Genomic DNA, 55,757 nt, shown 5'->3' on the forward strand with positions numbered 1-55,757 from the left:
ATTATTTTTTAAACTTTTTTTTATCACTTCTTTTAGAAAGACAGGAGTAAGGAAAAATAGTCTTACAACTTAGTGACAAGGTATATGAGCATTTAATAATAATAGCTTTTTCTAGTCTTTGTCTTCCCACTACCATTTTGACTAATCATAAGGCCATGTGGGATTCCCAGATTAGATGTCTCTGTACCAAGCTCTCTTATCACCTGGCATGCTCTGAATATAACTGACATATGCTGACAATATTGCGATCCACTTAGATGAGAGAAATCACAGCCACTTTCATTCAGAACTGTTTCAGGAGAAGGGTAGGATAATGATAATCATGTAATTTATCTTTTCATAACTTGTCCATCATGTAAATCCCTGGTTCTCTTCTGTGCTCTGGGGTTTGTGAGTCACAGCTATGTCAGAACCCAGTTCTTTCAGTGTCTGGGCAAGACCTCAAGTCCCTACACTGCTATCTACAGGATGGGTGCTGCCACAATCACCTGTTCAGGCAACTGTACAGGAGTGACTGTCATTCTTATACAAGGAGCGATTCAAGTGCCTGAGGGCAGGAAGTAACTTGGCCCGAATCTATGGTTCACATAAGGACCCAATTTGTGGTCTTGAGATATGGGCATTGCCTGATAGAAGATATAATTTCAGAAATAACACCTTGTTCTTGTTGGTAAAGTGGTACAAGACAGTGCCATATACAAAGACAGTCATTAGAAAGAATTCTCAGAGGAATGTGGAGGGAGCAGTGGCTGGTAAGGGACTGGATCTCATATTTAATTGCTGCTTATACAGAAGACATTATTTCAGATAAGACAGAACAGATCTAGCTAATAAAAAATTGTCAACACTCTAGTCTGTGTTCATTGACTGGAAGATGGAAATTTGGCAGCAGGTGTGGCACACGTATCTCCTCAGAACAATGTAGCTCATTAGACAAGTCTGGGGAGGAATGAGTTTCAGGAGCTAAGGAAGAGAGATAAGGAATGTTATGTGCCCACATGTGCCCCATTTGTCAAAATTCTGGCACGTGAGTTAAATGGAAAGCAGCCAGTGAAACTGGTGCCTCTATTTTTTATGAAACATCTTCAGAAACTGATGGACATCTTTGTGTGGCAGTCAGATCCTTTTGAAACATTTTTAGGGGACCGGGATTGATGGATACGCTCAAATATTTTGCTGTTCTTTCCACAGAGTTAGTGTTTGGGTGTGAGTGCTGAAACAGTGCCACTGAGTTTCAATGACAGTGTATTTCAGAGGGAATACACAGGGGTGCAGATTAAATTAATGTAGGCCAGCATGACAAGCCAGAATTAATAGTAAAAATAGTCTCTAACCTATGTTGTAAGGTTTTGATTTCTAACTCCTTTTAGGAATGGTCAATTTTTCTGGGCCTATTTTCATGTGTTAAGAGGAACAATGGGTTTTTGTGAGCAGGAAGAAAAGTCTGGCTTTTGCAGTTTCCTCTGACGATATGCAAATGAACATATCCAGTGGTTTTAAAAATGCCAGCCTGAGAATTATCAAGGAAATAAATGCATTTTGGTAGTAGTGGCCTTCATATAGGTAGGAAAAAGAGGATCAAAACACTCACTGAGAATCATGTTCTCCAAAGGAATCTCAGAAACTGTGTTTCAAGTGCAGCAATACATAAATTCATGAGGCTTTCATAGAAAGACAAGTGTATAAAATTGTAAACCCAACATTTTTCCCTCTCAGTTCAATTTTAGATTGAAGATGGTTAATGAATTTCTTAGCTTGGGTGGAGGTCATCTGGAAGCAGCTTTGTGTATTCCATCCCCTAGAGAATTGTTAATATGTATAGGCAAAGACCACCCGGCTACATGGAGGATCTTACCTGTAGTCTCTGAGTGGCAGAGCCATGAATAAAACACTTTCTCAATATTTCTATTGTCTAATTCCAATATGTTCTTTCTAGTCAGTGAAGAAATTTTATGTTGAATAGAGACAAAACCAATTTGCTTTATGTATCATTTCCAGTGTCACACAACAGTAATAAAAGGAATATTTTGGAATTATAAATATTTATGACTTTCCATAATACATGCCGATTTAATTAAATCAGTCAAAGCAAGCAAAGATAATGTTAACTATTGGTTTGTGAGCTGGAGATTTAGGGAGCAGATGATGAAAGTAACCAAAGGCAGAGACGAGTCAGTAAGGACAGCCAGAGTTTCTTTACAAGTAATGGGCAGAATTAAAGGGAAGAGGGTGAAGTTCATTATTCTGAATGCTTTATGTCCTATTAATGCTAGAATAATAAACTCATTTGAAAGAAGCAGGTGAAATAAAAGGCACTAACTGTGGATTTCCCTTGGAAATTGAAAGCGAATGCAAATCATGACTATGTAGATGGATAAAAGCACAGCTCTGAGAAGCTCTGTACAGTCTAGGGCTCAGAACAAAGCTAGTAACCCAGGACTCTGGACATCTGCATTTGGCCCTGAGCTTTCCTGGTGTCACAAGAAAGGACAAAATGATGGGATGGATGGCAGACTGACAGCACTGCCAGCCTGCACTGTCACACGTTGCTCACGCTGTCGCAAGGCGCTGCCCGTCCAGCCCCGCGCTGGGAGGGGAGGCAGCTCTGTGTTCCTGCAGCACAGCACCGTGGGCGGGCTGGCTTTGTGCAAGGGCTGGCCATGATGCGTGTGCTCTCTGCAAGTTTTTATACCCTTGCTAGTTAATGATAAAGAACAGATTCCTGGCTCTGCTTTATCTTGGAAATATGCCATAAAATTAGATGTGGGCATGCTATCAACTTCTGCTTCCTAATTATTAGAAACAGAGTAACTTAAAGCAGCTTGGAGTCTACTTGAAATTAAAAAGTCCCTGATACCACGTTATGATGAAAGTAGAATAAAAGAGCCAAAAGTTTTGTAGAAAGCCCCTGAAGATGGATTTACTCATAGGTCTGTGATAGGTCAATTCTTTACCCTCCCTATGGCAACTCCAACTCCAGTCAGCTTCGATTTTGGAAAAATATCTCAAATGAATGTTGGACATGCACAAAGTTCTTTCGTTTTGCTTCTGTCCCAGGAGCTTGACAAACATAACTGTTAGAGCCAGGAGTTACACAGAATACTCTGACTACACTAAAGTCTCAACAAAATTCCTTTCCAAAGTTTTAATTTTACCTTCTATAAACAGATACATACTTGAGAATTGGAGCCTGCTGTAGGAAAAATCAGTAAGTTGCACTAAAGGAATGGAGTGGGAACTGTAGGTAAATAATTTTCCTATGAAAATATCCAGCAGGAAATGGAAGAGGAGTGAGTGAGGAGATGTCCCTGCAAGAATGGAACTGCGAAAACAGACTTACTCCTAGGCCATGTGATCTTACAGGTGAGTTGGTAAGTGGTATGACACAACTGTGGGCTGAAAAAACTCAAAAACTAATTTCAGGTCTACCAAAAGCACCTTCAAGATGTGTGTTCTCAGGCATTGGACCACTGTAGTCATCCACTCACTTCTGATAAGCCAAAGACCCTAATCTGAATTAAATATAAAAGAAGAAGTCAGAAAACTTACCCAAATGCAACTGTCTAGAAAAGAATCAGTTATTCTTGGGGAAACAGAAGCCTGAAGAGAGAAAAAAAGCTGATAAAATAACATGGGAACACACAAAATACAGATAATGTAGAGGAGACAAAAAAGAACCTCATCTGTTTTTACATGGAAAAAAAATATGGATTTTCCTGTGGAGTTTCTACCAGGAAAGATGCTGGCAAGTGACTGATCTGTAAAATGATTTAATCAGAAAGGAGGTAGTCTTAAAGGTAGAATGAAGGCACTGGAGAGGCTTTCTGTAAAAGAGCCTTGTCAAGTTTCATTACTAACAAAGATGAAAGACCAGAAGAACTTGGTAGGCTTATTCCCACAGATTTATGGTTATTTTACAAGGATTGTATCAATATATTCTAGTGCATTAGAGTAGCATGAAAAAAAATCTGAAAAGTCACAGACTAGAATAGGATCAAGAGTAGGAAGAGAGATAATTGCACAGACTGAACGCTGAGGTCTCTGCCTATTAGTTCTATTAAATTAATTTTCATTATTTTTGTTATTTTAGTTCTGGGCTCACAAATATTTATGAGGTATATTTTGATAGGCTCTGTTTTTTTGGAAAGAAGAGCAACTGCTGTGCTATGCAATAGACTATTTTATTCCTGTTAATGGATAATTCTGACAAAAAATCTTCCTTGTTTTCTCATTTCCACACCTGCACAGGTTCCTTTATGACAAGCGTAAGTTTACTCCTAACATTACTTTTCTGATGTCACATATAAAGTAAATAGAGGTGACTTGAGTGGAGCAGATAGTTCATATTTTGGATTGTTTACTATTGCTGTTCCCTTCTTCTATAGAAGGTTCAAGAGGTTTGTTTGTGTGTATATTTGTTTTACCTCACCCCCTTGTCAAAAAAGAGAGCAAAGGGACTGAGGCTGAAAGCGTTATAATGGCTTTGTTAGCAACTTAATCTTGTCATAATTTTTGTAGTGAACACATAACTAAGGAGTATAAAATTAAAATTGTATTGTAATTCTGAAGCACTTATAGTGTGGCAGAATATTTAAATAATGTAAAAGACTGAATGCAAATTATAATATGTCCTTAAAAACCCTGGGGAAATGAAGCACAATTGATTTTAAAAAACGCTACCTTTCATCATGACAGCCAAACATATCAAATGGTGCATCTCACTTGACATTTTAAAGACGCAATTTAAATTATTCTGAAAAGCTGGCTTATCCTGTTGTAAAGACATGAAAGAATTACCTGTTCCAGGTTAGTCAAAGGCAGATGGTCTGATGAAATATCCAACCCTTGCATTTTTCTTACTAGCTCATTAATACAAAGTAATAGTATCCAAAGATTTCATACAAGTAACAATTTTAATTTTTAAATACAGAAAGAAACAAGGAAGAAGACTATTTGCTACCAGCAACATACAGCTGATGTCAATGTGGGGTTTTTTAGCTCATACAAATAAATCTCTTGCTCTGTCTAAAAATATATTAACCAAGAAATGCAGTGTTGATGTCTCCTATACCAAAGAATAAAAATTAAGTCAAGAAATAGCATATCACAAAAATGAAAACAGGACAACACAACAGGAAGAAATTAATGCAATATTTTATTTTTAGCTGAAAAGATTGGGTGAGAAAATGCATATTTATAAGGGGTCTAATTAGCTGTACCACACTTATAGCACAAGTCATCAGCCCATATGAACTGTCATGTTTTGTCAGAATGCTGTTGAAACCAATAGTTTAAAAATAAACAAAATGAAACTTGTATTCGGAAATGAGTTATTATTCATAAAAACATCTAATTAGTTTTTAGAATTGCAAAAGTGGCACAGTCAAGTATGGAGACAGGAGGGCTTGGGCTTTAGGAAAGTCTTGAGTTCAAGGGGACATTGCTTCCGTTCTGTGAGAAGCGATGCCCTACATGGCACTGATCATACTCCTGTCTCATGTCATTAAATCCAGTTCTTGGCCCTGCTGCACAATTTTTTGCAATCCTGAGGGAAATATTTACATTTATTTTGCTTCAGTTCCTGGCTGTAAGAAAGGCAAAACAAGTCTTTCTTTTTCCCTCTCTGAGTCTCTTTAATTTGTGCAACTGTGGGGCAGAAAGCCACGCGTGATTTATGGAGGATGTTAAAGATGTTGTAATTACTGGCTGCAGATATTTCCCAACTGTGTATAAATACCTGGGGGGTTGTTTTGTTCATCTCCAGGGGAGCACAGAAGAGGGAAGTCCCGTCTTGCTCAAGAGGGGCATCTTGCCAAGGAGTAAAGAAGGATGGATTTCCTGCTAAAGACGATTTCTGGATCCTACTCTGCTCACATGGAGATGGTAAGGGTACAGAAGCAGCGAGTCTGAGAAGGCAGACAGCTGATCTGTCAAATGTCCTAAGGAAGCTCCTTCAGCAAACTTCACAGGAGGTGACAGGGTTCTGACATCTCAAAATTATTGCTGCATAATTTGAAACACATCTGTTCATCACTAACATTTAGCCTTGGGTAACACTAACATCATCAATACCTTTTGATAAACCCCACTGGAAGTATTCTGGAATATTGTTGTTAGGATGGGACAGAACACAGTTGCCCAACAGAATTGATAGACATAATTTCTGCACCTGAATGACAAACCTCACATCAGATGTAAAAATTAGTTGAATGTCTTAGGGTAATGAAAAACTCAAAGAATTTTTGTGGGTAGCATGTGTTGAAACAAAAACAACCTTAGTTTATTTTGGCTGATGCTGATAACTCTGGCTAGTCTGGTTTTGCTAATCAGTATAGTCAAAATGCTGACAAATTTGGAGTGGCAACGCTAAAGCAAATAATGTAGCTCAAGCCCAACTTAAGCATCTTCACAAAGGCAAAGTACAGGTGGAAAATTCAGCTTCACTGATAAAGAAAAAATAGTTACATATTGAAGACTGCCAGAAAATTCAAGTTCCTCAATAATCCAACACAGTTTTGAGAGCATCCCAGCTCACCCAGCATTCAGCAGAGCTCTCATGAATGAGTTTTTCCCCAGGAAGAGGCAACAATCAAGTATTTTGCTGTACCTTAAGCTATCCTGCTTGATGCATGGTGAACTTTTGATAATAGAGTTCCTCTGTACAACTTGATACACAATCCCTGCTCCTAAGCAGTCTTTTGGATGTGCTGCTAAATTGTTGTTTAAAAGTGTTCTTCAGGAAGGCAGGATATGTCAGATAACACCATTCAAACTCTGCTTATTTATATATTTAAAATATACACAAACTCCTGACATAGAAGCAATCAGATGCTTCTGAAAGCATGCAAGTATCTTTTTCCTGAACGAGTAAGTATACACTTTTAATACACTTTTAATTTTATCTATCTATGCTCCTGTTTTCTCCCCCCTGCCCCTTTTTCTTTTTTGTATTTTCTTTAGTTTTTCTCTGGTTTTAATATATCTTTCTCCTATTTTTTTTTCAGTTGCTTCTCTTTGAGTGCTCCTCCCAAGATGATAGTGTTTCAAATGGGAATTGGTAAGGTCTCTTTTTTCCTGTTCTATTATTTTTCCCTTTCACTGCGAAGTATAACCACACTGCATGTGTGTTACTACTAGAACACATGTTAGCTGTCATTGTAATTAAAGAAGTGGAACTCCTCTGTATGGAGAAAAGCTGACAACATTAACTTGGAAATAGAGCTCATGTAGTGGGCTGGGCAAACTTTCCAGAATCTATTGAGGGAGCTTTGTAATCTGTTGCTGCTGACTGCAGTGTCCTCTTCCAGATGGTGAGTGTTGCCACAGTGGACAAGCATGGCATTCCTGGCTGAGCCTCAGCAGAGTGCCAGGGCTTGCCACATGCTCGGCTGCACAGTCCCACACCCACAGAACACAGACCTGCCAAGGGGGGAAGAGTTTAAGGAAATATTTTTCAGTACGTGGGCCATTTTCTTAGCAGCAGCCTAACAAAATCAGTAGAAATCCTCTTCCCTTCATGGCAGGTCAAAGCACGAGTTCCAGTAGACTGAGAACATAAAGTGTGTGTTATGAAAATATTTTTTTTTAAAGAATGACTAGTTAGTGACTAATTATTAAATTTTAGGATGTGTTTGCCTTTATGCCCACACTCCATTAGCATTTTAATTTGGGACAGGAGCATGTTTCTGAAGGGAATTGCTCACTCCATTTCCCCCACTTACCACACTTGGGTTTACATGACAGAGTGGTGTGGATGCCTCAGCTGAATTAATTTTGGTTAAAACTAACCAAGAGGTGTGCTCTGTGCTACAAAAGTGTGTCTGATGTCCTGCAGATGCCAGTGGGTGCCAGGTCCATGGGCTGAGGCTGGAGTCAGCCGAGGGCACCCTGCCCAGGCAAGTAAGGGTGTTGTACTCTGCAGAGGTGTTTCTGATGTGCTGGATGTAGGCACGTGAAACTGTAATTTAGGAGAAAAACTCCTATATTTCTTACCAGTGCAGGGCTACAGCCCCCCTCTGAATTTCAGATTTGATATCTCTGATTTTTGGAAAGGTCTCACTGCAGTGCTGAGCTGTGGAAATAACTGCAGTCCATGAAAGACCCAGGTACTGCCATGAAATTAGGCTCTTATTTACCCACTTGCTTTAAGAAACACAATACCATGCAAAGGTGTTTTGTGTATTTTTTCCTTTGTTTTTTTTTTCCCTTGTATTTTTTTTTCCCTTTTCTTTTTTTCTCTTGGCTGGTTGGTTGTTGTTCTCCTCCCTCCCCACCTCTATCCCTCCTCACCCACAGATCATTAGATTGTGACTTACCTATTTCCATTTTCCCCAGATATTATTGTGACTTCTTCAGCTCCCATGCAGCCCCTGTCTACATGACCCAGATGCTTTTTCCAGAGAAACTCAACTTTTGAAATGTTCCCAGAAATTTCTGTATCAATATAGTTCAAGTATGTGTTGCCTGGTTTGAAAGTTCCCCTGCCAAAAGAAAAGCACAGAAGTGATGCCTGGTGTTCTATAAAAATGAGGGGGAAAAACCACCACAGTACAGGCAGAAAGGAAGATGAGCTGTGGGATGCTTGAGTTGAGCTTTGAATACCAGTGTTATAATTTTATTATTTTTTTTTAGAGAGTTACAAATCAGAGAAGTCAGGCAAAATTTTAGCTTAAGGCATGTTCTTAGAGTATATATTCCTTGGGGAACATACAGGACTCTTGATGCAAAACCAGATCACACAGATCTGAGGCTTCCAGCTCTAGCAGTAGCAGATCATGTCTCAGGTCCAGAAACAACAAATGCCAACTCTCTGCTAACTAGTCATTCAAGCCATGTAGCATATATATATATATATATATATACATATATATATATATATATAATGCACTTTTCACTCAATCCTTTTTGTAAGAATTAGAAAAGAATGTATCCTTGACATTGGCATTTTGGTTGATTTCTTCCTCCACATCAGTACTGCAATTTTTTGGCTTCCCTGAAGCTATTGTGGCGGTGCTGAGTCTACCTCATCTCTCCCAAAATTATTTATCCTGAATAGCTGGAGGAAGTTCTGAGGACTATATGTCATTTTTTCCCCCCTTTGACATAAGTCTGTGGTGAAGATACCAGCTAGGCAGATTGGTGAAGGACACAAAGTCTCAATATTAATCTTACTTAAGAAAGCACAGGAAACAACATTCCTGCTTACATAAGGAGGTGATCGTGGATCCCAAGACAGGTTCAGTCTGTCAACCTGATATATAGTCTTGTTAGTACCCAAGGAGGAGATAGCTACTCAGAGGGATTTATATACGTATGCAAATTACACAGCTGCTTAAATTTCTGTGCCTTTCAGGATGAAAACACTACATTATTCAGCACATTCTTTGTCAGTATTGCCATGGTTTATTCTGTAAGTTATTTTTGGAAAATAAGATCTACCTATCTTCACATAAATCCAAGTCAAAACGTTCTGTCAGTGTTTCTGGTTGCTCTCAACCATGAAGAAAATTGAAAATCACAGTTTAAATTTGTGCCTTCTGTGGCATCACTGTTCACTGTAACAGAACACACATTACATTAACCTAGAAATTACTTGTACGTGTATTGCTGCAGTTGTGTATTTATAACCAAAAGTACTCCTGGTACAGATCAGTAATGGTGCTGTTTTCAAACACAGAGGAGGTTGGTTTTACAATTTGAAGCTGTGTTCTTTCCCAGGGTCTTTTTATTGAGGTTTAAATTCACATTTACTAGAAAAATCCAGGGGGAGTAGACAGGAATCCGTATTTCAGCACGGTTCATGAGAAAGCTGCAATTTTCTTACTCAAATACTCCCCAGAGGAGCGGGTAATTAAATGACTGTACATCACGCAGCTCTTTGTCCTCTCAGAGAATACTAAATCATGTTTGAGTCCAGCAGTAGCCACAGAGCTTTTTGCTCTTGCCCAATTTGCCATGCTAACCATCAACTCCAGAAAACAAAAGAAAATACAGGGGAAGAGAGACCCGCAGACAGATTTTTACCACAATCTGTAGCACAGGGAACTTCAACCACTTACCAGCTACTTTTATTACTAGTGTACATCACAGACCATAATAGAACAAGATGAAGCATGTAAAAATAGCTGTGTATATATTCAATATGACAACAAAGATAGAGCCATTTTTTCAACAGTCATATTAAACTCACTTGTCAATTGTATATTTTTTCCTGATCCCATTAGTTCCAGTCAAGGCGACATCTATATTCCCCTTTGTGACTTCTGTTGCACATACTTTGACGTGTATCTCTTTTCTCCAGCCTTTGAAAGCAAAATCAAATCGATCACGGTTGTAAGATTTCTTTCTTAATGGTAAAATTTCTTGTGTGTTTCAATGTCTTTCAGGGAAAGGAAAGGATTGCACAAATGTGCTTATAAGCAAAAAAAATTATTTTTTTTTTAAGGAAAATGTTCTGTGCGATTCTGGTAGTTTTAATTTCTTGACAGTGGTCACTGCTCCAGTCTTTGCCATCCTCCTGAATCTGCTGAGTATTTAATCTGTCATGGTCAATACTGTACTTTGCTCTTCCACTTGGCCTCACTGTTAATTTTGTGATTTCTTACATTTATGAGCGGTTGCATGGGTAGCATGTAAACTCTCAGCTGTGTGGTGAGGCCCACTGGACTGCTGTGGTAAACACATATTAAACAAAACCTTCTGTTTTCCCAGGAGGATTCTGATATACATACAGAGTGTTTAGGGGTTTTCTTGTATCTGTCACAGCCCAAAAGCTTTCAGATCATATCATCACCCGTGCCTGTCTAAGGCAGAAGGGCCTTGGATGCAACAGCTCATATTGATTTCAAGCAACTAGGGTTGGGAAGTTTTTGTACTGGCTTTAATTCAGGCTATTCAAAGAAGAATCTCTTCCCCCAATTCATAAGGTTATATTTGTCTTTCAGGCTATAATTACTATAAACTCAACAGCTTGCAAATGTTGAAATCACTGTATTCATTCAGACTGGAGAAATAGCATGCTTCTCTAGACTCTAACTTTTTTACTTTTTGCTCTATGAAGGTCTAATATAAGATTTTTTTTATTCTTACTTTTGCTTTCATATTTTAGTGTCTAGTGAATAAAAACCTCAAAGGCTCTCTGTCATTCGTTGGCTTCAAAGTTGATCACCTGCGATGAATTACAATTTATTTATTAATTTTCTTATTTCCCAGTTCTGTGTCTGCTTCTACATTAATCCCAATTAAACCTGTACTTCTTATTACTCCCTGCCATTTTGACCTGATGAGCTTTATGAAACTATTCTGAAATGCTCCAATTTTAATAAATTTTTGTCAATAAAAAAATTGTAACAGTTTCCTATTTGAAATTATGCACTTCCAGCATAACATTCCTCCCACCTTCAGCTGTACAGAATTTTTAAGCTATGATGTAATAACCAAGTTTAACTGAAAGGTGAGCATCATTGATATATTTCCACAATTATCTCAGCTTTCCCAAATAATGATGGTACTGCATGTTCCTAACACACCTGAAATTCTAGATGTGTTAGTTAATGAGTGCCACTCATTAACTCCAGCAGCTCTCTGCAGATGTGTAAGGCCCTTTTTCACACATAATTAATTGCCACTTTAGAATACACCACCCAAAACAAGCACTTACGAGCATAAGGAGAGGAAGCCCCCGTGTTTAAATAAACTTTTTGCTGTTCTTTTTCAGTTTTATGTAAAAACTTCTCAGCATAATGACCCATCAGTGGGCATCCTTCCTTTGGACATGGGAAACAGTCTCCCTGGGGGGAAAATAACAGTGTGCATTACCAGACATTTTCTGTTTTAATCTCACTTCTTAAAGCTTAAGAAATTAGCATATTTCAGCTTTTTCCCAGCCTTTTTTTCGAAAAGGTACTTGCTTCTCAATTGAGATCATATCTTCAGTATTTATCTGTGCGGTGGAAAAAGGAGTTGAAATGGTCAGTCAGGTTATTTTATCTGGTTGGAAATCAGAGAGAAACAGGTTGAAAATCTGGCCTAATTCCTCGTGGTCCTGCAGAGACCATAAGTAAATACGTTAATGCATGTTGTGCCTTACTACCTGATCTGTAAAATACAGGTAATATATTCATCTTTTACAGGGTCCATTGAAAGGTTTTCTGCTAGTGATAGATAGGATGGGTAACCATATTTCAAAGGAGGTCTGGCTGGATATCTCACTCTTACAGTAAAAACATTTAAGTTTAGGAATACTGAACTTAGACTCTCACTTTGGAATTTGTTCTGTCTGCTCTACAGCCTTTATTCCCATGCAGAGCCTCGATGAAATTAATCTATTACATAGATCAGACAATCAGATCAGGAGCTTGACATCCATTAAAAAAAAAAAGGAAGAAGAGAGAAAAAAGATGAGCATGAAAGCAGATTATTGTATTTGGGAAAAACAGCATTTTTATATTTACATAGTTCAGTTTTGATATATGGGAGGTTCTGTTTGGAACTGATATTTGTGGATCTTTGGCTATTTGTGCATTTGATGACTAAAAAGCTAAATGATCATCATCACCACTTATCTATCATGAAATTAAAAAAAACCATTTCCCTTACATTACTAAATTGCACAGGATTGAGGTTTTCAAGTCCTGAATTACATCAAACTTTCAAGTTACGTGGCAACATTGATACAAACAGTAACAACATTTTTTGCCTTATTGTAGTAAATCCTTTGGGAGTAGATGGAAAAAAATCAGACCTGTCCTCCTCCTTGGCCAGTCCTCAGTTGCGTTGCCAGAAGTGGTTCAATAAAGCCCAATTCCATTAGATATGAACCACCAGGACATCACGCTGCCCTGTTTCTGCACTGCCTGAGAGCTGTGTAAGCAATGCTGGGCTGGATAAATATCCCCCCTGCCCTACAGATTGGGGATGTTTATTTTTTAGACAGTGAAGCTTTTCTGAAATCTAGGGGCTGTTTTTTTCATGATGGGCTCCATCAGGTTTAGATGGACTTCCTTGAGCCAGAGGGGCCCTTGCTGCTGACCTACCCAAAACGTGAGCCCAGCCACTTTTTCCCATTATTCTCTTACTCACCTCTTCATCTCTCCCTTTGTAATGGTTTTAGATGTTTATATTTTATGTCCTTTTTTATTCTAGATATTTTTTTTAAAGTTTGCTGCTTTTAAATTTGCCTGGTTTTGAGTGTGGTCTGGATGAAGGTGGTCAGTGGTTCTGCACAGTCCCATGATTCTGAATGTAGAAGTTGTCCCAGAAATTATTAAGAGAAGAAAGGCAGGGCTATAATTCCTCAGATAAATATAAACCCAATACTTACCAATACAAAATCTCGGTATGTTTCACACTGATACCCAACAAATCCACTTGGAGTGATAATACTCTCAGCATAATACCGGAGACTTCTTTTATGCCCACATCCAATAGCTCTATATGCTGGGGAGAAAAACCCAAACAACAGGTGAAAAACAATTGAAGCTATTCACTGACATAAAGTCCATGCCAAAGCAACATTTGTTGGTCTCTTTTTCTCAAAAGCATTTGCACAAAGAGTGAAATCTCAGGAAAAAAAAAAAAAAGGGATAATTAAAAGACCTTCAAAGGGTGAATTATTTGGTTTTGGAGTAAAAAAGTGTATTTATGCCTACATATATATTTTTTTGATGGGGAAGAAGTAGGTTCTACCAGAGGTGGACATGCACCAAGGTGGACCTCGTGCAGCCTCCCGTCCTGTATGGGGACTCAGCTGCTTTTACTTTAGCATGAGAAACAAGGAGGATTTAGGAGAATTTCCTTTTGATATTTCAAAGACTGAAAGAATTCATAGCTTAGGTTTTGTAAGGCAAACAGTAGTTACTATGAAGTAGTTTTCATTTGCTTACAGTTATCACAATGTGGTATTTTGTAAAACCACAGTTTCCACTAATTTCTAGAATTAAAGGTAATTGTAGTAATTATTTTAAATTTAGTGGCTTTCAGTGTTTTTAACCTCTAGAAAATCTGTAGTCATTTAATAGAGATTCTGTTAAATTCTCTGAAAAGCCAAATGTATGGCAATGTGTTCTCAATTTTGTCAGAACTATTTAAAACAAGTACATTTTCCCATCGGAGTGAAATTTATAAGCAGCCAGTAAGAAAAGGAGAAAATGCTGTTTGGGTTGTATTTACAGATCCCTTGTAAAAAGTGTTGCATTCATTGACGCTGAAGTCTCTCCTTCATCAAAATACAATATACTAAGGTTGGTTGTATAAAAATATGCACTGTTCTGCTTCAGCGTATGGTGGGGGCTCACCTAGTCACAGGAGAAGTCTTGGAGGCACTGAAGTAATGGCAAGCTGGCACAGTTTACAGTGAAATCAGAACTACCCCTACTATCAATATTTGTGCATCTTAAAGATATACCAGTTGGTGTTGACCAATTGACACATTGTTCTTTGCATAAGGAAAGAAAAAAACCACACCAAACCCCCTCTGAAAAGTACTTGTATGTTTTTCTTGATAATAATCTGCACTGTCAAGGCTTCCTGAATATCTTTTCTTTATAGCTCCTTCTTTAATTCGGAAGGGTTTGTACTTTAAAACCCTCAGCTCTTACAGTTGGCTTAATTTGCGTTAGCGCCAAATTCACTTAACAGCTATACTCTCCCTACTGCATTAAAAACTGTAGAAAAAAAATTACTAAATATTATTTCTAAAGCACTTCATACATAAAAGTACTACATAAATGTAAATATTACCAAACAGAACAGAGATGCACAATGCAAGGTTTAACCAAGAGGCACGAGTTAAGGCTGTCTCTATTTTTATGATCTGCATGAACAACAAATTCCATCTGCTCATGTTCAGTAGAGCTGTTTCTCCTTCATGACGACATTGCAAACAGTCTGTGTGAAATGTCTCTTCAAAATATTTATTTGTGCTGAAAATTCAGACATTTTTATGCAGTCCAATTGGAAAGTGTTTTGGTTCCAAATGACTGTGCCCAGCCAGCTTTCAGTTCTCTTTGTTGCTAAGTTCTCAACCAGTTCTGAGACAGAGCATTTTTGAAAGCCAATTATTTAACTAATGATAGGGATTTCAAAACATTCAGCTGTGAATAACAGATGTTCTCATTTCTGTAGGTTAGGATCAGAAGACAGGATTTTGTGGATCTATTGTACTGGATCCCAGGGTAATTCTGACTAACTGCCCAGCTTTCTTTGAAGAACATGAACTACTAATGGAACAGACATTTTATTATCTTTCATATTTCTAACCTTGAGCTGTTTCCTTTGAAGATACTAAAGCTTAATGGCATGGATGAGTCCCAGTAATATTGGGAGTGATGTCTTTCAAGGGAGAAGGGAAGCTCAGATTAGCTCAGATTTTAAAATACTAATTTTTGGATTAGCCTTAAATGAAATTTTACCAGTCCTTCATGTGTGGAATTCCCACTGAGATCAATCTGTCAGCACAGTGGCAGGCTCTTATAAAGCTTGTGATGAACAATTTTTCATGCTTTAACTGAAGTTTCCATCTGGAATTTGCATTGGTTAGTATAAAAGAAAATTTGACGGTATTTCAGAGGCAGCTTTAAATGTTCCATTTTTGAGTATTGTCTCCCTCCCCCAAATCCGAGCTACATAAATAACATATACATTCAAAAGGCTTTACCTTATCCTAGTCTTTATTTCTAACTGTAGCTTACAATGAGGTATTACTTCTTTAAAATACAGTTACCTCTCATAAGGTCATTGACATTCCGAGTTGCAGGAGGTACATGAAACTGGTGGCATCCTGGCATCTTCTTCCCACCATTTGGGTAAAAATCCAGGTGGCCACAAGTCTGAAGAATCCCTGGAGCTGAAACACACAATGAGTCCAGGCCAATCACTCTCAGGTACACTGTGGCCAACCCATGTGTCCATGTCAGCCTTTGGGTGAAAACTTACCAAAGTCAAAGAAAAGATGACCAGCATGAGTATGAATTATATCAACAAATTTTGCATCTGAAGGATCCAGCCTAACCATTGTGGGAGTATATTGGAAAAGAGGCCCAGCTGGATCCAAACCTAAACGAATGGAGATACATCTGATTGAGTAAATACTACTATATGTATATCATCACATACAGGGTGTCTATACTATATGTCATTACATTTCTGCCTTTACTCCACATGTAAAACCCCATTTTGTGGTTCACAGCCAGCAAAACAGTAGGGTTTTAATAGAAAGGGGATTGGAGACATTGCAGCACTGTAAAATGCTGATGGCTGCTTGGCTTACTTTTAAGGGAAAATGTTATAAGAAGAGGTTTGTTGGGTTTTGGTTTGGGGTTTTTTTGGATGTTAGCAAAAATATGAAATCTTGATATGTTACTCTGAGCATGTAGATTTGTTTAAGAAATTTTTTTTGGCCACAAATCCAAAAGGTCTTAGTTGAAAATGGTACCCCTTCACTTCAGTGTCAGTGAGGTTCCCTCGGAGATAAAGAAAATACATCTCTGATCCCAGTTTCCCTGAACTGCTTATGTGAACTGCTTATTGTGTACATGGCTCAGACAAACCAATGTCTGTGCAGAGAAAAGAACTGACTGGAGGAGAAGGAAAGCAGAAAATGGTGAGTCTTTAAAAAAAGCGATGTGTGAGCGTGTCGGGATGCTGTGTTTCTTTGTGTGTGGCTGTGTGACTGACAGCTTTCTTCGTTATCAGGGTGATGTCCAAGGCTATTTACCATCTTATCCTGCTGGGGTTTTATACCATCTTATCTAGGGGGTTTAATTTTTCATTTCAGATTTTCAAACATCTGAACTGCTGAAAAGTCATGTTAGAGTGGGTTTTTAAAACCAAGTATGACAACGAGTTGCTAGTGTTTTACAGGTCTGTTATTCCACATATAATACAGCATTCTCTTCCTATTCTTTATATCATTACAAATCGTAACCAAGTGCTCCCTGGGGCCTATTGAAAGTCTTTTTTCCCTGTGACCTGTGAAAAGTGACCTCTACTTAGCTCCACTCAGGGCAGTTAAGCCTTTTTGGTCTGTTGCAGTTGAGCCTTCCTCAGAGCTTTAAATGTTGATATGTGAAATCCTGTGTTCCACAGGAATGGCTTATCCTATGACCTGTGTGACGTCCTGTTGGCTGGTCACTGTTGTTTATGACAAATCAGCGCACTGCAGTCTGTATTGTGTGTTATAAATGAGCAGTAATTCTTCAGTTTCATGAAAATATAAAGTTCCATCAGCAAGAATCACTTCAGTACCTGTAATTCTTCCAATGCCAGGTTTCCTTCTCCCTGCCTCCCCAGCAACGTGTGCTCCAAGACTGTGGCCGATGAAATGGATATTGGCAGGAGAGTAGCCATAGTCCTTCTGTGAAGATGTATGGAAACTTAAAAAGCAGTGTGGGAATACAAGTCTGTTAAACTGCAACATGGCCCCATGCAGTGCCAGGACATGGATAGAGCAGTGGGTGATGGAGGCAAGTGTATTATGTGGAAAGTTATAGTTATGGGCAATGGGATCTCTACCTAAAGAGAAGCAATTCCCCACTCACCCCACCTCTCTCATACCACACCTCTGTAAGGAACTGGCCCTTATGATAGAAATGAAGGATGATGGAATTTCTGCACATAAGTCCCTACATTTGCACTGATTGCTTTTCCAAAAGATGAATGACTCCATTGCCTCACCCCTGAAAATGTCTGTCTGTTCAGGATAGGAGTCTGTGGTAGAGGAGCTGTGCCTTTGTCAGGACATACCATCTGTGTGAATCTAGTGTCCATCCTGTCATGGATATGCTCCACCACGCAGGTCCTTAAGGATGGGGAGGACCGTGCCTGGAATGCTGCTGGTGTGCTAGGCTCAGCTGAGCTTCAACAGGGGAAGCCTGATGTTGGCAGCTGCAGGAGAATCAGTTCTCTCTGCTGCAATTCAGTTCCTGCAGGAGGCAGCGTCTGTGACCCGCAGAGGGATATTTAATCATATTGGTCCTCAGTTATCACTCTTGACCTACCGGTTTTGTTAGACAGTCTCCAATCTGATCTCTTATCCAGTAAAAAGTTCATCCAGTACAAACTTTCAGCAACTATGGCCTGTAAGCCTCCAGGGACATGCTTATCTGTGGTCTGGTGCCAAAGCAGGTATTTCCATTTGTGCGAGATTAGAGCCCTTTAATGACACTTTCAGCTATGTTACCAACTACCTCTGTGTTTCCTGGCTCTATTGACACAAACCTAAAGGTGCCACTCTGAACATGAGCTTTACCATACAGACTATAGTTTTCACATTCCATAGATACTTCTACCTCGAGAAAGTTCACCAGATACTCCAGCTCAGCCCCCACAATGCGGACGTTGTTAACTGCGTCAGTGTACAAACCGCTGGAGCCGCCTCTCCAGTCGGTCAAAATGCAATTCACATCTTCAGTGTGAAACATGAACTGGTGGGAAACAAGAGAAGGGGAGACAAGAAGAAAAACGGTATTAATTGCAATTGTAGCAGGTCCTTAAGGATATATATAACATAAACAAGTATATTTTGTTTAACTATAGCAAAAAACCAAGCTTTGTTTATGCAACTGATGAAGACACCTTTAGTATATTAATTCCTACTGATGCTGAAAATCAACACAAGGAGGCAGAGTGGAGCCAGTGATCTGAGCACTGTATAAGGACATAGAATCTTTCTTCAGTTCTGTTTTCCATTCCAGATGCCTTGGTTGGATTTAGGGTACCAACTTCTCTTAATGACAGTACCCCAGTTACCAAAAGAGGATAGTATGACTTCTTTTTTATTGCCCAAGATCTATTCCTCAAATTTGTTATGTTTGGATCATCTAAAAGGATTCTCAAATTTGTGTGCACCTGCTTGAACTGTTCGGCCTCAAAGTTCATAAGTTCTAACCAAAATCTTTCATTTATACACTTCTGCCAGTGGAACTTTCTGATTTTTTTTTTTATTCTGAAACAAGTTCATTTTTAAAATGTGCCCGAGTAAAATAAAACAAATCTGCTGAACAAAGCCTTTTGGTTTTATTGGATCAAATGTCTCAATCAAACTGAAACTTTTATTTTGACCTTTTTCCTGAGGTGAGAAAAATCACTCTTTTCTTTCCACCCTAATTATTAGCAAGGAATTGAAAAATCAGTTAATTACAGCTTTCCCTGTGGAGGTGAATGCAGCAAAAGGGCATTCAGCAGAAGGCTGAAGTGCACTATACTCATAGCTAGGAACAAGGGGGTGGTCATGTGGAACTGGGTATCATTCTAAGTTTCGTTCCCCTTCTCTGAATTAACAAGAGAACAGAGGTATAAATTTTACATGGGAGTTTTAAGCCACTTTTTAAGAGTGGATATTTGGACTTTCAAATACAAGTAAAATGACTGTCAGACGAAAGTCATACATACCCTGCACATACTTGTTATCCAGGGGAGATCTGCTCCGGCAAGGTGGCCGTGTATAACGAAGCGAGTTTTCCTGTGTGTTCGGAAATTCGAAGCTTTGATAGTTGAAGGATTTGTAGCTGAAATTTTCTGTGTCAAAGAAACCAAACAAGCAACAAACAACACAAAAAGGATGTGACGGCTCCATCTCAGTGTACATTTTGATAAAACCCCAATGGTTAAGGCATAATTGTGGACTCTGAAGAGATGAGTCTTGTTCCTCACTGACTTCCTAGGGGGAATCAGTTAATCACTTCAACAAATTATTCACTTCCTCTAGTTAATTGAACTAATAATATGGGCATCCCTACACAGTGCTTTGAGATATGCTGGTACAACACTGCCACTAAGTACAAGATTTTATCAAACATAGAAATGCAAAGACAGCATCTTCTGACAGGTATTGACTTTGAAACTATACCTATTTTTCTTTCTTTTTCCTTTGAAGATAAGACCTTCATTGTTAAGCTCATTTATTTTTTATGAGAAAGCCCACCAGCTTTACAAAGTCAAAGACTATAGGTATTTTGGGGTTTATTGAGGAGAAATCATAAACACCTTTACTGCTTATGACTGCCATTTCTATAAAAAAACACTATTAAGCCTTTTTCATGTAATGTAAGCCAACAACACCACCAAATTGCCCTCCCTCCCTTCATATGTATTTGCTTTATTTTTCTTGCTCTTCATCTAAGCAAAATTCACACTCTGTGGTGGTCATTTCTCACCTTTCACCAGATTAGTCTATAGCTCCAAAAACCTGCATCATGTTAAACCTGGCCCAGCCCAGACATCTCCAACACCTCAAGCATCCTGCTGTGAGCTTTTTCCAGTACTTGCTGATTCCAGAGGAAAGGGCTGACACACTGCTTGTGGCTTTCAGTACATTCCCATTTGATGTGTCCTAAACAGTCCTACAGACTCCTTTACACTACTTCCATCTGTCACTGTGTCACAGTCCACAAGTTTTCAAATGTTGTTGATAACTTCACCTTTTTCCATTTTTTCCATAGAGCTCCAGAGTCTGCTGTCTCTATATTTTCCCACCTGATGTGTCTTCAAGAGGGATAACCTGGTTCAGTTCTTCAAGCTTTCTCCATGCTATGTCTTATCAAGTCTTTTTCTTTATCCTTTTAGCATCTATTTTCCCTCAGTTCCAGTAAAAAAAAAAAAAAGTTTTAACATTTGTTTATTTTCTTTGTCCATACCCATTTCATTCTGGTTTTAGTTATTTCCTTCTCTTTCCACATATGATTTCACTTTCTCCAGTTGGTCTTTAGCCTCCTGTTTTTCTTTCTAAGCCTTCCTTTAATTTTTCACCCTATTTTCCCGACCTTTTCTGGTGAATATACATATTTTCTCTTCTGGTCTTTGCTCTTAACTATCTATCTGTTCTTAGGGCTCAGTGTTGGCAACCATATAAGCAGAGCCTCTGAGACTAATTGTATGCCCTTCAGAGGACCCAGTAATCATGCCTATGAACAACATTCCTGAGTCGTGTATATGGGCCTGAAACACATTTTTAATCTGTAGAAATGCAGGAGCCAAAATTGAGTTTTTCTTTTCTACTGCCTTCCCTACCTCTAGCTTTAGAATGCTAAACCTGAAACTGTATTTGGGCTATTTTCTTACTGTAGAGAAGCCTATAAAATATATCCAAAATTTCTCAGATGACTCTCATCAGAGAGCTGAAATGAGGAAAAAGAAAAAGATGGAAGAAAATTATTATTATGTGTCTAATAAAATTGAGCCTTCTCCTGGGAGGTTTATGAGCAAAAATACAGAATAAAAGAAAGAAAAGGAGAAAAGAAACTATCCCTATAATTTTTTGCATGTATACTGTCAGTGTTTAAAAACAAAGCAGTTTCTTACTTGGTATTTCATCATGTTGTCTCTAGTGTAAAGAAGGAAGTTTGTGTTCACATCTTCTGGAGAGCTGGGCAAGCCTGCCAGTTGTCTTCCTGGGATCCCAGCCCAAGGGGGGCTATCTGTAAAGCATCCAAGCCTCTTGTAGCAAACTTCCCCTCCTGGGGTACACAAAATAAAATGTTAGTGTTCTGTGAACGTAACAGGTTCTGTACAAGAAGCTGTCTGGAGAGTGTTTATACCAGTGAAGCAGAAAATGGGTGATTCAGATCAGGGTGGCACTTGTGTGCATTTTTCATTAAGGGACTTGTTTGTGCTCTGTAGCAAGGATTTGAACTTCAAGAGTGATTCCTGCTCCAAACATAGCCTAGAGCTCAGCTTGATGAACTCAGGAGAACGCAGGATGTGTATGGTCAAACATATTGTTACCAGCCCTCGGAAAAAGACAATAAAATCTTGATCCACAGAATAAACCAGCTTTTGCTGCCAGCACAGAGTAGTCCTTTAAATCAGTCATAATGCTCCAGGGATTATCTAAATTGTTATTGCTTGTGCAACAATTCAGGAAGATGTAAAAGACGCCCAAAACATTAAAACAGATACCTCTGGTTGCTCCACAACGTACATTAAACATCTCCCTTTTTTTTTTAATCACCATAAGATTTTAGTGGAAGCAATAAAGTGGAATTTGAGAGGAAGCTGAAAGCAAAGCACAGCCTCAGGAAGTGAGGTCTGTGCCTTAAAGACCAGTTTCCCAATTTCTGTTGCAGTTTTAATACAGTAACGATGGAAATATGACATGCGGGTGTTGCAATTAATTGTCATCCTTACACATTGTTGCAGCACAACAGTTGTGAAATCCCAAATAATTTTTATTGCTATTAAAAAGACACTGGAAACAATGAGAAACTATTGTTACCTAGGACAGGCTCATAGTCCACCAGACCGTGACTTAATCCGTAGGAAATGCAGGGGTAGAACAATATAAACTGGAAATGCAACTAAAGAAAAAAAGGATTTAATTGTGGAGCTGCGGATAGAGAGTCCACAGGTGACTCAGGCATTTTCACAGGTGTCTTTTCTCTGATATTAGCAAACTTTTGGACTTTTGAGTCTTTTTGTTTCTTTTTGTTCTGTGTGTCTGTCCCTGTTGAAACTATTCCTTCCTATTGGTAAAGAGGTGTTTTGGACAAAGACTATTTTCTTGTTCTCTGCAAAGTGCTGTGAAGATTAAGTGCCTGGCTCTAATTACCAGGCTGGTAGCTACCATGAATGCTGGTGTGGGTTGAGGGTGGGTAGGGGAAAATGTTCTGGAAGAATTTAATTATCAATTTAAATATAAAAATACCTTCCGAATTCCCATTTTGTTAGATAGCTGCAGAAACCTTTACAGACTTAAAAAGTAATGGCTTAAATGTGCAAAAGACATGACATAACTCAGTGGTCCTAGCAATGGAGTATATGAAATCCATCCCAAAGAACATCCTTTTTCTACAATATAGATATTCTAGTGTAAGCTGCACATAACAACTTTTACTGTTTATATATTTATCAACCATGTGTCTCACCTCTGGCTGCATTGAGAAGAAAAAGAGTAGTGATCCATACTGCAAACATCTAAAGGGAATAAGAGCACAATTCAAACATAACTGAAATTAGAATCTGGAATTCACCTAAGGGTTTCCTTGACCCATTAAAAAAAAACAAAACAAAACCAAGCAAACAAAACCAAGTCACAGCGGCCATAGGGGTACTTCAGTCATTCACTGAGTTGGATCCAAAAGAAGCAACACTTCTTTAAAGATAGGAAGGTTTCAAGAAAATAACTTTGGAATTATTTCTGTTTGTCATGGAGATTTTGCATATGCAGGGTATCCTGTAAGCATCCTTAAAGATAGTCTTCCTGACCTTGACAAACAGGAAATGTTTTTTTTCTCTAGAGCTGCAATTTATGGGCAAGTAAATTAAGTTCTTAGAGCATTTGCAACAACATATTTTTACAGAGCAAAGTTTGTCCTAGGATTTAATAGAAAAGTTACTCATAGAACTGCCATTCAATGATTGTATTTAAAAAAGAACAACCTTAATTAATTTCTATTTTAAAATCTTATGGATAGTGTTGGAAACTCATTTTTATCATTGCTATCAGCCATGTATGCTTATCAGCCATCATCTGCCTGATTACCTAATCATAGCTGATAGGTAAGCACCAGAGTAAATGGAACCCACCATTTACTTCAAGGAGATATAAAGTCTTTTAAGTGTAGTCTCGCTACTACCACTAGTAATTTATCTTCAAAGAAGATAATTCTTATAAACTCTAATGCCGTGCCCAGATTATCCAACGAGCCTCGCACAGGCAGAACCCTGAATCTCTTTCCTGATCAGTATTCCCAGTCCCTTGAAGTCCACGACACAATGTTAGGAGCAAAGAGTTCATCGCTGTGAAACCTATTGCAGGTTCAAGCAAGTCCTGCTTCCATCTCCTCCCCGTGCAGCCACTCACCAAATACCCCACACCATGATAAACCTTATTTCAGTTCCTTAGGTGTTCTTGGCTCCAGTGTGTCCCATTTTACCGTGACACAGCTCAGACCAAGTCCTTAGGGTCCACCTCTCACTGCTCGTGGCAAGCCTTGCAGAAGCTCTTTGAGGAGCCTGGAATGAAGCAGGACAGTACTGCGCCTGCCCTTCAAGGGCACATGGTGGAAGGATCCTCACCCCAGCACTGCTCCACAATGCAGGTTCCCAGCTCTGTCTGTGACTGTTGGCTGGTGCCAAAAGAGATCTCCTTCTGTCAGGCGTGCTTCATCTGAGATAACACGGACCAGGTCAGACCAGTTGCGCTGCGACTCAACCTGTTTAAAGCCAGGTTTCAAACAGGGTGTTATTGTCCTCCATTGTAATTATTTTTCAAGGTAAAAAGTGCTGGGAAGTGTGATGAACAAACACACAGCCTTTAAGGATCCGCGGGGCTGCTTATCTGGGTGTGATGCTGAGCTGGGTTCAAGCTGTTACCTGAGAAAATGCAGAAAGAAAAGAGAAGTATGAAAAATGATAAAAGAATTAAATTGCTCATTCTGTCACCTCTTAGTTCCTCATCTTGTAGATTTCTCATCTGTAATTTTGCTACTGGATGAATTACCTGACTTTTCTTTTAAACAAGGGAGAATAGTTCCTTGGGCAGATTGTCACCACACTCAATCACCGTGAATCTTCATAATTAAATTATATTAATTGCAGTAATTTTATTTTTTAGCATTTTGATAATGATGTCATTTCACTCAACATTTCACACTTTCCTAGAAAACTTTGTTCCTGTAAGTTATGTGGGTCTTTCCAACTTAAATGTTCTATGATTCTGTGTAGACACAAATGAGAAACTTGCATATCTACATTTTAATGTTAAACCCCTTAAGTATACAAGGGGACACCTCCTAAGGCAAGGGTGTATAGAAAGGGGAGACTCCCTTTCGGTATAATCCTTTCCACTGACTGATGGCTTATTTCACATTTAGCACATGACAATATGAACTGGGTTAAAGTGATTCTTATGAATGCTAGGTACAAAAGCATTTTCAGGCTTTTCTTCTTTTGTTTAGCTAGCCTTGAAAGGTTAATTTCTTCAGATGAAAGCAAATAGATGTTCTAAGTCTGTGCTCTGTATCCCTAGCAGAAAATTAAGAAGAAAGGTTAATACATAGAGAGTTTCTTTTCTTAGTCTTCAGGACTAAGTCCAGAAAAGTGTTGAAGTAGTCACATTAAAATGAATTTGAGTTATCCTCTGCTCGCATATTTAAATCTGTTGTTAGGATGCAAGTTGGTTGGTTAACCAGTCACTCACAGAATTCAGTAAACATAAGTGGAGAAACATTCAAAAGATGCACACACACAAAAAATTGCTTTCAAGCTATCCCGGGTTATCCTGGGCAAATCTGGATTCAGGGATAGCTAGTAGAACTCAGACCTGTGATATATGGTATACTCAGACCTGGTGAGCAGGTGCTCAGATCTCTGATATAGCATCGCATTCAAAGGGGCTTAATGCTTGGGTTTTATATCAATCACTAAGAATTCATAGGCAAAGTCAGATAGGCTGATTTATTAAAATTTAGGGGTCCCACAGGTAATATGTAGTCTACATTACCTGCTTCTGATTTAATTCCATTATATATAATATTGGCCCAAAACCTCTCTTCATTCTATATTCACAATTCCATCACAATTCAGAAAGAAAGTTTACTGCAGAAACAGGTCACTCCAACTTTTAAATTCATCTAGTTGATTCAATAAATTATTCTCACTAATATGAACTCATAGATTTTACCTATTCAGAGTACTTTGGTGCATATGTTCTCAGGGTAGCTCAAGAAATGTGAATAACCCACTACATTCGGAAGCCTTTCTGAAACCTGGTATTATAGTCCACACCATACCACACCCCCCTGCTTCAACACGGACTCAACTGCAGTGTGGTGGTGACGATTTCAGATCACTTACAAGATTCAGTGACATTGCCAAGTTAAAACTAAAACAACAACATTTTAAGGGCTTTTTATTTTACCTAAGATGAGGACATCATTTTCTCACATCCTAGGTGAAAATGTGTACTATGCAATTCCTATAAATCATTATTCCAGCTAGTATTGAGCATCAGCTGGCATTTAACTTATCTAGGCTCTTCTCAGAGCACATGAAGTGACTATTTAGTGATGTTCATGCTGCCTTTCAGCAGTCAGTGAGACACGACAGCTCTCCTCCAGTGTTTAAGACAAGGTTACTGGAAGAGCAAGGTATCTTCGTATTTGTAACAAATTAGTCAGAGGATTTACTCCAGCTGACAGGCATGAAATGGGATTTCTATACTAATTTACTAATAGCAGGAAAGCTCATAGCTCAGCAGCATTGTTAGATGTCAGTACTTCTGTGCTGGCTTCTAGAAAACTTTGCACTTTAACGAGGTTAACTACTTCAGTATTATTCGGGACCTATGTAGGAAGTAGCAAGCCACAAAATGCTGACTCTCCATCCCTCAGAAGTTCTTGAGAATTTCTCATCCATGAACTTGTCCAAGCTGTCCTGAACTCACGCATACCTCTAGCACACCCAGCATCCTGTACCAGGTACATTCTAATTATGTAACTGTGAGGAGAATCATCTACTTCCATTTGTCTTGAGGTGTGCAATGCCAGCTTCATTTCATGCCCCTGTTACTAGTGTGGAAGAAAATGAATAAGTCATCTTCTGTTTCCTTCTCCATGTCCCCTTCATTCTAGAGATCACATTCATACCCCCATCTCTTTTCAGGGCTGACTGCATATTGCAGGGTGCGTAATTCAGTTTTGTGTTGTGTATGAATAACTTTTATTATAGATGGCAACAGTAATGTAAAGGTCACCTTTCCCAGCACATCAGTTGTAAGGCCCTCCCTAAGGAAGTAACAGTTTTGAATAAAAAACCCTTAAATACCAGCAAGTATTTTTCTATTCATTCCAGTCTGCTTGGCTGCTGAAAAAGATAGGAAGGGATTATTATTCTTTGTATCTGCTGTCCTTTCATTATGATCCAGCTTCTAATACTTTTATTGATGCCAATCCCAATGGGATGACTCATAGAATAAAATATTTCTTAGCTAAAGAAAGAGTATCGAATGTTAAGTTCCATTTGCTTTGTATTTTAATACTATTTAAATGAACAGCTGTTGCATGACTTATTTGTAATTTACATGGAAGCCCAAGTTTTTTTCTTGCACTTCCCAAGGTGAACCTGGAGTTACCATGAGATTTGAACTGTGATGCTCCTGACTACATTTTGTCCTCGAAATTCCAATAAAGTGAAGAGGTTGTGTAAGTGCACTGGCTCCTATCTGGTCTCCTCATATCAATATGTATTTTCAAGGATTTGACTGTGTAATTAGCCATCCTTTATTCACTGCTTACCTCTCTGTGGTTAACTACAACACTTACTGGCTCTCTGAGAAGATAGGTGAGGAAGGATTAATCTTTACAAGGAATTCTGCACGAAACATTCCCCTGAGCTTTAGCTGACCTTCTAATGTCTAAATCAAGAACTGCTGCCTAGCCTGGTCTCTCTGGATATATCTCACATATCTGGGTAAGTCTGAAACATCCCACTACTATGCGACAAAGTTATTCAATTCAGTGTCAGTTTAGAAATCCTAGAAAAGGACAGATCCATATCCTGTTGATGTAAGAGAGCAGAGATAAGCATCGTCTTTCAGCTCTAGTACAGTTTAACTTTCATTTGGCAAAATTCAGTAACATCAACTTTGACTGGAAAAACAGGGGGAAAAAATTTTATTTGTGCAGTGCTTCAGTTTGATAAAATACTGCACTGCTTGAAACAGTTTAGGGAAGAAAAGAATTCAAGAAATATTAGTGAGTTCAAATTTTAAAGTTTGAGGATGTGTATCCCAATATTTTCACATAATAGTGAAAAAATTGCTAATAACCATCTGGTTAGTAATAGATCATACTTGTCTCTACAGCAGCTGCTGAGTCTAGGCTGCATGTTGCAAACAGATGCAGTAGGTCAGACTCGCTGATTGAATTCAAGAGTTATACTGATTTCCATCAGGTAAGGTCTGAAATTTGTGTCTTAATAAACAAAATACATTTATTCTGGCAGTTATGCCTTAGTTTGCATCAAACAGACTTCCAAGTGGGTTAGCTGGTCACCATTTCTGTGATAAAACACTCATGCTCAATGCATATTCTAAGGACAGCATTGAATTTAAATGTACAAAATAGGGATCTAAATAATATAATATAAACAGAGAATTTTAAACCTCCACCAGCAAGGTATTTTAAGGCCAATGGACGCTATGCGCATTGATCTAAATTTTGGGATGTAAATTAGTAAACAATAGTGCAAAAAAAATGAAAGAAATAAGTAAGCTTTTAGACTTTTTCTTAACCAGTTGCTATTTCTTTCTTTCTCTTATCAGCCATCTAGCATGAAATTATTGGTTTTGTACCTTTGAAAAGTTAGAAGATACTTTAAGGAAGGACAATAAATACCATAAAAAATGGATTTCATAGATTAATGGGAAAGCATAGAACCAAGATTTTAATAATAGCTTCTTTCCACAGCCCTGTAGAAGGCTGTGGCAAATGAGTTGTAATTATCAGGATGATTTTTTTTTTTTACAGTTTAAAGATTACATGAAGTGGTGGGATAGAGGCTCTGTCTGAAGGCCTTTGAATTTATAAATTTCTAAGTTAAAGCTGCTGGTTATTAGTAAATAGGAAACCATCCTTTATGAGATCTGGTAGCATAGTTGCTGAAAAGCTATGACTTTAAAAACACTCTATTTTTTTTTAGTTCCTGATTTTGTCTGACATTAAAAAAGACATTTTATATTAAACAAGTAACATCAGCTTATGGGATGGCTGAACTATTTTCTGTATGTTGATATAACCACCCAGAGGGTGGTTGGGCACTGACCAGGCTCCCCAGGGCAGTGGGCACAGCACTAAGGCTGCCAGAGCTCAAGGAGTGTTTGGATGATCCTCTAGGCCACAGGGCGTGACTCTTGGGGATGGGCCTGTGCAGGGCCAGGAGCTGGACTTGATGATCCTCGTGGGTGGGTCCTTTCCAAGTCAGCATATTCTGTGATTCTGTGAAAATAATTTTATGTATTTCCTTCTGAAAGATAAGAGTAAAGTTGGAGGCATAAACATTCTACAGATTCTAGTCCCTCACCAGATTTAATCTGTATTTCAATCTTAATCAGGATTTCAATATCCTTATATCTCATTTTTTTCAAACTATTAAATGCCTGTCACTGCAAGAGCAGAAGGCTCCCGGTTTAAAACTGGATTATGAAGTCAGTAGAATTATATTAATTTATATGAGCTGTTAGCTGCTATTTAACGGAAACACCTAGTAAAAATATCAGGGGGTTTCATATCAGACCTTTGATGTGATACAGGGCCTGGTGTTTGTGGGTTTATTTATTATTTTGCGGGCACTGGTTTGGTTCCATCACATTTCGTTTAACTTCAGGAAGTTTATGTCAAGTTTGCTGTTATGTTTGTGTCACTATATATATAGGTTCTTAACTACTTGTGGTGTGGCAACATCTGTAATGCTTTCATAAAATGTATATTGTTTTTGTGGTATTCTCTGCACATGGTTCTGACCACAGGTTTGTGTTTGTCCCTCATTTGTGTCATATCTGGAGAGCAGGTTTGAGTTTGGAGCTGTGTACCTAAGGCACACGGTGTTTAATAGATTCTTCCTCCGAATCCCTGGAAGGGGGTGACAGAAGGAGAAGCAGCACCTGGATGGTTCCCAAAGACTGTTTGGTGCCTCTAGCTGGCTTTGCCGCCCCCTGTGCAAAAGGACGACTTACATGGGGAATAAGCTTTTATCATATTTGCTGAAAAGAGCAAGATAAAAGGATGCCTGTAAACAGGAAGGCTTCTTTACTTTGCTTTTGGGTATTGCTGTTTCTTCAGTGAGTCTGGGTTTTCAGTATACTTTAAAGATACTGTCAAAATTTTAAGAACTTTGAGTCACTACTGCAATTAAATCAGGTTTTAACAAGGCACTACCTTTGCCCCCTGCTGTTTTGGAATGTCTCAAAACTCCTTTGAGAGAAGCCAGCTAAGATAGGGTAGGCTATGAAGAGAAGTAACTAGTTTATTCTTCTGTAAATGAAGTAATACAAAAGCTACAGGATGGGATTCGTTTATTTTGCAGGCCAGTTAAATCAGTATCACGTTCAAAATTACTTCAGAAAAACTGAGTCATCATTATTTTGATTTTAAGCCTTTTGGCTTTGCAGTTAAGGAACACAACCTTTCTTTTTTCAATTGTGAAGAAGTCATGAGGAACACAGAAAGCTTTTTAAAGGGCTACCCCAAGTGAGAGTTATGAGGCAGGGTTGCAAAGCACAAAGCAATTTTAAGCCTAAGGAATGTGGGAGTGGGATGTTGCAACCAGCACAGCATGCAGCATTACCACACCAATTAGACTTAATAAGTTTAACTGGAGTATTTCACAATGTGAGTCCAACCCAGCCTCTTTTAAAGTTAGCTGAAGTAATTTCCAGGCTAGAAGAGCACATTTCAGTATTGATTTCAGGATGTATGTAGTTGTTTCAGGGTGTATACAGCTGCATCTAAGGTGCATACAAACATCTGAAAAAGATGCTGGATTTTCAGTGATCTGTTACTGGATGGGCACTAAATGCTAAGTGTGAAGAACTGGAGAGTGAGAAGCTTTAGAGATGGTTTCTGTGTGGGCTTCCTGCTTCTGAAAACCAGTTGGGTGGTTTGTGAATGCATCACTTGTAGATGATTGTGGTGTGCAGGCCCTGGGTTTTCATGGAGCTGTGCCTGTCTTGGGATTATTCAACAGTTAAATCTTATGAAAATAAATTACTATTTCATCATCCTTCTAAATTGCATTATATCAACTATGTGACAGAAGGATAAAATCTTCCAGTGACACCTATGGCTTGTCCTCAGTGTCATAACTGGACACGGTAGAGATGCAGTGTATTGCTGTCCCAGTTTAATGAGACTGAAGTGTTTTGCTAAGGAGGATGAGTTATGAGATAGACCAAGTTCCCATCTCTAAGCAACTGTAAAACCGAAATTAAGAGGCTCCAGCTGAGGAAGTATGGAGAAAGAAAAATTAACAGCCTTTTATTAAAGGATATATGTGTATTGGCAGAACAAAAGAACACAAAAAACCCAACCAAACAATAATCCTGTACCCAGAAATCCCCTTCAGAAAGGAAACAGTTCGGGACTTTCTGGGGTTTTGCGCAATTCTAACCACGGCCAGCAGGGGGCGCTGTTGGATCCCTGGAGGGGCAGAGCCCGCAGTGCTCGGGTTGGCCAGCAGGGGGCGCTGTTGGCCCCGGTGTGAGGGAGAAGCCGGCAATGGCGATTCCCCCACACCGAGAAGGGGAAGGGGAAAAGGGGACAAAAGGGAGTTCTTCCCACGAAAACTTATGCTGTCTGCAGCTGGCTGTGGCCGGGATTTCTCCCATTTTTGTCGAGAGGCACAAACCGCTGCCAAACACGGGAGCAGAAGAGGGAAAGGGTGACTTCCTCCCCAAAAAGTTCCTCTGTAGGTGGGTCAGACCTCTCCAATGAAGTCCGAAGAGGTCCAGGCCTGGGGGGCAGAACAGGGCACAGGAAACGAAGGCAAACCAGAACCAGCAAAGAGCTGGGTGACCAAGCCAAGAACAAAACAACCTCGGAGCTTCTCCAACACCCACCTTGCCTGAGTTAAGGCAAAAATGAAGTGTCCCTGTTTCCAAGAAGAGGAGGAAAAAAAACTCTTCACCCCTCCCCACAGCCTTAGAGAGGGCCATCAGCTTGGAATGCAGTCCTGCCAGTTAGTTCTTTTGTCTAGATCAATCACCCAAGGCAAAACCGCCCTCCCTCATTCAACATCTTTCTTTTACAGTGGGGCAGGCGAAAGAAAAATTCCTGCTTGTTTTTTTTAGAACAAGTAAACCTATGACATTATCCACTCCTGATTTTCCTTTCCTGGCTCACTCTGTTCTTGTCTTGTAAAACACTGCCCACCCTGTGGGTCTGGGGTCTAAAAGCTCCATTTAGGTCAGCAAAAAGCTCTCTGGCTGGGACAATTCACTGGTAGATCCTGAAATCTCTTTCCAAGTGCATGAAAAGCCAAAGGAAAAGGTGTTGAGCACACAGGACTTCAAGGTGCTGCAAGCAGAGGTTTCCTGAACTGCAGGGAAATGGCCCTGAGCGTGGCTTTGGGCTGCTGCCCCCCCTGCACACTGTGCTCTCCAGAGCAGTAAAAAGCTTTGCCTCTCTTTACATACGTCCAGGAAAAACACTCCTGCTGGAGAAGTCTTGGATTTTCCTTTGGTGTTAACTGAACTGGCACAGCTCAAAGTGATGCCGTCAAATTCTCCATTTCCAAAATCCGTGTTCGCCGTTGCCGTGGGGTTTTTGCCTGTCCCACAGTCCGGAGGGACCTCTGGCAGCTGCACTGGACAAGGCGGGGCGCTCGGCGGCGCCGGGCGCGGGCGGCAGGTTCGTGGGCGGCGGCAGGCACCGGCGCGGGCAGCCCCGTCACGGCGCCGCGGCGCGCGGCGGGGCGCGAGAGGATCCCGGGCGCTCACGCCGCGCCGCCCCGTTCCGCTCCGCTCCGCTCCGCCCCGCTCGGTCCCGCAGTGCCCTGGAGATGCTGTCGGGGCTGCGCCGCCGCCTTCCCCCCCCGGAAGCGACCCACGGCGGCAGATCCGACGGAGATCGTCCCCGGGGTAATCTGGGCGCGGCGGGGGAGGCGCGGCCGCTCTTCTGCCTCTCCCGCGGCCATCGACGACTGCAGGCCGGGGAAGCGACAGGCAAGTTTCCCGCCTCTGCGGAGAAACTCGCACCTGCGTGCCGCCGCAGGGCCGGGTTCGGATGTGCCCTGGCATTGCACACGCACCACACCCCCCCGCGGGGAGGGTCTGCGCTGCCTCGGGGACCCTGTCTGTGCTGCCGGGAGAGAGAAATCCTTTGGGAAGCTGGGCTGGAAACAGCAACTCTGTGAACTGCTCAGCTTTTCCTAGGCAAGGGCAGGTTTTAGGGAAGAAAGGCCCGGACGCGCGAAAGGCGCCGCGGGTCTCGCCAAGGGGGGGGGGGGCGCGCGGCTGCAGCGCCGCGCGCGGCTGCAGTGCCGCTCCCGGCCGTGTCCGCCAGGCGGCGACTGTGAGGCAGGGCCCGGCGCTCGGGGGCGCTCTCGCAAGCGACGCTTGCCCTGGGAAAGCGGCGGGCTTTGGCCACTGCCGGCCTTCCCCCGCAGTGCCCGGGCTGGCCCAGCGCCTGGCAAAACCTCGTAGGGGAAAGGCAAGCAACACCTGCGGTGGTTCTGCCCTTTCTTTAGCCAGGGACTGGAACACAGACAAAATCAAGGGGCTCTTTGACCTGGGCAGGCTCCCAGCATTTTTCAGCCTTCCTTAGCAGGGCATTCTCACCCTCTGAAAAGCTGAAAGGCTTTAACATCTGGAGACGCGCCTGCAGCTGTGCAAATTAATGTAGTGTCTTTTAGGAAACAAGGGGAAGTTTTCCTGTTGTGAGCCTAAATACCGAGTCTACTCTGCTTTTTCAATCAGGTGATGAAGCTTATGGAAAAAAAGACCAAAGGCCTCGAGGTGAGCACATTCTACCGAGTTCTGCTTTTCTGGGATCAGTTTGGGAAAATCACGTGAAATTCTAAAAAGCTTCTCTCCGTGTTTTCTAGTTGTTTTTTCAGCCTTGGTCTAAGTTTCGTGTAGAAAAGGGCATAGAATTATTAGAACACACAAACTAGACTTTCTCGGGAGAGATGGAAGAAAAGGCTGCTGATTCCAGTTCTACTTTTCTTGTCTTCCCTTCGACCGTCATTTTCTCTCCCCTGCTGTTCAAATAGGCAGCAATTAATTGCTCTGCTGAAGAGTTTGCTGTACTAAGTGTCTGTCAAATTGATGCCTTCAACTCAAGATAGCACCTGCTCCTTAGTTACAAAAAGTTCCTCACAGGAAATTTTCAGGCGTGCCCATAAATCTCCTGGCTGTTTGTTTGGGAGAACAGGGTTTTCTCGTCTGTAACAGAATAGTCGTGGCATTTGCTATGGAATGCTGGTGGCAATCTAGTCAGAAGAGGACCCCGTGCTTCACTAATTTTGCCTTTTTGTTGTTCAGGGTGACTTCTTCCCAGGGATGTTCTTCTTGACCCCCCGGGGCAAACGGAGGTGTCAGCGTCAGGAGCCATCCTAACTGAGGCCCTGGTAGGTCAGTGCTTTTTGTGTGACCGGACGGTGAAGCTGTCTGTGGGAATGACCTGGCTATTGCTCAGTGTAGTCCTAATTAAGGTGTCTTTTACTCCGTGTTCCCAGGCTCCCTGTTTCCCTTCGGTCGCCGTGGGTGTGCCGGACGCCTCTGGCAGGACTAACCCTGTGGCTTTTCTGTCCAACGTGCTGTGCTGTGCTGTGTGTGCCTGCAGGTAGGAAAAGCTGGGAGTGCAGTCCCTCTGCTTTGCTTGCTGTGTCTCTTGGGTAGTGATTTTGGAGGGGAATCCCAGAGCGATTTGGTTTGAAGGGGACCTTCAAAGGCCAGCCTGTCTTCCGTGGGCAGGGACACCTTCCACTGTCTCCGGTTGCTGCGAGTCCCGTCCAGCCCGGCCTGGAACACTTGCAGGGATAGGGCAGGCTCAGCTTCCCTGGGCAGTGTGCTCTAATATCTCTCCACTGGCATCCTGAAAAATGTTGTCAGCGTGTTTTGTTGGACGCCGGTAAGCAGGACCCGGGTGAAGAGGACATTCTCTGAGGTGCTGGGAGAAGGAGGACTCGTGCGGGCACCTCCAGAGACAGCGGGAATGGGAGCGTGCTGCGGAGAAGGAAAATTCCAGGGGGTGGGTGCCGAGAAATTTGTCCTTCCCTCGCCCTGTGCTCTGCACTTAGCAATGGGTCAAGTGCAGAAGTTTCCTGGGGACCCTGGGAAATGATGCCGGGTCTGCTAAGAAAAGTGGGGCCAAAGGAGCAGGACCTGGGTCTGCGAGTGTGGGAGAAACAAGGGATGGGTCATCCTCTACCTCCGGGAGGGAGGGCAGCAGGAAAGGCCACGGACTAAAGCACTGAAGTGCCGTTCCCCAGGGAGCCCCTGCCCAGCACTGGACTTGCTTGTGCACTTGCTGTCCCTTTCCCAGCGGAGCCGAAGCGTCGGGTGCGGGTGCCGGGGGGATGGAGCTGCCAAGGACAAACTGGGAGGGTGTTTGCGAGGGAAGGGGGGAGAAGGAGCTCTTGACGTGCTTTTTTTACTTCTTAATCCCACAGAATTGCCGCGAGAGGAAATACTTCAGAGGGGCTTCCCTCCAGGTAAGCCCTGAATATGCCAGGAGGTTTCAGCCGGGAGGAAAGGAGCTGTGGAAGAAAAGCAGCCTAAAAATAGCCAGCGGGGATCATCAGGTTTTCCAGCCAAGAAGCACAAGGAGAGAGATGAGGGAATCGGGTTCCAATTCCTAATGATTTGGTGGGTGCAGGAATGATTTCTGTGTGTTTTCCAGTCCCTTTTGATTCCTGGGATGATTTTAAAATGATGGCTTTAGCAATCAACTAAATCGGAGATGTTGTTTCTGAGAGGAAATGGTGCCAAATAAATGCAGAGTTTTGGGTCAGTTTTTGGGATGATTTGGGTCAGTTTTTGGGGTCAGTTTGGGGTCATTATTTGGGGTGATTTGGGTCAGTTTTGGGTCAGCTTTTGGGATGATTGGGGTCAGTTTTGGGTCAGCTTTTGGGATGATTGCAGTCAGGTTTTGGGGTCAGTTTTGCCGGACACCTCTCGCAGGACTAACCCTGTGGCTTTTATGTCCAACGTGCTGTGTGCCTGCAGGTAAGAAAAGCTGGGAGCGCAGTCCTTCTGCTTTGATTGCTGTGTCTCTTGGGTAGTGATTTTGGAGGGGAATCCCAGAGCGATTTGGTTTGAAGGGGACCTTCAAAGGCCACCCTGTCTTCCGTGGGCAGGGACACCTTCCACTCATCCCCGACTGGATGCTCCAAGTCCCATCCAGCCTGGCCTGGAACACTTCCAGGAATGGGCTCAGCTTCCCTGTGCAGTGTGCTCTAATATCTCTCCACTGTCATCATGAAAAATTTTGTCAGCACATTTTGTTCGAGGATGGTAAGCAGGACCTGGGTGAAAATGACATTCTGTTAGGTGCAGAGGGAAATAATTCTCCTTTGAAGTCAAATGTATTCAGATTTGCACGAGTCTTGTCTGCCTTATGTTTGAATTGCTTTCTATTGTAGGCAGTTGCTTTAAATTAAACTTTTATTTTGTGTCTCCCCCCCAGTATCTTGTCCAAGACCAAGCTGCCTTTCCTCGTGGGAATGGACTGGCCGGGCTTTGGCAATCTGGCCCCTCAGAAGTCTTAAGTGACCTCTTCCAACGGGGAAGACTGAAGCTTCCTGGTGACTGTGTAAACTGGAAAGAAATGATACAGGTGAATAACATGAATTTAGCATCACAGCCAGGTACAGAATATGTATCATTACAGATGTTCTTTTTGGTTATTCCCCAGTGTGGATCCAGCTACTTCACTGAAGCTGTAAAGGAAGAATGGCACGTGAATAGCAGAAAATGAGTTAGAGATACTGATTAATGGCAATTTCCTAGGAAGGCAAGGGGCTTAAGCATGCTGAAGGCCCTTCTACCTAAAGCTGCCTGTGTTCACCACACCAAAGTCCCACCCCAACCCAAGTGGTGGCCTGTGAGTGCCAAGTCTCAGGAAATTATTTTCCTTTGGTTTTTGTTTTACTGCAAAAGCTAGACCTGAATGAATATACTCCCATCACCTGTCTGTGCCAGCACAGACTGCGATATTCTGTGACTCTGAATTGACAGGTAGAAGGTCCAAGGGCTGAAGGAATGTGGTGTAGTGATTGGGCTCTCTACCCCATCTTGGCTCTGTATTTGCTCAGGATTTGTATGTTCCGCATCCTAAATAGTTGCCTCACTTCTCCAAGGTTACTAAAGGCTATCCGAGGCATGTCTCCTTGCTGCCTCTGAGTGTGCAGACCGGCTCCTCAGGCGAAAGAAAGGCCCTCCGGTTGCTCCTTCCAGGTCTACCCCGTCCCTGGCCGCTGCTGCCATTCCTGGGTGCAGCTGCCTATCCCCGCCGCGCAGCTGAGCGCTGCGGGCCCGCCCCCGCCTCACCGGGTTGGAGCGGGTTCACGGTGTACTGCGTGTAGAGCCTCCGGTGCCGCATCTCCTTGTGCACCCGCTCGCTCAGGAGCCGGTCCAGCTGCACCGCGTCCGGCCGCTCCCGCTGCCCGCCGCGGGCGGCCATGGCCGCGCCGGCCCCGCGTCCCGCTGCCTGGCAACGCCTCACGTGGGGCCCGCGGGGCCGCCCATTGGCCGGCTCGCTTTCCCGCCTCCCATTGGTCGCCGGGTTAAATCCCCCGGGCGCCGATTGGCGGCGGCGCACGCGGCGCGTTCAAACGGCCAGCGGGGCGATGGAGGCGGCGCAGTTGGCTCTGCACGGCGGCCGTGGAGGAGCCGCTGCCGGGGGGCTGCGGCCCGCGCCGCTGCGTCCTGCGGGACGCCACCGTGCTGCTGGGCCGCAACGAGCTGCGCCAGCCCGTGCTGCGGGTGGTGGGCGGCAGCGGCGCGGCCGCGGTGCTGAGCTTCGCGCTGAGCGGGGACGCCGTGCGGCTCTTCACGCGGTTCGCGGGCGAGGGGCGGGCGGCGGTGCGAGTGGGGCCGGGCGGCGCGCAGGTCCTGCTCTCCGACTGCCCCCCGGACGCGCTGCGCCGCTTCCTCCGCCTCCTGCGGCTCAAAGTGGTCGCCGGGTCGCGGGGCCCGGCGCGCCCCCCGCCCCTGCTGGAGCGGCCGCCGGCGTCCTTCGCCGTGATCAGCCCGGTACAGGAGCGGGACCTGCTGCGCAACCCCGGCCCCCGCCACGGCTGCGGGGATGGGCGGGGGGAGTGCCCCGCCGAGGTGAGTCCCGGGGCGAGGGGCGGCCCCGGCCCCGGTACCGGGCCCGGGTTCGGGCGCTGCCCTCACAGCGCACCACTGTCTGTCTGTCCCGCAGGTGCCCCGCGCCGAGAGGCGGCCCCCGGCGCGGCTCTCGGCGGAGCAGGAGGCGGTGCTGGGAGCCGTGCGGAGCGGGAAGAGCATCTTCTTCACCGGCTGCGCAGGTGAGGGCGCCCGGCGGCTCTCGCTGGGGAAAGCCCTCGGGCCTCGCTGTTGACCTGTTGCTTCTCTCTCCTCGAAGGGACTGGGAAGTCCCTCCTGCTGAAGAGGATCGCGGGCTCCCTCCCTCCGAACGTCACCTATGCCACAGCCAGCACGGGAGTGGCCGCTTGCCACATCGGTGGCACCACTCTCCATGCCTTTGCAGGTAATGCCTGCCCGACAGCGAGGGGCTGGGAGCTTTCACTTCCTTCCCAATAAATCAGGAGCTTCCCAAAGCTTTGCTTTCTTCTCCCCTGCCAGGGATCGGCTCTGGGAAGGCACCGCTGGAACAGTGCATTCAGCTGGCGGAGAGGCCGGGGGTGCGCCAGCACTGGCTGGCCTGCCAGCACCTGATCATCGATGAGATCTCAATGGTAGATGGAAAGTTCTTTGACAGGCTGGAGGCAGTGGCAAGGTAAGCAAACGTCAGGTCAAACAACTAACTGAAATGAATTTTCCTAAATTTCCAGGCTACTTCCTTCCTCGGGTTTTGTGAATTGTTACAAGGCAGCTGATGGCATAGGACTGCAAGGAAGCATGGAATCATAGCATCTGGGCAGATCTTTATCATGAGATAGGTTTTGATTGTGTCCCGTCTTCACTCACAGCTGTGGCTGTTCTAGTTGCTCTTTCCATCTCCTGAGCTAAGTGTTATCTATAGAGCTGAGTCCAGAATACAGCTGTTCCCAGAAGTTTTCTCTTGCAGAGGGAAGCAGCTGTAGCATAATAGCCACCAAAGAAAGACTGGTAATGGCATCTGGGTGGGTAAGCAAAGCAAATTTTAATGTCTTACCATTGCTTAATTGTATGAGCTCTTCTGATTCAGCTGAGGATAAACATCTTTTAAATGCAGGTGGTGTATATTTGAATATCCTGACAGATTAACAAGTAACTTCTGAGATCTGAGTATGTCCAGGTTCTGGAGGACATTCAAAACTTCTCTCTTCCATCTCTTTCAGGGCAGTCAGAAAACGGGATGAGCCTTTTGTAGGAATTCAGCTAATCATCTGTGGGGACTTCTTGCAGCTACCTCCAGTTTGCAAGGCTAATGAAGAAACCAAGTTCTGCTTCCAGGTACAAAACTGCCCCTGAACTCATTCTCATACTTCAAGTCTGTCTCTTTCTTAACCAGAGAATGATTTTTGCAGGCAAAAAGCTGGAGGAAATGTATCCACATAAACATGGAGTTGACTGAAGTGCGGCGACAGACTGACAAGACCTTTGTCTCACTCCTGAGTGCAATACGTTTAGGCAGGTGAGGAGAAACTCATCTCTTTGTAATCTCTGCTCCCCACCTATGGAGCAGAAGAAAGAGCAGTTTGTCACTTTTCTGAGCTCTATCAGGTATATGTAGCTGGGGGCAAAAGCTATAACAGCTTTAGTTAACATAGGCAGATTTCATATATCCTGCTCTGGTAAGGAAGGACACTTTCTAGGGTTCCTCCTTGATTTCTGTGAGTTAATTCAATGAATCCTGAGCTGGCAGTGGCCAGGGCCCACACACTGGCACTGTTCTCCAACTTTTATATATCTTTCTCTGTCCTCCTCTCTGGAGGCCTGCAGCTTTCACAGACAGATCCAGCTGTGTGAAGACCTGTTCCTGATCACTTTAAAGAATAACTCCCTTTTCCTGGTTACCAGGTGCACAGAGGAGGTTACCAGGCAGCTGATGCAGACAGCTACTAACAGGTCTGAGCGTGATGGGATCCTGGCTACACGGCTCTGCACCCATAAAGATGATGTCGAAATAACTAATGAGAGACGCTTGCAACAGCTATCAGGTGAACTCCCTGGAGGAAACTGCTGGCTCTGGGGCTGAGCTCTGAGTGGATGCAGTGGGGATACTGTGGTGTCAGGAAGAACTAGTGTTCTGTCATGCACAGCAGCACCAGTCAAAGGTCTGTGTGTTGGAGTTCGGCTGCCTGGGGAAAAACTTCAGGTTTTTTGGTTAAATATTCAGTGTCACTTCTTGGTGTGTAATAGACAGCAAGCTCATTGATTGCTATGAAACAGGGTTGGTCATTTATTGCCTCCACACCTCTGCTTTTTCTTTCTATTGCATCTTATTAAGGGCTTTCTCAATTTTTGCCTCCCTTTCTGGCAATATTTTCTGGATACTTCCTTTAGTGATCTGATGTTGGCAGCAAATGAAACTAGTCATATGCTCAAAATGCTGGCTGCTCAGTTCTTATTTACTGCTGGCCTTTGATTCCTGTGCCTTTTCATGCTCTGCAAATTCTGTTGGGAAGAGAGGCAATAGTGAGCTCTCTGTTGTTAGATGTGACAAGGTTTGTGTGAAGATGTCCTAGCAGCAGAGCAGAATGGATATTAAAAGAGAAATTGCTATTAGAAATAAATGCTGAGCCTCCTGTCATGCTGTGTATAATGTGTTCAACAGCTGCAATTTGTTATGTCTTTCTTTCCTTAACAGGAGAAGTGCACACGTTTGAGGCTTTGGATAGTGACCCAATGCTAGTGAAGTTAATTGATGCTCAGTGTCCTGTGGGTGGTAGAGTTGAGCTGAAGCTTGGAGCTCAGGTAAGTGTGTGTACATACACACGGGATAGAACAGCAGATCAAATGGTATAAGAAAAATGAAGGAATATCAGATAAATATATAGAGTAGATTAATACACAGAATGCAGATTCAATATAGAATGTCTATGCCAGGCCAACAGAAGATTCTATTCCAATCTTTTATATTTTCTCTGCTTGGAATCTTATCGAAACAGAAAATGAGTTTGATTTGAGTGCAGTCCATGTCTTGGGGACAATGATGATTGCTGTGACTTTGACACACTTTTCCAATCAGGTTTAGAAGCTTTCAGTAGCAGAGAGCATAGGCAGCTCATAGCTCTGGATGGAAGCAGCTCAAGTGAAGTGTTCAATGCTGTAAAATAGCTGGGAATCCTAGGAAGGAAAGGCTTTGAAATAATTTCAGTTGGAGATGGTGCTCTCTCCTGCAATAGGCAGGATAGGATGATATGGTCATATCAGCCTGATGTGCTTATGCTTCCTGGAAAGAAGCTTAACTGCAGGTGGCTGAACAGGCTGTAAACCCAGTGCACTGAAGGATTTTTCTTTTTCTCTGTAGGTGATGCTAGCAAAGAATCTGGATGTGTCTCAAGGGCTGGTGAACGGGGCACGAGGCGTTGTTGTAGGATTTGAAAGTGAACAGAAGGGTAAGTGAGCTTCTTGATCTCTTGTTGAAGGAAGAGGGGGAAAAATAACAAAACGATTTTTCATTGATGGCTGATGACTTCTCAACTTTGTTTACTGCCTGGTAAGAATAATTAGAGGGAAAGCAGGGAGGAGATCTCTGCAGGCTTGGGGCTCTCACCAGCTGTTATGTCATGCACTGCATCAGCTGTAGCTATCTATGGGCCTCTTGTGTTTGCTTTTCTGTGTTGTCTAGATGTGGGTGCTCATTTGCATTTCTTGTTTTCTTTTGTTCAAGCAAGTTTTTGTTTGTTTTTTCTCAAAGAATAATGTTCTGCTACCTGCAATGTGTATTTTTCTCTGCATCTCAGCTGATAAATTACCTGACTTTAATTCTCCTGCCTTAAGTAGGTACCAAACATCATTTCAGTGCATGCTATTTACTGTCTGCGGGTTTAGGTTTGGTTTAGGAGGGGGGGAAAAAAGTGTTCTTAGGCTGCTGACTTCCTGGCTTTTGAGTGTCAGGAATACATCTCTGTTTCTCTCCTGCTCCCATTCCTACAGGGCTGCCTAAGGTGAGGTTTCTCTGTGGGGTCACACAGGTCATAAGAATGGAGAAATGGGTCTTCAAAGGACCATCAGGAGTTCACCTGAGTCGTCAACAGCTGCCTTTAAAATTGGCATGGGCCATTTCCATTCACAAGAGTCAGGTGGGTGTCCTTATACAGCTGTCTAAAGACTTGCACACCATCATAAGCCTTATTTCCTGGGTGAGCTTGCATTGCTGGTAAAACAGAAGGGAAAGCTGAAAGGCCCTTGTGGGGGGGGGAACTCCAGAATATGTGTGTTTAGCTGCACCTCTTCTGCTCATGATGCCTGCCTATAGGGTCACAGATGGACTAGATACACTGCTGGAGTTTCCATGGGGTGCTGCCATCTGCTAGTTGGTGTTGGACTATAAAGTAGCATTATTTACCATTGTGGGCTGATGAGAGCAGTGTTTCCTTGAGAGTCATCAGCACTGAGAGACCCTGAGGTTTACAGTATAACTGAGGCAGCTGCCAGAGCCACAGCTCTCGTTGGGCTGAACTCGCTCTTTGGTGGGGTGTGTTTGGTTTTTTTCAATGTAACAGTGTAACTTTCTCAAAGTTCCTTCCCTTCCAGAAGGCTTCATACACTTTGATGAATACTGGTCTTGGAAACCTGTGAGTTTGTTCCCATGCCACTGCTTATTGTTCCTGTGCACTGTTTAAACCAGGGCAGGCTGTAAATTCTGCTGTGCCCAGGACAGCCCTGCCGACAGGCCTAACCCAAACTCTCTGATCTGCCTGAGGACTGCTTGAGAATGGTGACTGCTCTAGTTAACTACTAGGAGTGAAACCAGCAGGATTTCTTTCCCTGCTGTGTTGATTAGATGGGATTTATGGAGTTTCATGCAACAAGAGGTTCTCTGGAGTTAGTGGATTCTACTATCTGCTAGCAATTTACTGACAGTAGGAAACTGCCTTTCCTTTCTGATTCTCATCTTTTAATCAGTTACACAGTAAAACAAAAGACTTCTTTGTTTTTTTCTTTTTTTTTTAATCAAGCCCTTACACCAAGAACGGTACCTTTGACAGACTCACAGGTTAGTGTTGGTACAGCACAGTGTTCTTGTTTGTTTGTTCTGTAACAAAGTTCTCTGTGTCTTTGGCAGGGCATGTCTTTAGACTGTGTGGAAATCTCCCTGTCTCGTGTCTTTGAAAGTGGGTAGGCTTAGGTAGCCCTCTCCCGAGCCCGCAGCCTTGCAGGTCTCCGTGTTCTGGATTTTGACCCAAAAGTAGTGAGAGCTGATCCTTCTGTGCTGCACTTCTGTAGACAGCTGAGGCGTCATCAGCTTTTAACCCAGGTAAAGAAAAACCTCATGCTAGCAAAGCCTGCTTTGTGCTACCAAGATGAGAGATGTTGGCCCTGAGATGCTTCTTTTTCTTCCTAAGCAAGACCATTCAAATTAAAACTTGTAGTGGCAGGAGAGATGAAACTGCAGAGAGAGCATGTGGCAGGGCAGCTCTTGGTGGTAAAATAGCTACAGTAGTTTTGGGATTGTATAAAACTACCTGGCACTGTGGGTGAAAGGATAGGCTGGGATTCTTTGGTCTTCCTCTTGCAGTAAGGAATGAAGGGGAAGTGGGCACAAAAGAAATCTGTTCCTTTTTTTTTTTTTTTTATGTCTTCTTTCTCCCCAAAGGATTCACTACACACCTATTCAGATGCTGATGAGAAGGAGAATGTGAAATGCAGCTGATAATGTTCTCCTGGTTTCTGTGAAGTGTCAGCACAGACAGCTGAGATGCAGTGATCTTGCTATTGAGTATATTTGATAACACAGGTAAAGTCAAAGGAATTTTTTTAGCTGTTTGCTTCATTCAGCTGACTCTGGATATATAGAAGTATCCCCACCTTGTGCCTCTGGAATTTGGAAGGCTTCTGCAGCCCCCTTCTGAGCCCACAGTCCTAAGTAAACACTTCTGTGTCACAGATGCAACTCTAGCAAACAAAATGACTGAACAAGGATGTTCCTGAAGGACTTTCCTATGGTTCTATCCTGCCTGCCTAGTTGCATTTAATGCTCCACATATATAGACTGAAACTTGTGTCCCTTTCTTCAAGTATACCACTGTTGTGAGATGGAAGGTGTCTGGATGGATTGGACCTGTTCACAGGAGCTGCTGACACAAGGGAAAGCAGTGCTAAGTATGTGGAATACACACTTGATTCTTCTGCAAGCAAGGAGCTGGGCTATTACTTTACAGCATGCTTCTTCTGCAAGCAAGGAGCTGGGCTATTACTTTACAGCATGCTGAGGTGTTCCAGATGCTTGACACCAGGAGGCTTTGCAAAACTTCCTCCACAAGCAGAACTGCCAGTTACATATTGCTTGTTATGCTGATATGTAGTGTTTTTATTAGTCTGTTGCATAAGATGTGATTTTTATTTTTTTAACCCTCTGAGATGAACTGGCACTGTTTAAAGACAGGAGGAATTCCTACATCTTATACCTGTAATTATGGAACTACAAGAATTGTGAAGGTCTGTTACTCCATTAGGGAGAAGATGGGTACTGGTGAGAGTTCCTCTTGTTAAAACATGAGGCTTGCTCAAATGAAAGTTGTCCCTGGAAAAAACCTGTCTGACTAATAAGGTGGAAGTTTAGTGTGAAATAGGGAATAATGGCTATGGACATGTGAAGTGAGCTGTAATGTCACCTGTTTCAGCAAAAGCAGAGATAAGCAGAATTAATATACTGTCTTAATTAAGGAAAAGCTTTGGTCTTTGTATTTTAGCACTTTGTTTAAAACTTAAGTGACTTGTATATTTTAAAATGTTTAACATCTTAAAACATGACGTAACATTCAGCTGGAACTCATCTCTTTCAGGGTTATGTCTCTAACAAAACCTCTGCTGTGTGAGTGAGTTGAAGGTCACTTCTTGGCAGCTGCTCTCCTTAAAGCCAGGAAAGGATGTTGATTAGCCAGTGGTTAATATAGCAGAGAACAGTTTTAATTGGATTTCAAAATGCATATTTTAAGTGGGGGTTGAGGTTTTTTTTCTGGGCTTGAAAGGTAGAGTTTTGGAGGGAGTCATAGTAGAAGACAGAAGTGTGACTATTATTCAGAGGGGCTCTTAATGTATCAGCACATTGTTTCTTCAAAGAAGTCTGGTGGGGAGTGGATGAAGTAGCTGGAGCCTGTGGAAGACAAGCCCTTTCCCCCTCACACTGCAAGCTGTAAACTTTTTAAATTATTTTTTTTAAACAACACATCCCAATTCTTTGAGCTGGATGTAAGCTGTTTGTCCACCTTGGGGAGAAACTGAAGATTAACTTCTCCCTGCCCTCACAGCTGGCAAGGAGGGTGCTGGCACACTAAAGCATCATTTCTGGTGCAGATGAGCACTGAGGTGTGATTGTTTGGCCTGCAGCTTCCAGAGCTTCCACTAGAGCTGGGTGAGGGCCCGACTGTTGCAGGCTGTGTCCCCCAGCTGACAGTGCCAGTACCCAGGTGGGGTGCCCATGAGCACGGTGTGCTCAGGTTCAGCCCCCTCCTCCTGTGGTAGGACACAGGGGTTGCAGGTGTGGCAGGCTGGCTCTAGCCTTTCCTTGGACACCTCTTGTTCCCCCAGCTGCTGTGTCCCCATCTTGAAGCACTCTTGCTCTTTCCTCATGCTGCTGTTCTGCAGTGGGTGCCTTGGCACAGAATCTGTGCTGTGCCACTCATGCCTCCTGTATAATTCCAACTGTGCCTCAATGTGCATCCTCCACCTTGGTGTGGGTTGAGTTTTTGCTTTTGTTCACCCCCCATGCCCCTTGTGCAGGTGGCAGAGGCTGTGGGTACCCTGATCATCAGGGCAAGGCTGTCCAGGCAGGCAGGGATGCCCAAGGGGTAGCCTTAAAGCCTGTATGCTTGGTCAGGGGGCTGGGCTGGGTCCAGTTTGCACTCTTTTTAGAGATGGGATGCTGCAGTATGAGGGCTTTGTGTTGCACTGGAGGTTGAGTTGTGGGATCTGAAATGCCCAGAATGTCAGTGGGTTTTACTCCTGGGGTAGACAGCTAGGAAGGATACGCCAGCCGTGTCCAGTCATACACAATACATTGATTTACTGACAGGTTGCATAAGAGTGATGAGATAATGCAGGCTCAAATCCTTTAACATCTCTTAAAAAGTTCCTGTATTGCTGCAATGAAAAGATAATTTAGAGTGTAAGAGTGGTGATTATGCAAATAAACTTCTAATTGTGATTTTAAGAAGCAACTCACTTGACTGTAGTTTTCCTGGATTTAGGGACTGAAATCTTTCCAGTTGTGTGGCAGTTTTTTTGGTGCCAAGCTGAGGTTTGAGATAAAATGCTGAACAGAACTTAAAGCTGGAAAGGCTAATCAATATTTCATGTTAGTATTAAATATACATGAAATATTGTGGTTGCCTTCTCAATGATGGAACTGTGGGAACAGAATAGTGGTGGCTTTTGAAGGGCTGGCAGCTGTTCTGAGGCCAAAAGGGGTCCGTCTGTGTAAATTTTGGATGTTCTTACTTCCAGCTAAAGCAGATGTAGGGAGGGAGGCTGTGTCTGGAGGCTGCTATTTAAATCAGAAAAGAAGCAGTCAGGACAAATCTGAGCTGTCAGGCTCTGTCATGGCTCCCCTTCAGTCAGGGTTGTGATGAGGCCTTTTTTAACAGAATAATACTTCCATATATACATGAGGTAAAAATCTTGTAATACAATAAATATCCCTTCTTCCAAGTTTTCCATAATGTGTTGATTTTTCTTTCAGAGGGACAGTCTGTCGCTAGAACCCAGTATAACAACATGGGATTTTTTTTTTAAGGAACTCTTTATTGTGGTAATTGTACTGCAAGAACAGAGCTCCTTCTCTCTTCATTAGTCAGTAAAATGAAGAAGAATCTGAAGGCTGAGCAGCTTTTTATACAAGGCTGCCACAAAGCCATCCTCAAAATGTCTGGTGCTGCTGTTGCTTTCACCTGCTGAAGCAAGGTGGGCTTAGCAGGCTCGATTCTTGTAAGGACAATTCACATGGCTCGTGGCAGAGCAAGCACCTGTGCCATTCTCCACTTACACAACCTGGAGTTCATGCTTCTCCCCTGCCCCTCCATGGATCTTCTCCACAGGCTGTGGTCCTTCAGGGAGAAGTCTGCTCCACCACGGTCTTGCTGGGGGCTGCAGGGGCACCTGGAGCTCCTCCTCCACCTCTGACCTGGGTGATCGTTTCTCACGCATTGTCCCCCACACTCTGCAGTTTTTCCCCCTCTGTCTGTTGTTACCACCAGTGTCAGTGAGGGGCTCAGCTGTGCCCCGTGGTGGGGTTGTCCTGGAACTGGCTGGAATTCGCTGTGTCGGGCACGGGGCGGCCCCGACCTCTCCTCACAGAGATTCCCAACACATGTGCACAGGCACCTCATACACCAAGTGTGTGAGCATCTTTCAAACTGCCCCACCACCCTTGCCTGCAGCAGTTGGGTGGTTGGATATCCTGGGATACAGAGGAAAGGCTGGAGGTGCTGTGGTAGGTGAGGGGGAATGGCTGGTGATGGAGGAGCTGCCACGGCCATGGGGCACCGGGCAGGAGCTGGCCTGGGGTGCAGCTGGAGCCCAGCTGGTGGGAGAGGCACTCCATGAGGGCACATGGCTGTGCAGCAGGGGCCTGGGTCCCTGTGGAAGAGGAGGCTTCCATTACTGCACTCCCATAAACATGGGGAATTAATATTGTCCTCTGCTTTCACAAACTGAAGAGCAAGAATTTAAGCTTGGTGTTTGCCTTAACTGCAGCTATCATTAAGTGAATTAAACTAAGAGTTAGATACATAATTGGTATTTCTGTTACCACAAAGTACAGCCATTCTCTTTTCAAATACATTAAACAATAAGAAACTGCTTTATACCAGCTAAAGCTTCATAATACATTTATGTGTTATTGGAAGCATAATTCACAAGCAGAGTGTTATTAAAACCTTACCAGCTTCCAGTTTAAATCTTTGTACAGTGATTTAGCGCTCTTCTTGTTTCTTTATGTGACATTTTCACAATAATTAAACATGAATGTGTCCTCAGAGTCTGTACCCACAAGTCCTGTGAGTGCAGGAAAGGCAACAACAGTCCTGTTGATCTCAGATGCTGTAATAAGATTGTGTCCAGGAATTAGATCTTCATATCCAGAGTTGCTCTGAATAGATGAAACAAATACTACTCTTAAGTGATGGAAATAGAGTACATTATAGGTTATGTTATGAATGCTAATAATGTAATTTTTCTCACAGATATGAAAAGTTTCTCATTTTGTATTATGTCACTCTGTGACATGCAATTGTCTTCTACTGTTAAATCTAAGCAGCTCTATTATTAGCCTGAGAAAAGACCTGAATTGCTAGAGATTGCATTTAGATGTGTAAAATCTCTATTTCCCTGCTTCCTGTATAATTATTTTATGCTTGTTTCTATTACAGATTATAAGGATGTTGGATGGAATTTTTTAGCTAAACTACTGACTAGGATATAATGTATGAAATCTGGTTGTAAAAGCAAAATAAGTTAATAAAAAAATCTAAGAGTAAAGTTTTTCACTTATAATTATTGAATAGTGCACTAGCAGAATTTTTAATTTTTTTTTTTTTTTTTAATTTGGTATGGTGTTGATGCAGAGGGCTGTCAGATGTGACAGAGAACCTATGAGAACCCTTCTGGGATGGCAGCTGGGTAGGCACCAGCAGCATCCTAACTGGTACCATGTGCCCATGTGTGGGCAAACAGATCAAGCCTGCAGTGTTCTAAATGTAACTGTAACACTTTTTTTACTAAATTGTTTATTACAGTCCCTTTGCAAGAAGGTAGAGCTATGATAAAGATGCCTCTGACAGAAATTTGACTAAGATTTTTAATTATAATTATTTCTTTTATCACATGGAGTTTGGCATTTTGGGTTTTTTTCTCTTATTTCTCAAAATGTATGTTTTTTGTCACCAAGTAGGGGAATATGTACACAAACCACACTTTTCATCTACTCTCCTCAAGCCACTGGGCTATATCAGTTTTCTGTGGGGGTACATATTTTTTTTCAATTATTAACACCCTGAGAATTACAGGGAGATTTGCCCAGACTTTGTTGGAGATTAGGAGCTGGTCCAGCTCTTTAAAGATTCTGGATCTTGTTTTGTTTATTGAAAGATCTGTGATTCCCTATCATCAAATATCAGCTTAGAGAGGGTATAATGTATTTTGAAGACAGTGCTAGACAGTAAAAATATTACTAGAACTTCTTAAGGTTATTCCAGTAGCTCATAATTGACAAAAGTGAGGCAACACATATCTTTTAGTATTTCCAGGTGAAGGCTGGACAGACTTATTAAACATAATAAATGTCAAAAATATTTATGTGGATTAGTGAGAATAACTTGGATTAAAAAACAATTTTCAAAGTTTGTAATTTACCTTGGAAGTTGTACATATGATCAGCCTGGTTTTAAGTTGTTCCGTAAAAACATTCCTGGTAAGCTACCTTCTTGTTTTTATTGGATTAGTGGGACTCCTTCTAATAAAATATTTGACCATAATAACACCAGGTACTTTCAACTGACACTTTGCAATACAAAGTAAATTTTAAAAAGAAATCTTGAACACAGTATTCATCACTGTACCAAGTGGTGACAACTCCAAGTAGCGTGCTGATTTAGAGTAGTTCCCAAGCATATTTGCAGATTCAATATGCATATGGGTCTTTGGGATGAGTAAGAGATCTAGTATGTTCCAAAAGTGCCTGAAAGAATCACAGAATCAACCAGGTTGGAAAAGACCTCTGAGATCATCAAGTCCAACCCTTGATCCAACCCCGCCGTGGTTCCCAGGCCATGGCACTGATGCCACATCCAGTCTCATCTTAAAAACCTCCAGGGATGGTGAATCCACCACCTCCCTGGGTTATGGGCTGGTTATGTATTCTTAGATTTCATCCCAAACAAGTGGCAAAAGACACAAAAAAACCTTGATAAAACTCATCAAAAGGGAAGACTTAACAATTACTGTGGAGCCTAAATAGAAGAGAGGATTTTGCAAATGAATTAGATTCTGCAGTGGTCCCTTTCCTTCAAAATGATCTATTTTACTTTTACATTATGGAGCCCTCTCATTTATTTCCAGAGTCCATTTCTCCCCCTCTTTTCCTAAGGTGTGGTTATGTTGTGAATAATTGATGCTTCTGCGTAGAAAAATATTTTCTTTATCATGTTGCAGAGTTTGGACTTCCACCAACCCATTAACTCAAAATAAACTCATAAGCATTCTACTGTCTGATCAGTGTCTGCATAGTGACATTTATCAGGAGAGAGAGACACACAAGAAATAGTCAGCGACTGGAGATTCTTACAGACTGGAATAGTGACACTGTAATCTTGCTCGTTCCCTCCCTATACCTATCACCCCCTTTTCCAATCTCTATATTGTGTGTGTGTCTATATTGTGTCTATATTTAGACACAGCTAAAACGACTGTTAGAAGTGTCCCTTGACATGTGTTCAAATCCAAACCATAGGTATTAAAATTCACTTGAAAAAACAACAACAACAACAACAAAAGACAATTTAAGCATTTTCTGGTTCCAGGACATACAACAGAAAAGACATCACCATTACTAAGCTCATTTCTGAGGTCAACAGATGGTCTTGCTACATTTAGAGTCCTTGGAAGTTGTTTGCTCTGTTCTTTGTAACAGAAAACACCTGGGAAGTAGATTCAAAAGACTGTATCCAGTAGACATGATCCAGTAGACATGATCTGAATTAGAAATAATAAAGGAGAGTCTGATGTTATCACACAGTATATTTCATGAATCCAGTCGGTGGCAGCAGCCCACAGATGCTTAGGCTAGAGATGCTTTAGTAGATAGAACAATTTGCAACATTGTGTGAGCCATCAGCACAGCATAATAAAACCTCACGGAGGTATGTGGTTATACCTTTTTCTGAAAAAAGAAAAAAAATTTGAAAAGCACAAAATAACTTCTTATCTGCAAGAGTTCATTAACAACTGCCAGCTATCATACAAGTGAAAGGAAGAGTTCTTTAAATGGGAACTTACAGAGGTACCATGGCACTTGAGTAATTAATACTGTACCCTTGTATCAACTATCTCTGCGTCTTGTTTAAAGGAAAAAATACCACACACTTTTTTCTTGTCATGGTTTTACACTGCCATCCAACACCTGACACACAAATGATCGATATTTAGCATCACTCCGGTCACATCCATTGATGATCCATTCAGAGTAACTCCTTGCAATTATCATAACAAAGACTGGGGATAGACATGCATACATGGTACTAAAACTGAATAACCACAAAGTATTTCGCACAGGCATTCTCCAATTTTCTCTTCCATTTATGGATAATAACACTATTTGCAGAAAGGGCAGCAAAACTTTTCTCCGGGGATTTATTTATAACACACAGTCTTGCTTACTCAAATGTAAATAACAGGCACCGCGACCCGTCTGTAGCCAGGGGCTGGGCGTGTGCCCGCGTTGGAGACCCCTGTAAGCAGGGCGGCAGCCTGTTTGGCTGTTGAATGGTTTAGGATACAGGAATCTCTTCCCTGAGGTTAAAAAGCCTTTTAATACATGGTATGTTCTCCGTGTGTTAGTACTTCTCTGCTACAATCAAGTTACCTTTCAAACTCTTTTTTCATAAGCTTAGCGAATTGCATTCATTCTGTCCTTCACAGTAGGGCTTTTTTTCAAGCATTCAGATAATCTTTGTGGCTTTCTTCTTACACCGCCTTCATTTCTTCCACTGTTAGAAACACTTGACACCTGACTTGTAAGCAATATTCTAGTACTGGCTTCATTAAAAAAATTGCCTTCCTATTCCTACACACTGCCTTCCTGAATAGATTTTAAAAGTCTTCTTAATCCTGTTTAACTCACACACACAACACACACAACAGTGTGTTGACTCAGTTGTTCAACATGACTTATAAGCACTTTTCAAAGTTGCTGTTTTCAAGGATACTGTCCTCCCCTCCATACTTAAAAATTTTATTTTTTAGACATACAGCTCTTCATGTGAATATATTAAAACAGCAGCTAACTGCACGGGTTTATTCTCTTTACCAAACTATCCATGTTACTCTGTGTGACTTCAGCATCATTATCTGTCATGCTGTCAAATTTCTGTGTCATCTGCATATTTTGTCCATGGTGATTTTATATTTAAATCCAGGGGATGCATAAAACTGGCATCACTTTTCTTTGAGTGCTTTCCTTTGGAAGACACAATTTTAAACAGCCTCACTGGATGATTATTTCTCACTGGCAATATTTTTCTAACCCATCAGTTCCAGACTGTATGTGCTACAGTGCCAGCTATTTTAAATGAGCAGTAGCATATTGAGCTCGCTAGATTAACAAGCTAACAGTTAAAGCATATGATATCTCCACAGTAGGATTACATTTGTAATCTCTCAAATAGTTAAATTAGGCCTATTTTCTATAAATTACTTGTATGAATTTAATTCTTCATCACTGAAATCCTTTGCCTTTTTCCTCTATTGCACCTGGATCATGTCAAGTTAACAGGCCCTTTAACTACAAGTCCTTCATAAATACTCCTAAGTTATTCACAGGCTTCATGCTTCTGTAATTTCCTGAGCATTCCAAAATTCATCTCAAAAATCTGGTTAGTGTGTGTGAAGTGCCTCAGACAAATGTGGGGTTTTTTTAAGGACTTTCAAGTGTGAATGATCCCAACTTGATCATTCAAAAAAAAAATTGTTCCAGGAAAGTGGGTGCCATCTGTGTCCCTGAGGGGGAGGTGGGTACCTTGTGTACCCCTGAGGGGCTGCGTGACTCACTGAGAGGGACCTGAGTATCCCCTGTATCACTGAGGAGGGGTGGGTGTTCTGTGTGTCTCTGAGGGGGAAGAGGGTGCCCCGAGGGCTAAGTGGGTGTCTCCTCTGTCCCTTTAGGGGCTGTGAGGAACACAGGGCGAAAAGGGTGCTCTGGAGGGTCACCGAGGATCCCTGAGGGTGCCCTGAGGGAGACGAGACGGGGCGGGGCGGGGCAGTCGCCATTACGCTGCTTTTCCCGCCCTCCCCTCAGCCCCCTCAGCCACCTCAGCTGCAGTGTCCCGCCACTCCCCGGTCTGTGGGACGGGTGCAGGTAAAAGGCGCTTTGGAGAAGCTCGGCAGAAGGTTGTGTAGTTGCTCTAAAGAAGATTTTGGGCTGTTACAGACGTAATATAGTGTTGAGCAGCAGCGTCAGAAGGGCAGCACGGTCTTTCAGAGGAGTTATTGAGGAAAAAGCTTCTTGAACTTCGTCACCCTTGGTAAGGTAAGAAAAAGGGGACTAAGAGTTTCAGAGAGGTAAAGCTGAGGGAACTTGGAAAGCACATGCAGGGGATGTTTTGAGGGAAGATCTCAGGTAAAGTGTGAGGGACAGACTGAAAATCTTGGAGGGAAAAGCTGAGTCGGGGACATTTTGGAAATTGAAATATGCGGAGTCCTGAGTGTCACTGAGGGGTTTTGAGGGTCACAAGAGGAGGAGGCTGGTGCCCCCTGTATCACTGAGGGGAAGGAGGAGGTCCTGTGTGTCACTGAGGGGGAGGCAGGTGCGCTGTGTGTCGCTGAGGGTCCATGAGGGTCACGGGGGGGGAATTGGGTGCCCCAAGTGTCACTGAGGGGCTTTGAGGGTCAGTGAGGAAGAGGTGAGTGTCTGGTACATCACTGAGGGGAAAGTGGGTGCCTCGTGTGTTGCTGAGGGTTCTGGGAGGGTCACTGTGGGTGAAGAGGGTTCCCTGAGGGGCTGTGAGGGTCGCTGAGGGGAAAGCAGGTGCCTTGTTTGTTGCTGAGGATCACTGAGAGGCAACTGGGTGCGTTGAGTACCGGCGAGGAACTTTGAGAGTCACTGAGGGAGAGGTGTGTGTTCTCTGTGTCCCTGAGGGGAAGGCAGGTTTCCCGCATGTTGCTGAGGGGGGAGGCAGGTGCCCGGTACGTCCCTGACGATCTCTGAGGGTGAAGAGGGTGCCCCGAGGGGTGAGTGTCTCCTGTGTCTCTTTAGGTGCTGTGAGGGACACAGGGCGAAAAGGGTGCTCTGGAGGATCCCTGAGAGGGCCCTGAGGGAGACGAGACGGGGTGGGGCAGAGCAAGGGCGGGTTGGTCGCTGCTGCTGCGCCCTCCCCTCAGCCTCGGTGTCCCGCTCCTCCCCCGGTCTGTGGGTCGGGAGCAGGTGAAAGGCGCTTTAGCGAAGCCGATGAAAGGTTGTGGTGTCGCCCTAGAGCAGATTTTGGGCTGTTACAGAGGTAACGACTGCTGAGCAGCAGGGGCAGCAGGGTGTTTCAGTGGAGTTACTGAGGAAAAAGCTTCTTGAACTCCGTCATCCTTGGTGAGGTAACACAGAGGGGACTGAGAGTTTCACAGAGGTAAAGCTGAGGGAACTTGGAAAGCACATGCAGGGGATGTTTTGAGGGAAGAGCTCAGGTAAAGTGTAAGTGAGGTGAAGTGTGAGTAAGGTGGTGAATAAGGCGCAAACCCCGCCGGCGACACAATCAAGTGCCAGGGCAGAATTAAGGTTTATTACAAAACAGTTTGGTTTAAATACAGCGCTTAAGCATGTCATGTGATCTTCCAAACAATGACAATCAAGTATTGATTGAGCATGTGTGAGAACGTGGAAAACTACAACTCCCATAATTCCTTGCCACATCTCCCCTTCTCTAAATAATTAACAAATTGTAAAACAATACATTTTTTAAACATCCTTAATGTAACCAGTCTTATCTTAACTGTTTATAAAAACCAGGGCCTATCATCACAAGGCCTTTATTGAGCTGTTTACAACTTTATTGGTTCCTGCAATATTCAAGCAACCTTGAATTACTCAGGGTTTGTAGATGTGTAGAATCTTTTATCTGAGGGTAATTTTGTGTGATTGGGTAAAGGCATCATCTTTATTTGAAAGGGAAATGTGTTGGGTTGTAGATGTTGTGTTTGAAGTAGTGTTGTTTGAGGTAGTGTTGTTGAATGAGTGTTTAAGATATCTTGCTGTAAAGTGTATTTGCATTCACACACATACATATCTCCACTCAACTTTCTCATTCACATTCCGGTGGCCACTGTTTCATTCTCTCCTAACACATGCATTCTTAAACCCTTTATTGTGTTTGAATCATGGAGTTTTGGGTTTGTATTGGTTACTGTTTGTGTGTTTCTTTTGGTTCTGTTTATTTATTGCTTCTTTGTGATTGTTCCTGTTTTGAAGAAGTATTAATGTAGATTTACACATACAGGGACCAGACCCATATCTCTTTCCCTCCCTTTTTTGTGTTTTTACAGCATGTTTCTCAATGTGTGGTGTGTTCCTTTTACTATTGTTGGTTATGTTTCTTCAAATCCAATTTCTTCACTCATTTTCTCTGATGATTGTTTCAGTTGTGAGGGAGGGCTAATATAAGGCCTGACACATTTAGAAGAGATCCTTTGTAATTTGGTACCCTTGGATACACAGGCATATATCCTCCCACAAGTTCTGAGATCTACTGGTCCTGACCATTGCCTAGATATTAGATTTTTAATCATAACTGGTGCTTTGGAAGATGAAAGTATTTGAGTTTTATGTTGGTATTCATACCTGCTATGGTTTGTATCATCACAGTTTAAGAAATTTAGAACATATGATGCTTTCCATAAGCGTTCCTGGGGGCTATATACCAACTCCCCTCTTTTTTGCCTTTGAAGCATTTCTTTTAGTGTGCAGTGTGCTCTTTTTACAATTGTTCTGTGGGTGAGTGCAGCATGTTTGTGGAATGGAATATCTTCTGATTTGCGAGATGTGTTTTAGCTTTAGTTGAATAACATACAGGATCATTGTTTGTGTTTATGGTTTTTGGAATGTTTAAAATTGCAAAACAAATTAGTATTTGGTAGTATCTTTTGCCTTTTTCTAGTGTGTGTTGTATTATTCTATCTGGAATGTGTGTGAATGGATGTGTCTTATGTAAGAGTTAGATTTTGTGTGATTAACAAGGAATTATGTGGTGTGTATTTTTCTAGGTAAATGAGG

General features: G+C 42.5%; 2 protein-coding genes and 1 long non-coding RNA gene across 4 annotated transcripts; 2 read left to right on the plus strand and 1 right to left on the minus strand.

Annotated features, from left to right (window-relative positions):
- Nucleotides 1–7,355: 7,355 nt before the first annotated feature.
- Nucleotides 7,356–26,384, minus strand: LOC113990562 (pancreatic lipase-related protein 2-like). Its single transcript, XM_039387155.1, has 12 exons — nt 26,381–26,384; nt 21,298–21,452; nt 19,390–19,515; nt 18,288–18,422; nt 17,245–17,353; nt 15,934–16,053; nt 15,722–15,844; nt 13,322–13,437; nt 11,660–11,789; nt 10,190–10,301; nt 8,316–8,480; nt 7,356–7,419 (listed from the first exon to the last, which is right to left on the minus strand). Exons 1-12 carry the CDS (start codon nt 26,382–26,384, stop codon nt 7,356–7,358), a joined length of 1,359 nt encoding a protein of 452 aa, XP_039243089.1.
- Nucleotides 26,385–33,384: 7,000 nt separating this feature from the next.
- Nucleotides 33,385–34,207, plus strand: LOC120324441. 2 transcript variants are annotated; one of them, XR_005565754.1, is made up of 3 exons: nt 33,385–33,445; nt 33,974–34,063; nt 34,168–34,207. It is a non-coding gene; the product is annotated as an uncharacterized LOC120324441 (long non-coding RNA). The 2 variants fall into 2 exon arrangements; XR_005565753.1 differs by having other exon boundaries at nt 33,974–34,059; nt 34,168–34,206.
- A 3,015-nt stretch (nt 34,208–37,222) lies between these two features.
- LOC113990561 (ATP-dependent DNA helicase PIF1-like) lies at nt 37,223–48,268 on the plus strand (the record flags this gene model as incomplete). Its single annotated transcript, XM_039387156.1, is given in 13 exon segments — nt 37,223–37,765; nt 37,860–37,965; nt 38,043–38,168; nt 38,264–38,417; nt 38,962–39,076; nt 39,151–39,257; nt 39,644–39,783; nt 40,434–40,540; nt 41,097–41,184; nt 41,726–41,871; nt 42,858–43,049; nt 43,389–43,529; nt 43,680–48,268. Coding segments are annotated over 12 exon segments (1,881 nt in total), but the record flags the coding sequence as incomplete, so codon positions are not given.
- Nucleotides 48,269–55,757: the final 7,489 nt, after the last annotated feature.

Source organism: Pipra filicauda, unplaced genomic scaffold, assembly GCF_003945595.2.
Source record: "Pipra filicauda isolate LSUMZ 115617 unplaced genomic scaffold, ASM394559v2 scaffold536_size338551_pilon, whole genome shotgun sequence".
Taxonomy (NCBI): domain Eukaryota; kingdom Metazoa; phylum Chordata; class Aves; order Passeriformes; family Pipridae; genus Pipra; species Pipra filicauda.

What these genes read in the sequence shown, in the direction of transcription:
- LOC113990562 (XM_039387155.1), bottom strand. An exon ending in ACAACATGATGAAATACCAA is followed by an intron (nt 19,516 to 21,297) that starts GTAAGAAACTGC and finishes TCTTTGACACAG; the next exon opens with AAAATTTCAGCTACAAATCC. An exon ending in GGCTTCCTCTCCTTATGCTC is followed by an intron (nt 10,302 to 11,659) that starts GTAAGTGCTTGT and finishes TTGCTTTCAAAG; the next exon opens with GCTGGAGAAAAGAGATACAC.